Raw genomic sequence first — 72089 nt, 5'->3', positions numbered from 1 at the left:
GGTAAAAATGATTTTTAAAAACCGTATGATTTTATCTCCGAATGCAATGACAAGAAAGGCCAAAAGACTGTTTCTAAATTCTATAAAATCATCAAATAAGATGATTCTAAATTTTAATTTAAGTTCTTCTTTTAAATCTAAATGTACATTCAAATAGTATTAATTTCCTCTATCTTATACGAAAGAAGGGTATTCGGTGTTTTAAAAACATAATTTTTAAAATATGTTTTGTAGTTTAGGACTCAGGAATGTCTGATTCTGCTAAGAACCCTATGAAACAAGGGATAACTTCTTTAAAACTAAACAATTTTAAAAAAGCAGATGTCATCGAAATAATTCCATATGTGAAAATAAAAGAAATTTACAATACTGTCACATTAGGACTACACTCACTGTTAAATTAAGCGTTCTCATCACTTTTTTGAGGTAATATGATGCAAGAAATACTATTCCTATTTTTTACTATAACTGGATGGTGCAAAATCATAGAGATTTCCTGTGATAATAAATTGGCATCCTCCAGTTATAAAAAGCTTGATAATGAACCTTGCATTTTATGGGGAAACGAGTTCTACAATGGCACCAGAACCCGGGTCTGGTGTTGCATAATACCGTCTTCGAATATCCAAATCATATCTTTTAATAAATAACACTATTTACACCGAAATATCAAATTTAAAACGAGGTGATGTTTTATTGCACCAAAGGGGTGATTCCAACTCTACAAGCAGACGATATTTCAACCTCAACAGCAGACGATATGATCATTTCCCAGCATCCTTTGGGACCCCGCCGAACCAAGGAGTTGTTTGTGGTATTTTAACGACTCGTATTTCAATCTTAATTTTCTTTTAATCCGAAATTTATTCTTTGTTGAAATAGCCATTTTGGACAGATAAACTCCCCATGAATTATTTACTCTCTGAAAACAGTGATTCATTAACTGTATAGCGTTTTTTGTATATTCATACAAAACACGACACCCAAATATAATAGAGAATGGTGTCAATCCATATTAATTCCAACGTAATCCACAAATTAACACATATCCCATTGTCAAAATCCTCCGATTTGTTTATAAAGCAATACTTGCGTTTCCAAGGATAATATCCAAAAAGGATTGAAATCAATCATTTTAATGAGTTTCGCCAATTACTATAATCGTTTGGGTTGGTGTGTTTTTTGTGTTGGTGAATAATTGTTTCAGATTATATTTCGCTTGAAAAAAGTTTTTGGTCGCAGTACTGTAAGGTAAGCAGACCTGAAGCTTACAATATAAACGCTACTTGGAAAATTCTTTTAAAGAGGAGAGGGTCACCTCATTTCCGCACTTTTTGATTATCTGCAATATTAGATTTTATTTTTGATAAACCTTCATCCAAAATATTTAACATCATATTATCATAAACTTAACAGAACTTTCCTATTATTTATTCTTTATTTCTTTATTAATTTTTCTTATAATAATTCATTTTTCTCCCTGAAAAATTTGATTTGAAATAAAAATATAAGATTTTTTTATAATTATTATTTTACGCCTTTTCATCTATAAAATAGAAATTTTGTCTTTTCTTATCCTTTCATGCTTATGAAATCCTTTTATGTTAATAGTTCTTAAATCGATAATCATATATAAAACAAATGTTTTAATTAAATATGAAAATGTAATAAAATCCTTGACTATTGAAAATTTGAATGACCTACATGTACCTTGAATACCTAAAAGTATTAATGTTCTGTAGAGGAGACTTGCGTTGCAAGCTAAATCTACATATGACATATCCAATTTCCACATCTAAAACTTCTTTTGGCTTTTTTTTTGTATTTTTTGTCGAATTACAGTAATATTTCTTCGATATTGAAATTACCCCCCCCCCAAAATATAATTGATATATATGTATATTCAAAGCATAATTTATAACTCAACGAGTGGCTGTCGAATTAATTTTGACCTTAAATATCCGTAAATGGCATATTAAATGAAGCTGAAAGTGTGTAGTATATTGAAATTTACAAGTTTTTAAACCAAAACGCGATGCTAATTAAGGTCTTAATTATCAATGCCTGTTTTGAAACCTGGAAAAGAATTGATGACATAACTATATACATGTTCATGCATTTTATATATCCAAGATAAAATATAAGTGTGAAATATTTGGAATGACAGCAACGAGGCTCGTTTTCGGAGAATGAAATATTTACCATTCAAGTTCTTTTATATTCCTGCTGTCTTTTTGGGGCAAAATGATATCATTTAAATTCCAAGTTTTATGACAAACGAGATGACTTTAACTTTTGAATCGCCAACATCCCTTTCATATGCAGCAATAAACCTTCACAACCTGCATAAGGGGTTTATATTTCTCAGTTGATTCGATACGCAAGAGCATGTTCTACGTATGTACAATTTCGAAAACGATGTAAGTTATTCACAAATAAGTCATCATTTCGTTAGTTTTATGGTCGATACAATGGCCTTGTCAGCAAATACAATTTTGATTATCATTAAGTCAAATTATGACCGAGTTTTCAATACTAATTGTTTAGGCCATTATATACATGCTGATCATGAATTGTCGACTTATTTTCCCGTTATTTCCCGATCATGACAAGGAGCACACGGCTGGTACGACCGGTCGGCAAGAGATGCTCACTCCTTCATAGCACCTGATCCCACCTCTAATGTTTTGGGTTGTCCTTGTTTGCTCTGCTCCAATTTCGTATTATTTAATGGACTTTTGAGTTTTAATACCTCTTGTTATCTCCATAAAGTGTATCATTTACATTATATCATGAGAAGACAAAACTTCATTATAGAAAATATTTACAAACAGAAAATATTTATTAGATAACATTTTTCATATACTGCAGTAAAAATAAAAAAAAGACATGTATGATATTTGAAAAGCATTGTTTCTTTTATTTCCTTCTGAAGCAGGTTGAAGGAAATAGGATATAGTAAAAAAAAAAAAAGGCTGAATATTTACTTTTATATATTTATTGCCATGTATGAAAAATTAGGATGAGATGAGTGCTGTTAATTTTTATGGGGTTTAGTTTCTGAGCAGATCTCATTAAATAAAAAAAAATTCTTCATTTGCAGAAGTATCTTTCTTAACTCTTATATCCTAAAAAATATATAATATATCTTCGGTACAATACGAATACAATGAATGCAAATAAGTGAAATGCTTAGTATTTTGTACTTTGAAAAATGTACGATTTTTTCCTCGATACATTTTTAATATTATCTTCATTTGGTATTTTGCGTACATATTCATAAAGGTGGCCGGACCGAGAATAAAACATACTAGTATTGTTCAACAAGTAATTATTGAAAGTGATTAATTAAATCTTAATCTTTACATTTCAGTTAACATTTCATTCATTAATATATATTTATGTAAATTCTTAATAATTTGTTTCACTTTTACTCATATTGAAATTATTAGCCGGGCTTATTGCTTAAAGAGCAATTGCCGGCTTATGTGATCCTGTTCAAGACAGGATGTTAACCCCATAGTCGCCATTTTAAAGTTACGTGTAAAAATATAGTTCTTACTCTCAACCGCTTTTGAGATAATACAAACGCTAAATAAAGCAACAAAAATAAAACGAAGTTTTATCTAAATAAATAAACATATTTAGTACCTTTGAAAACTTCAGTCTTAAGTCAAAGAACATAGTTCATTGGTGTAAGGAGTTTTGATAATCAGTGTTACATGTGTCTTAGTTCTCTACACATACGAAGAAAAGCAGGAGAGGGAACCAGACTGGCCTGTTTGTTTATTTTCAGTTGCGGTACCAGATTAATTCTGATTCTGAAACTCACTGTCAGTGTCTTATCATTTATATTGATAGATTTAAAATGATTTTTTTCATCTGAATTTTAAATCTGATATTCTTTTTTTTTAATCTGTTAATACAATATAAACGTATGATTCATGTAAGAAATTCATAATGATTCTACTCTGTAAATGAGCCCGGCTCTCTGTACTTCTGAGTACTTTGATTTGTGCATGAAATAGCTTTTGCACCACATAAAAGGGCAAAATCGTTTCTTTTAATACTATTACATGAGTGGGATTTCAATTTTTGGCAGAATATTTTCAAAAGTATGGGCAAACATTTCTTCGATAAAAAAAGATTGGAGCAATGACCCGCTATTTCTTTAAATAAATAAATTTGATGATACGACATTTGTTTCCTTCTTATAGAAATATCTGAAGCCTAGTTTTGCAAAGGTCTTATCACAAACAGGCTTTAAATGACATTGCCAGTTATGAGCTGTGTGGTTCTACATATAGTGGTTAACTTTTCAGTCTGATACTCAGACATTTTATTACTTAGCTCCAAAACCAATAAAATTGTATTTTTTATATTGCCGGAAGAATTTTTCACTAAAAAGTTTTGTCATATATTCATGCCTTTCAATAATCAATAAGTATTTCATACTCGAACATCAGAAAGATTTTTTTCTCCATTTTTTTTTTTATTCTTTGACTGGTTCATTAGTATGTTGTAACACAAAACATCGGTTTATTCAAATATAATTATAGTTTCTATAGTTTCTTTCTTACATGGGGTAATTCACTATAGTTTGATTATAACGAATACATTTTTATCTTGATAGAATGAATATGGATTCTCTAAGCAAAAGTGAAAATGTCGACAGATTACATTGGTTAGTGTCCAACGAGAAAATGAAAGTCCTGAACGCAACAGAGACTGCTTATAGGAAAACTTAATATAAATGTTGAAAGACAAAATCAATACATTGCAGACCCAGTATACGTTTTACCAAGCTTTTACGTTTAATCGTCAAAAATATTATCTAGTGGGATAGATAACCTTCAGACTGAATTAGCTAGAGGACATATTAAAGAAGTGCTGAAAATCTAATGTGGATTCTCATAACTCCAAAAAGATTTTAGAAAATCTGAAATCAATAATAATAGAAATAAAATATCAACGGCATCAAAACAGCAATTTTTTTAAACACTTTGTTCAACCATTACTCCTGTTAAATAAAGACAAGGCATTTTTATTATATATACCAGCATCTTCAAAAGGAATACGTAATTTTCACGCCTTGAGATTGGTTATCAACAAATTTCTTTGTTGAAAATTTCTGTTGTTAATGTTAAGTCCATAAAGACCGGTGTAAAGACGAATAATGACCCCCATCGAATAATGACCGGAGGTCATTTTTCAGCGACAAAAAATGACCCCCTACCCATAGAAAAACGTCATTTTTTGTAGAAAAAGTGTTCTAGGGGTCATTATTTTATATGTTAGTCCTATAAAAAATTGACCCCCATTGAAAAATGACCCCCTTTAAAGTGAAAAGAGATTCTTTAATTGTCAAGTAAATAAAATTTCTTTCTAATATTCCTCCTTATAGTGTTTGCTTAAAGAATGATATTCCACTTGTTTTTAGAAATCAAACCATGCAACATTCAGGTTCCAATACTCTTTAATAGAAAAAATTAATTTTCCTTTCATTTCAACATTTAGCTTGTATAAGTTTGTCAAATCCTATTTGACAATGAAAGAGGAGGAAATATTCAAAAAAAAAATACGTTAAATCAAAAAAATAATAATAATAATAATAATAATAAATGAAAAGCAAAAATATAAACAAAACTTCATACCTTTCAATAATACTGAAAGAGGCTCTAGATAAAATATTGAAATGAAGTTAAGCCTTCACACAAGTTCTATCATATCATAATTTACTTCGCCATGATTAAAGCATACTTTAAATGTTGGTGGGGGTATACTTGAAAGTATTGTGGCAAAGTAACAGTTGAAAATTAGTAGAATAGTAGATTATTTTAAGCTTATTTTTAGTCCCTCCTTATAGAAAAATAAAGGTAGGTTAGTTTTTTTGTTGCTTTTGTTGATAATCGACATCCTCCTAAATAAGTTAAGGGGATGGGGTGGGTATAACACCTAAAAGTATGCTCTGTAAAGCTATGGGCTAGTGTAAAATACACATTCTAATGCAAGAACTATACATGTAGACATAATCTTTTGATTAAGCACACAGTATTCATTACATTTCTTAATTCTTGTTTTACTCCACCCTTTTACCCAGTTCTGAGTATATTTTTCAGAGAATTTAATATGAAAATCAGAACAAACATTTTCATTTTTGTAACATCTTTTTTATACTGTATCATAATATGAAAAGTTAATTGAAAACCATTTCTTTTTATGTCCCTATAATCGAAGATATATAGTTTTATATTTCCGTCTGTATGTCTGTTTCTCCGCAAAAACTTTAACCTTTACCATAATTTTTCATTTATTGTAGCTATGCCTTTCATATTCAATATGTGCATATTCCTTGTGACAAGACCTTACTTTGGGTACCACCAAATTTGACCTTTTGACCTTTACGTTGGAGTTTGTCCTATTTTACAAAAAATGCCAAATTTTTAACTTACTTTGGCTATAACTTTTAAACGGTAGATGCTAGACATAAGTACTCTCAAACTTCACAGATGTAATCCTTGTTACATTACACCTCTCTTAAGAAACCAACAACTTTGACCCTTTGACCTTTGAGTTTGTCCCACCAAACACTTATCCTTAGCCATTAATTTTGAACAAGTGGTGCTAGGGCTTTCCTATTTTGAAATTGTTTTTCTTGTGAGAAGACCCTACTTTGGGTACCACTATATTTAAATTGCATTAAGAAAAGTTTAATCTTCGCTATGTTGCCATACAGGGGCATATATAGCTGTTTCACAAACACATATTTTTATATATAAGAGGAGTTGTGGATAACAGATGGATACCCCAAAGCGTAACAGACGGACGGACGGATATCCCGATCACTATATACCCTCCCGCTTTTCAAGCGTAGGATATAATAATATATGATACTGTTGATTTTTTCTGTCAGTACGATGATTTCCACCATCGAAAAACAATGTTTACCTAACCCTTTAGGCTCGATCAATCTTTACTCCTTTAGATTCTGAATCATTGCATTGACCTTAAAATATAGCTATAATCGTATGTTATAAGATCAACATATCATCAATTTATTCCAAATAAGCTCAAGTGAGCATTTTGGCCAATATGATTCTTTATCTAATTTTTTTTTGGCCTCCTAAAAATTTCAGCTTTAATCCACAGGGAGTCATTTTTCTACGGGGGTCATTTTTCTTCACGTGGGTTCTGCAGATTTGTAGGGTGGTGCCACTTTTTCTACGGGCAAAAGGGTCATTTTTCTACGTCGAATAATGACCGGGGGTCATTTTTCGCCGTTGAATTTTGACCGGGGGTCATTATTCGTCTTTACACCAAAAATTGACATTCAAGAACATTTTCTGAGTAACAGCAAATTTTAAACGAAGCAAGAAGTTGATGTTACAAGGATTGCAATGAAAGAGCTTGTCTAAAGTCAGCTTTTGACAAAGTCTTTGGATTACTTGTATACATTCATCTTCTTTGCAGTGTTTTAAGAAACATACTATCCGCACCCATGAAAAAAAGAAAGCCGGGGGAGCTGAAAAAGCTCTCTCTTTATGAAGCTTATTAAAAATTTAAATTGTCGTCATTTTCCACAGACTATTACATGTTATATAAAATTTCATGTTTTAATAGTACAGAAAAAATGTTGTCAAGGTCATTATTATATATTCTTGGTAAATAAAATATAAATTTGCATGAAATATGTGAAGTTAACGATCGGTAGTCAAGCTCAAAAATCCATTAAACAATACAAAAAAAATAGAAGCAGAGCAAACACTGACCTCCAAAAATACACAAATGTGAGATCAGGTGCCTTGGAGGAGTGAACATCCTCTGCTGGCCGATAACACCCGCCCTTTGCGCTTTATCATGATTGGGAAATAACGGGAAAATCCGTCGACGATTCAGTGTGTAAATAATGACCTAACAATTAGTTCGAAAATGTCAGTCAGCATTTAACTCAGTGATAAATTGCATTTCCTGACAAGGTCATTGTGTCGACCGTAGAACTTACGATATGATGACTTTCAACGAGACTACTGCTTTCGTTGTTTTTTCCTCTAATTGTTTGTCAATTATTTACCTCATTTAAGAAATTGTACATACCTAGAACATGCTCTTTCGTATCGAATCAACTGAGAGCTGTAAAACATACATTGGCGTCGGAAGCAATTTGAAAGTGGGGGGGGCTAAGTGTAAAAAAAAAATTTATACCTTCAAAAAAACCTGACCAGCAAAAAAAAAAAGGAAATTTCTTTCCCTAACACGAAAATCCTATTTCGTGGGGGGGGGGGGGGGGGGGGGAGAGAGTTCGAGCACCACCACTTTCCCTATTTTTAAACTATATATACGTGTCTGTGGAAAGTGGGGGGGCTAAGCCTATGAAGCTATGTTCCATGTCTATATTAAGATATATTTGGGAAAAAAGTGGGGGGGGGGGCTAAGCCCCCCCCCCCCCCTAGCCCCCGCCCCCCGGTTCCGACGCCTATGACATATATATAATTTTGAAAAATTGATCCTGTATTTTAGGTCATACAGTTTTGGATGTTTTAATATATCGTACATCTGATAAAGCTAAAATAAGTCATTTCAATTAAGGTGAAATTTCCCAGGACCGTAGATTGTATTCCCTGTACACTAACTTTCAAGAAATTATTTTAATAAACTCCAAACAAAATGGACCACAAAGTTCAATATGGTTAAGAGACTGTGGTTTTCTTTCAATTCAAAAAAGACAAAATTGTATTGACTGCCACGGATAATATAAAACCAATATAACATATTATTGTACGGATCGGAACAGAACGGAAAGAAATTAATTAGAACTTTTTTTCTGAACATCGGGGAAGACGGCGGTATTGCAAATGTTTGGTAATTTTACTGCCTATGTAGGTCTTTCTCTCCACGACAATTAGCTATTTGGAGAGCCTTCGGCATTCCCTTACAAAGGTAAAAACAGCGTAGATCGGGTTCGATTTACTGCAAACACGAGACGAATTTTTCTCAACGGTGTTATTAAGGTAGCATAGGAAGAAAAAACAAATTATACGGAAATAATGTTCGTCCGAGTGTTTATGTGGCTAATTTACCTTAACAATAAAAGATATCAGCGAATATCCTACAGCATCTTCGGCTTATTGTTCAGAGCTCCTATTTCTAATTGCCAACTCGATGCCGCGTGCACAAGCAATTTTTCCTTCTCTCTGTAAAACGATGCTTCCAAGGTATTATTTACGTAATAAGCAAAAGAAAAAAAAACTGAATGGTTTGCAAATGTCTTTTATTTCTTCTGCTGAAGATGCAGGCACTCTTACACTTGGTGCTCGCCGGAGATTAACTCTTTCGTTTCTCGGGGGAAATAATTTTCGGCAATTCAAAGCAAAATCATTTCTTGTTATCTTTGTAAATGTGAATAAACATGTACTTGCATGTAAATAGAAGATCCTTACTCGAATAACCCTCAAATAACCTTGGGATTCTCCATTCTGCAATACCGTTGTATTAATTCCAGAGTAAAAATGTCAAATGTTAAGCAAACAAAACAAATCTAAGATCGAATTACAAGCCTCATACTCTATTAACTCTATTTAAAATAGTAAGGCATTTGAAAGACTTAGCTAGAAAACTTGGAAATAAATACATGTACATTCAGTTCTTGAAAAGCATTCAACAATTCATAAATTATGAAATATTTCATGACTTAGAAAAGAAAAAAGACATAACCAAGTATTTTCTACAATTTTATCATCTACTAGTTAAAACAAATTACATCAGTTTATTTCAGCAGCATTTCATCAATCATACAATTAATTCAATTCGAAGAAATCTTTATTTGTCATAAACTGCTACTTTTCTATATCGTCAACTTCCATTACTTACTTAGTGATTTACCCTTACCACCTATATACTAGTAATTGGGTTCATGTCTCCAAGTACAGTTGATGAATCAAAGAAATCATAAGTCAGAATTCTGCAAGTTCTATGGTCAACACAATGACCTTGCCAATGAATGAAATTTATCTTAAGTCAAATCCTGACTGTTTTTCAAACTCGTTGTTTTGCCATTATTCACACACTGAATTGTGTTCGGATTTTTCACTTGCATGACCATAACAAGACGCACATGGTGGGTTTGACCGCTCGAAAGGAGATGCCTATTCCTTCTTGGCACCCGATCCCACTTCTGATGTGTTCATATTTCACATGTGTATTTCTTGTGAAAAGACCTTCCCAATGGTACCATTAATCTTTACTCTTTCATCTTGAAGTTCGATATACAAATAAACTTGACCATTTCTTTTGAACCGTTGGTGCTAGAGCTGTATTATCCTTATGCCATAACACTACAGATCCCGTAATGCAGATATGGTGCAATTTACGGCGCAAGTTTTTCTCTGCACGGTTGGGGATGCATTTCTCCACTTTCCAGCATTTGACAATCGACTTCCTTTTCAATCCCCAATTCTAGACATACCCTTTAAGGGGGATGTACGGCCACCTTTAGTGCAGTGAGAACAAAATGTAAACATTACTTCAAATGGCTAAAATACATTATATTTTGATCAAATTTTAAGTCTTTATGATAAAGATACAATAAATATGCATAATTGAATGTATGTTGTGCATATATAATCAATACTTTTGCAGAAAAATGCTTTTGATATGCTCCTTAGAACTGCGCAGCTACAGAATTCAGCAAAGCCTTAAAAAATCCAAAAAAATATGCAAACTGTGCATCAATGTTCTCTCTACAACCATTTGTTGAGAAAATGTCTAAATTTTGCACTTTTATATGATAATTTCAAGTTCAAAACAATGTATCGTTGTCTTCAAAAAGAGTGTAAAGAACCATGAAAGTAGTTCATGGATAGCAGCACATGGTCTATTTTTAGCACAGAATTTTGTTTTCCAGACCTCTTCTTAATATGGAGGGACATAACAATCTTTAAATGTAGAAGAGAATTACAGTTGCAAAATATTTCAAATAATATGAACACTTTTAAAAGAGGAAATGTGTTATAGTGTTTCTTGAAGTAATTTATTTAGTATTGTTATCGAACAGTTGTTAAATAGTGTACGTATTGATATAAACAAAAATCTAAATCTCTTTGATTCAAGTAAAGGAAAAATGAGCACCATCAAAATTAAAAATTGAGAGTTTGTAAGTTTGCCACAGATAACATAATATCTATTAACAGTTTAATTATCACTATTGAAACACAAAGAAATTAAACACATAAAATCGATATGAATGACCTTGTTTTAGTACCTACTAGTACGAGGGGTGATCAAAAAGTTCGCGAACTATCTCTATACATGTGTATCTACAAAACCACAATTCAGATTAGAAACAAATTTAGTGCACACATAGCCAGACACAAATTCTATAAATAGCATATGCTGAATAAAATTTTGCTTACAATGTGAAAATTACGTCATTATGCAGGTACTTTTGACGAAAAATGATTGTCTCAGTGGAACTCGTTCAATAAACGACTAAAATATTTATGGTATATAAATATATTAAAAATGCCTTTGAAGTACCGTATAAGAATTTGTTCACAGTTTATTAAGACAAATGACTTCCTATAAATTCAATCAATGATTGGATAGATCGTTTTAGTGAAGTAGAAGGAAGGCAAATGGCTAAATATGATATTTGTTATGTTATCTTGGGATGTGTTTTTAATTAAGCAATATGCTATCAAAGACTTCCAATTTATACTTTGAAAAATACTCGAATATTTCAACAATAAGATAACTATCAAATACCTAAGATACCGTTTACTTTTTGATCATCCCTCGTATACTCTGTCAAATAAACATTTACAATTTTCATTACAGCGGAGCAACATTACATTTGAAAAGGAATGAAATCATTCAGAGTGGGTTAGAAGATTTAATGAATAAGAAACTATTTCCTATTTGCCCATTTTGTCAAAATTATAATTTTGCAGAGTAAAGAAGAAAAATCAACACAATTAAATATTTTATACCATCTTAGAAATGACGTTTGGTGTTCCTCCCAACTCAGGGGAAAATTATTGGGTCGGTATTTATAGGTGAGAAAAAAAATCCTTAAAATTTAAACATATTTGTTAACGGAAGAAAAAAAATATCGTGTAATGGGATGTAAAAAAAATTGAGTCGGGCCATTTCTAGATAGACAGTAGATCGGGAGAGAGGGCAACCAAATATTTTTATAACAAATGGTCTTATAAGGCTAGTACATGTTCTATCACATACTTAAGTAATGCAAACTTTTTGAATCTTTGGCACTATTTAGAAAAACAAACAAACATAGGATTTTCGGGGGGGGGGGGTTAGCCTCTCACTTTTTTTGCGATGATAGACATAGCATATGCAATGGACCTTTCTTTGCAAACATTGTGCTTGTTTCTAAATTTCAAAGAAACAAATCAATATATTTTATCAAGCTTCGTATGTTCAATGAGCGAGAGCTTACAACGTTGTCAACATATATATGATGCGTTTTTATGTCCAAACATTACTCCATACAATGTGTTTGTCATTGCAAAAAATCTAGCTATTTATGTGAGGTGCCTGAAGGAAATGTATAATTGCCTATTGTTTCTTTCTAACTGCTAAACAAAATAGACATATATACCAACTTTTCGAATGTAAGACATGTAATCACAATTTGTTTTTCATGCACCGCATATTGATTTCATATAAAATGCTAAGCATCCTCCTTGCAGTGCCCCATTTGAAAATAACTTCTATCGCCACAGAAAAAAAGACCCGACGTAAACTCATATGTTTAGGACATTTTTTATCTTTTTTCTTGAGTTTTAAAGAAACCAACAAATTATCAAGACTTGTTCCATGAAAAATTAAATATAATCATGGTAATAAACGCATCTATCCACAGCAGATATATGCACATGCCAACCACGTGTTCAGTGCAATGATATTAACAAGGAAATTCGAGCTTTAAACAGAACAGTTTTTCCCGATTTGCTGGAGTGGGGTTAAAATCGCGTTTCTTCATTTATCAGACGATGCGATGCAACAAACAAAAGTAGCAAGTAATATAACCTAATGATAATTACTTAGCAATTTCTTGTCTTGATGTTATTATGGTCGCATTTATTCTAAAATCAATGTTATTCGAACTCTGTGTGACAGAGGAATGGCGCGAAATAAACACATGGCCTCAGGAAGACACCCATATGAAAAATCAAATTTTCAAGAATTATGGATAATGACAAGAAAAAAGCGAAACAAATGGTTGTAGCCATATTATCAATGAATCAAACTAACACCATTTTCAATGCATTTTTCATCTCGTGAATGCTGTAGCTGAAAATTAATTTCCTCCTAATTAAAACAAAATAAACTTAATTATTTATTAATTTTGGTCTCTAACAGTAGGTAATAAGTGCATTAGCACTTTGAGTAACTTTGGGCTAGTTTAGTACAGTATTAAGCGTATTCTTGGTATTTCTTATTTTACACCAGACTAGATCCAATATGGCTTGTACATCCCCCTTAACTAACCTGCTTATGTTAACCACATCTTACCCTTATTGTCTTCTCTGCAGGCCTGTAATCCCGACAAAGACAAATAAAAATAAAAGTTTAATTAAGACAAATATCATAAAGTATGATAAAAGTTTAATAAAAATAAATAAGGTATCATATAAGTAATAAGGTATCATTTTTTTAAAAAATGTTTTATTGTGATTTATTCATACTTTAAACTTTTAACGTGTGAAATGCATTATTTTTCAAACCCAACGGCATGCATGTAATCCATGATCAAATCTTTTATCCATACCATAAAGCACTTCGTGCTTTATAGTGTTATATAAAGGAAAACATTTGCAAATGTAAATATTGGTCTATATTTACATTTGCAAATGTTTTCCGTTATATAACACTACTGAAAGCAAGCGTTTTTATAACTGTATAAATACCAACCCTTTTTTATCTTCATAAAGGGTCGACGCGCGTTCAGTGGATTACATGCATTTCACACGTTAAAAGTCACAATTAGACAAATTTAAAGTATGAATAAGTCACAAATGTATTGATACCTTATTTCTAAAGCACTTCGTGCTTTATGGGATTTGATCACGTGACCAAGTCTTAAGTAAAGACGATCATGAAGACTTAAGAGGCGGATAAAACATACAGGGTGGTAAAAGAATATGTCTAGAAACAGGGAGTTAAAGGTTGTAGATTGTCCAATACTGGAAAGTGGAGAAATTCTCCTTAATCATAAACACATCGTTTTCTTCTGTGATATGCTTTGTGGGTGCTTTAATATATTTTCTTTTAATGTTAATTACACATGTTACACAAATCTTTTTAGTCTTTTCCCAAACAAAAACATTATTTTAGCATTTGTCATAAAGTTTTGATGATAGGCTACCATTAATTAATTTTTGGGGGGGGGTAAAATTTCCAAATCTAAAACCAGTGTAACAGACTTTGTGGTTATCTTTCACTTCAGGTTCACCGGGATATAAAGAGTTGACAAATGAATGGAAGTACCCATCGTCAATTGATAATATGTGGTCGATATAAATTATATAAACCTCGAGTCAAAGGCCACAGCTAGTGTTTTCTTCTTCTCCTCAAATATATGTTTTTGATTTAATTTTGCTTCATATTAATACAAAAATGGTCTATTAATAACAAGACCTAATTAGTATTCATTGGCATTCCGATAGACTGTTGGAAGACTTGATCTCTAAAAACTACATGTACATCGATATTGATAATCAGGAACTCAAGTAATTAAATATCAACTTTGGAGTACTTTTGTGAACAATTAGAATGCTTTTTAACAAAATAAAATTCAAATGACTAATAAAAGGTTTAGTTATATTTCGAGTTCCATTTTTATCTTTAAAAAAGCAGCTGTCTATATAGTCAAATAATTATTTTATTGTGGGGAATGGTTGTATTACGTGTAGCAAACTTGAACCCTTTAATATATTGATTTTGGTAAGATTTAGTTATTGCAAATTTTCTGATAGTTCCTTGGAATTTTTAAGTATCCAAATCTGATTTACACTTCTTCTCAAATATATGCTGATATTACATGTTTTTGATCACATGTTAATTAGCGATTTGATAACCCCAACTGCTGCATCTACGTGTACAATTAATTGTATGTATTATATCAGATATATACATGTGTGTGTGTTTATGTTTGTGTATGTATCTTTCTTTCAGAACTTTCTATCTTAATTGTCATTATAAAAAACCTTTATGCCTACTGGGCCCAAAACTGGAAAATAAAATCATCTCATCTTATCTATTGATTTTTTTCTTCATTGTGTGTAATATTTTTAAGTGAGGAATAAAAAAAATCGAGTATGCGTAACCTGCATAAAAATCCATTTTTAAATAATTCAACTAAATAAATATGTTAAAACTTAATTTAGGCTAAAGTACGTCAAAGTTTGTACATTATGTGTAAAAATTTTGAAGGTCAAATTTCTATATTTAAGTAATTAATAATTAATGTTATATATTTCTAGTATACAGAAATATATATATATATATATACATTGTATATATATATAAACATACACTTTTTAATTTATTTGATTCTTCTGCAGAAGTTAGATTGAGCAAACAAAACACATTTAAGGGTGCATTTTCTCCAAATTTCTTTGTTCCTTTAACAAGTTTCTAAGTTGTATTCAGCAGCTATAATGTTTGTATCTCGTCAGGGAAGTTTGACGTCTTTCAAGATAAATAACAATCAATTGCGATGTTTTAAGTAATTTAATGAAATCCACGCATTCAGGAAGAACCGGTGATAATGAACTAGGCTTTTCTTATGTTAATATGAATGATCCGAATTCGGAACAAAAAAAATGGAAACATCTGTGGCACACTTCATTGATAAAATCTATTTTTATGTGGAAATGACACAAAGCAATTTTTCCCGCTTTGGTCATTCTTTCCCGTAATTAGATGATCCGTGAAATAGATACATCCTTCTTCCTTGGTGTGTATTTCACAATAAAAATACAAAAAAAAAAACATCATACGGAAATTTCGTTTAATTTCGCATTAAATTTTGATGCTTTCTTATATAATTTGTTTTATTGTGTTATCGTTTTAGAATGCGAAACATGTCCTTTTCTGCCTAACGTCTGCTTTCTGTGTTGTACGTCTGTTGTTCGTCCTGTTATTTAAGAAGATAATTATAAGTTATTGTGTTTTCTTCCCGAGTTCATCTTTCACTTTCAAAGACGACTTTTGAAGGTTTTAAAAATGGATACAGTTGTTGCATTTTCCTGTTTGTTTGAGCTACAATGACTTCTGTTCTGACTAACAAAGAATGAACATTTTTATACATCAGATTAGTACTTTTCTTGTACTTTTCTAAATAAAATGAAAAATAAAATCTTTCAAAAATTAAATTCTATCAGATTATATACTAGTATATGGCATTTTATAAAAGATTGTTTTTTTTCTTAAATATTTACTTTTGTTTGTGTTTTTAGATTTACTATTTTGTAGGTGGGTAGGGTGGAGGTCATACAATAACGATTCAACGCGGATACAATCTGATTTTTGTTTGAGAAATTCTACTGAGAGAATGATTATGTAAGTTTAAATAACAATTAAGGAAAGCGTGTTTTGAACGAATAGCAGAGAGAATGTGCCAAGTTTGAAGAAATTTAGTTCATGGTTTCTTCAAACTTGTATATATACTTGTGCTGTTCTCAAATAAAACATACCCATATCTATCTAGAAAGTTGAAAAATCAGTTTAAGTAAAGATTACAGTATTTATTTATCACATACATAAGAAATTAATATATATACATACGTAAATGCAGTATTCAACAAATACAAATTCAACACCACATAGCCAACAAATATTTTATCCCTATGTAGGTTAATTGTTTTTCTTATCGATATTTAAGTGATTTCATCGAGTATAATTCGGATTGAAATTAACACGCAGAATTGTATATTTTTCAAAAGACGCGTATGTTTCTTGATGGCGTGGGTTGTACATAAAGCAGTTGTAATTCACCGCAAAGTAAAATCTATTTTATTGAATCCTTAAGCTGTCGACACATTGGAATTTATGAATGGTTGTTAAAAATTGTTAAAAATGCATGTACTCCAATACATTTTCCTTCATTGAATTTTTATCTGCTGAATCATGATGATAAGTTTTATTTGTTTGTCCTCTTAATTAAAATATTGCAATTTACATTTTTTTTAAAAAAGGTCAATAAAATGCAATTAAAGGTCAAACAATTATCAATCACAATTTTAATTATTTTCTTTTTTATAAAGGACGAGCAACATCTTGTGTCGTCGTGGCTTACTGCGTATTAAAATCTCAATAATTCTGATTTTATGTACTACACGGAACAATTTTATGTGAAAAATAATAATGAGTATAACGAAAGGGTACATGTACTTCTAAAAATTGATTGAAGATGGTAACCTTTTTTCACTGAATTTTCCCAAAGAGACTTTAGGGTAGATGCAAAGTTTCAGGAATACCTACCTGGCCTGGGCGATCTTAAGACAAGGGTAGACCCCAAAACCGACGGCCCATGTCAAGGTAGGCGTTTACACGATAAAGAACCCGCACTGCTCAATGTCCCCAAGTGTAAGGTGAAGTCTCTACTTAGGTGAAAAAATTCTTGAATGGGATGTTAACAACAAACAATAAATCAATGTACATGAGACGAAAACTCTTGTTGTGGCCTTCAAACGATATTTTAATATATCGACGATATTTTATCCATAATTTGAGCTCGTAAGTTCATTTAACGCTATAAAATAGGAGCGGAGCAAACACGGACCTTCAAAACATCAGAGGTGGGATCAGGTGCCATGGAGGAGTGAGAATCCCCTATAGATCAGTCAACCCGCCATGTGCTCCTTGACAAGGAAAATCCGTGGACTTTTCAGTGTGAAAATAATGGCTTAAGTATGTATTGTATGAAAAACGTAAGTCAGCATTTGACTCAATGATAAATTGTATTTGCTGACAAGGTCATTGTATAGACCATAGAACTTACAAAATGATGACGAGACTGCTGATATTCTTGCTTCATCAACTTGTTTGTCAATAATTTACCTCGTTATAGAAATTGTTCACACGCAGGTTCTTCCATATGGAATCAAAGAGATATATACTCCGTATGCAGGTGACAAAGGCACCAGTATATTGCTGCATAAGTAAGGGAAGTTGACGATTGAAAAGTTAAAGTCATCACATTTATCATAAAGCTTTGTTGTTAGATAACCATTCACGTCTTTGTCTAGATAGATGTGTCAGACTCTGTGGTGTCTTTTATTTCAACAGATTCGATACGCAAAAAATACGTTCTGAACATTATTAATTTTTAAACCGAGGTAAGCTGCTAAGAAAAATTCCTGGTATTGATGTTATAAACATTTGCAAATTCTAGGTCGTTATAATGACCATATTTGTAATTACAACTTATTGTTGGGTGATATTTTGTTTGACTGTTTGATACCAATGTATGCCGTTGCTTTTATGCAAGATTTACTACAGAGTATTCCCAATCTGCTTAAAATCGCATCTTTTTTATGCTCCAACATAAAACGCTCATAGTCGCTGTATAGCGAATTTCAGAATTTCGGAGCATAACAATAGATTAGTGTACTCCGTATACTTGATCAAGGCTCAAAGCGGAAATTACACGTCAACATACAGGGGATGCTTACTTCTCATAGTCAACTGATCCCACATCTGGTTTTCACGTGGTTTGTATGTTTACCATGTTAACCTTCATTTTTTGTTAATGAGATTGGTCAGTTTTCGTTATCTTTAATGATTTAACGAAGATATGTATTCGCAGAATTATATTGTCTTAATTACGCACCTTAACATGTAACGAGACGAATCTAAGCGACATTTTTAAAAAGAAAAATGTTTTTGAAATACGATTTAAGCTAAAAATACCTGTCAAATGTGAAAGTTCTTATTAACATGGGAAAGCCTAAACAATGGTTAAAAATGGTAAAAATATTTTTGTCACTTTGTCTTAAATCACATAAATATATTTTTAAAGCAAAGGATATCGATTTACTGTTCCTTTGAAAATCTAAAAATACTTGACAGATAATTAACTACAAATTCTATTGTAATGCTATTTTTAATCTGTATCGGGTGTCCCTCTCTCCAAAATTGATAAATTACATTGCTTTACCTCCGAGAATTTTGCTAACACCTTGCTTTTGTGTTCGGTAAACAGTTTGACACATATTTTATAAGTTGATTCTGTCCTCCCTGATTATTTAGAGATAGGAACGGGTTCTTTAGTAACACGCCTGCTCAGCTGACATTTTAAAAGACAATTGTCGGGATCGGATTTCAGTTATATCTGTTAAACCGGTCTCAAAAATGAAAAATGTATTAAAATTATGGCAATATATCCCGGATTGGAGGATTGATAAATTGAAATTTTTACAGCAAATTTCAATACCCGACCATATCATGTTTCCTTATCACGAAATATCACAGCTTTAGCCACCATTTTGTTTTTATTATGCCGTGAATTATGGTCGATATTCAAGCGACAAATTATTTTTCAAATTTGAAATTGTTTTTCCTCGATGAAAACTCGGAACTTTATGAGAGAATTAATGACACAGGTACACAATATTAGAATGAATTTTGTCGCCTCGGTTGAGATTTATAGTGATAAGCGAGGGTCATCCATCATATATGCTAATAAGTAATGAGGCACTGTAAATTTTGTTCTCCTCAAACATTTTGATCTGATGTAATTTTTATGTAGCAAATTCTATACAACTAAATAAAACCATACGAATTTCCTTTTAAAAAAAAATTTAAAAAAAAGAACAAACCTTGAAAAAATATTTTCAAGATTGTAAATGCATTACTAGCTATAGCTTATAATGTAACACATATTTTGCTTGATATTGCTTGAGAGATGTATAGGGTGAACATTGCTTATGCTACCTTTCTGACAGCCAACAGCAACCATCAACTTTATATACACATATGCACAGTCATGTATTTTAGCGCACAAAAGGTGTGCAATCGACTTCGGGATATTATTTCGCGCATTTGGTGGCGTTTAGTGTTGCTATATATATATGACTACAATGAGTTCTAAAGACTTTTTTTACATAGACTCGTGTCGAGTAGGCAGATGTCGTTTTTGTCGATGAAAATTTTTGTCTTGTGTATTTATATTGCACAAATTAAAATATCCAGTTTCATTACAAGCAGTTATAATTCATAAAGTGATCAATGTTCACTGTTTTCTAAATTCCAAAATATGGATCGTCTACTCCGCAATTAAGTATTTATTATACTTACATGTATTACATATGTACATGAATCTTCAGAACATAGAATATTACATTTTTACACATTAGCCTACGTCTTTTTTCTAATTTCAAATGTTAAAATTTGAAATGATTTCATGACAAATGAATTTCCACGAAATCATTTTTAATTTTAAATTGGAAAGACATAATCTAATGCTAGAAGAATCACAACCAGCACTAAACACAAAAATAACTTTTCTTATCGCCTATCAGTTGTGCTACTTTGATTATGTAATTGTTGGGAATTTCAGAATTGATATTTTGTTTTATTCCAATCAAAATTGTTTGAATTTGCATTCATTAGAAATACTGACAGGGTCGGAGATTTTGTAAAAGCATCGCCCCACTGCAGTTTGTGTAACAGAGACCATGATAAAAATCTTGCGGCGAGTGCAGACGACATTTGGCAAACCGCATCTTCTACGCTGAAGGTCATCTTTCTCAATGCGCAAAGGTCGGCCCATCTGCCTTTAGTCGTCATAATGACGCAATGAATATTTTATCACTTGAGGGCGTGTATGATTACATGATTAGCGATGTCTTACGGCGGGTGCCGAGGCCAAAAAAAAAAAAAAAAAAAAAACGATATCAGTGAGGGTAATTGCGAGGGACGGCTAATCATTAAAAAATCCATATGATAATTTTTTCTTTCTAGAAATTGATAAAAATAAAAGAAATTTCGAGTAGTTTTGCTGTTTTTTTTCTTTTAATGAATCCCCAAATCCCAAATATGAAATGGCTATGTAGTTTTAAAGTAGAGGTTAAATATTGTGCAAAATTTTAAACCAAAACTAGAAAACTCAGTTCAAAGTTTCAAGTTACGAGGTCCTAAAACAATTTTTTTTTGTTTTAACTTTTGATACACGTGTATATGTATATGTATCTCTAAAACAAAGTTTGAGTTATAACTTTCAAGTCTTCGGATACTATAGAAAGTCCTCTTAAGAGTTTCGAGTTTTAAGTTTTGAAAACAAAGTGTTTTTTAGATAAAAGTTTGCGTTATAAATTTAGATGCTAATGTCCCTAGACAAAATTGACCGGTAAACATTTGGATACGAGGGTGTAGCTAGACTAAAAGTGGCGTATAATTTCAACTATGAAGATGTCATGCACAAACAATAACTTTATCAACGAGGGTGTCTACGAATTGGCCAATGGTAATAATTTTGGAGACAAGGATATCGGTATTGGATGAAATATGTCGCTAACGAACAGTATTCTAGCTCAAAAGTCCATTAAAACAATACAAATCGTAGGCAGAGAAAACAAGGACCCAAAAAACGTTAGAATTTGAATTAGGTACCATTTAAATGTAAGCATCCCTTGTCTGCTGGTCACGCCCGTCGTGTACTACTGGTCATGATCAGGCAATGGAAATCCGTACACAATTTAGAATGTGAATAAGCCGACAAGGTCATTCTAATACTAGTATACAACTTTCAAAATGTTAACTCTAAAGGAGAGTATTGAATTTTTCATTTTTTTTTCCGACTATTTGTTCATAGCTTGCTTCGTTTTAAATTGTTCGTACGCAGAACACACTCTTGCACATCGAATCAACTCCATATGCAGGTGATAAGTTATGTTGCTACATATATGGGAAGTTGACGATAAAAAAAATTGAAGTCATCACGTTTTTCAAAATTTTGATTTGAGGTTACCAGGTCTATTGAATAAAATATCCAAGTCTGAAACAGATGTGTCGACTCTGCAGTTATCTCAAGATGATTAAAATCAAACATTAACTAACTTCTTTTATTTTGATTGTCGTTTCATGCGACAATCAAATAAATGGAGCTAGTAAAGGTTTCATTTAACCAGACGGTGGTTATCTTTTACTCTATCTCACTGCTTGGGAAATATAGAGTCAACATGAACGGTAGTAATTATTGTTAATTCATATCAATTATGTTGTGTACTTATCATATGAACTATTCTACTGTGTAATATATGTATGATGTATTTATACCTTTGAGATGTATGTCTCTTGGTTTTAATAAAATCTTAAAAATCTATCGAAATGTTGTGATGAAGACCACAGCAAGGATGTTCTTATTTTCATTTATTTTCTCTGCTTCATATTTATACAAAATATATTCTGCTATTGGTACCCATTGGAATTCACAGATTGTTGGAAGGTTTGAAATCCAAAAACTACATGGATATTGTCAATTAGAAACTCGAGCACCTTTTTAATATCAATTTCGGAGTGATTGTGTGTACAATCAGAATTATTTTAACAAAATAATTTTGCAAATGACAAATGGAAGCGTAAATAAAATTCGAGTTCGTTTTTTGATTGAAAATGCCGTTGTCTATGAAGTCAACGAGCTTGGACTTTAATTTATGGTGAGGAATGGTTGTATTTTAAAGTTACAAAAGTCGTACGTTTTGGTATTATTGATTTTGGTAAATTTTTACAATTTCAATTCTTGGAGTTTTTGCATCTGATTTTCAACACTTCTCGAATATATTGTTGCACAGTTCTCATAAAGTTTCTCCTTCACTGCAGTCAATATTTAAGTGAGAAGTAGAGAAAGAGGTTTGGTAGAAAATCTACTAGAATCCACTATGTACAAGTATTTGAGAGGATTCTAAATAAATGAAAAAGAAGGAGACTCGAATTATATACATTTATATATATTTAAACTTGTGCTATATACCTACTTCGTGTTTAGACTTAAAATAAAATGACACTTCTAGATAATATTTTTACGGATTCTTTTATAGAGATACTGAGTAAGAAAAAATTGATGTCTCTAACAAAAGTTAGTGTTTTAACTTTGGATACCACAGAGTCTCTTTTTATATACTTTTGTAATATAACTTTGGGTACAAGAGGGTTTTTATACAATCTTTTGAAATATAACTTTGGATAAAAGAGGGTTTTAGAAACACTTTTAAAATGCAACTTTGGATACAAGAGGGTTTTTAGATACACATTTGAAATATAATTTTGGATATAAGAGGGTTTTAGAAACACTTTTAAATGTAACTTTGGATACAAATGGGTTTTTAGATACACTTTTATAATACAGTTTTGAATACAAAAGTGTCTCTATTTATACACTTTTGTGATATAACTTTGGATGTAGATAGGGTGTCTGGATAAAAAATTGCGCAAAAAACTTTAGATCAGATAGGTTCTCTTGATCAACTTCGGGGCTTTTTCTCCGTAGGTTTCGATGTGGTGTCTATACAAAGTTTGACTTACAACTTTTGAGACGAGGGGGATTTCTAGATGTAACTTAGGATTTGATGTAGTTTCTAGATATTTTTTTCCATTGCATTTGATGGGATCTCTGAATAAAGAGTTTTTCCAATAATTTTAGATAAGATGGGGTCTTTAGGCGAGTGTTATTACTAATTCGAATACAAAGGCATCCCGAACAAAGCTTCAGACCTTATTTTTTTAGGTTTAACGATTTAATTATATTGCTTTTATTCTTTTTAAAACTATGACAATAGTTTAATTCTCTCTCACTCTCTTCGTCCAAATAATTAAAGTGCTGAAGTGATAAAAATAAAACATATAGGAAACTTGCTCAATTTTGCTTTATTCTGTCATATTGTAAGTTTTGCAGGTACATGTACCGATCGTTATAAAATATTTACATACATCTGTAATTAAATAATCTACAACATGACAATTCTATTATCATAGACATACACATTCGAAATTCATATTTCATATAGCTTAGTGCCGTCCTGTCGCATGGCCTTCCTACTAATATCTTCAAGTCACGTGATGTTTACAAATCTATTCGAACACTACTATATACTGAACGTGATGCTATTAAAACACTAAATAAATAATTTATTTACATGCATTTGATTTATTTTGAAAATACCAAAACACAGCAAACACCATTCCAACTGGTTTGTTAATACTTTCATCCATAACAAAGGTCATGACCTCTGATTTAGGAATTTCAATAACGTCAATCATCTCCCCTTCCTCTTCTACACCACCGCCCTTTCCAGTCCGCATTTCCTCTGTTACTTCAGCATAAAAGAAATACTGCTTAGATCCTGTGGTTCCCACACCACTCCTGAAGAAGGATTTTGAAAGATTTTATTTTGCAATGATTCATCCAATATGAAAATAAGATACTAGCTATTTAAATAAACTATATGCAAGAATTAAATCTTACTGAAATTAAATCAGAAATTCAATTTACTTGTCATTTCAAAATTTTTAACATAATTTTGGGGGGAAATTGTCAATTTTCACATGGGTCAGGGTCTTTACTGGGTCTTCATGCAACAGATTTTAAGCCTAGATCATTATACTAAAAATTAATGCTGTTTAATAAAGTGAAATAATAAATTCATATTTTTAGGTAATTAGTAACATTTTTGTTTAATTCAACTACTTTGTTATGTAGGACAAATTAGACTAAGCTCATAATTAAGAAAGATCTAATGAAGAGTATTTCTGTCAAGATATATTAAACTGTATTTCAGTACGTAAAGGAAACAACAACTACTAGAGGGGAAAAGGTATAAGCACTTCATATTTCCTACATGTTGCAAAATAAATAAAAAGAAATATTTGTTCCTAAATACAAAGTTAAATACATGTACCTGGAAATCTACGCACATGTGTAATATGAAGAAATGTTTGAGGAATGGTGGGAAGCTACATATTTTATTTCTTGAATTATTCATTTGATATCTACAGAAACATGCACTCTAAGACAGTTTTATAGCTTTTAAATACATTCTGTCTTTAGCAGTCTGTTTTTGGATATTTTCTTCTTCTGGAATAATATTGCTGTATAAAGAAGTTTATTTGGACTGAATATGATTAAATGAAATTTTTAAGAATGTGAAATGTCAACTGCATCCGAACTCACTAAATATCAATTTTCACAATGTATTGTAAAATCTTTAAATATAATCCTGAGAATTAAGGAAATGCTTAATTCACATAAAGGAATAAATAAGTGCTAAGAAATGACAGCATTTGTGAAAATGCAAAATACAGCACAGGCAATCACAAACTTCATTTATATTCAACTAAATTATTAATAATAATGCTTCAATTTCAGACAAATGTCTGTATGCGTTCATACCAAACTGTTAGGGTACTTAACCTCTGTATACTTTTAATTATTTACGTAGCATAATTTCATGCTCAACAAAATATTATTGCCTGCATATGAATATGCAGTAAGAAATTATCATTTTATCATCTGAAATCTAGATCCTGCAGATCTATTAAAAACGTCCTAAACCTGACGTTTAATTTATCTATGTCAACCTTTTCCCACCATTCATATACATCCTTAGAACCTAGGATCGCATAGTTTGATCTGTCAAATGATTATCTAATAATAGTTGAGTCTGGACAATATTTTAAAACATATGCGATTCATCATTTTCCTTGCAGATCCTCATAGAATTATTTTTAATGTTAATGCCTGATATTCTATACTTCCGTATTGTTCTTCACAAATAGACATGGATATAAAATCTAGACGTATCATGATAATGCACAGCAATATCAACTTCTTTATTATTGTAATGTACCCTTAGAACATGCATTTTTAATCCCAATTTATGTTAATGAATTGTAGTTCCACATTTTTCTTTGTTACACAGGCATTTTCATTCAGACGCTGACACAAGAAACTGCAAGATCTTAACACAGCATAGCACAGCACATAATTTATGAACTGAATTCACCAGTAGTTAGAAACTGAATACTTGTATTGTTATCTGTCTTGTGATTCTATCTAATTGTATGTAGAGACTTAAGTATGTGGAGCTTCACACAATGCATATTACAAACGTTAACCACTTTAAAAATAATTTCTTTATTGGCAAGGTAATTTATGAAGCAAAGAGAGACAGAAGGGGAGGGGGTTTGAATATAATCATCCATTTTGCATATTTCAGATATTATCTAATTCATTAATGATAAACACAGAATTACTCTTTGCTTTTAAAAATTGCCAATTTTAGTCACATCTATTCAATTATTTAGGTCTCATTTACATCATCAACCAGCATAGCTTTCCATTTATCGAAACATCTATGAAAGTTAATGAACGAAAAACTTCACAACATCATATTAGACAAGATTTTGGAATACACAGCACCCAGATTAGTCAAGTTGTACTGTATATCCTTCAAACAACTCACCTGTAGGAAGTCACATGTTCTATTGAGTCTAAAGGAACATCAAATCCACATTCTTCTAGGATCTCCATTTTGGCTATTTCTGCAGGACTGACATCCTTGTCTATCAAACCTGCACACAGTTCATAGGTAATCCCCAGTGAGCCTGGATATTTATCTGAATCAATTGTTACTTTGTCATTCTTCTGTTCAGTTTCACAGTTATTCAGGTAAATAGCTGAAAAAAAAAATTATAAAGTTTGTAAATAAAAATATTTCATGGTTTTCATCCCTGTTTTAGTGATGCTGAGCTTTGTGGTATGCATATGAAATTAGAATTTATATGAAGAAAATGAAATCCTTCAAGATGTTTTTTTCTTACCTGGTCTAAACTGTTTAACAAAGACAAAGGAATCATTGGACTTGTTGTACAAGAGAATGGCAATGCTGAAAATAAAATATATTAATATATAGCTATAATCACTGCTTGCTCATCAGACTGGACTCTCATACACATGTACAGTTAAAGAGATCTACCATGTGATGTAAAAGGAACAAAAGGAAAGCTACAGTAAATAAACAATTTGAAATACTAGTAGATAGAAGTATGTACTTTATTAATTATATTAGACCATTAAGATAAATAATTGAAATCATCATTTGCATAAACATTTCCATTATGTAAGGAAACAAGTAAAATATCTGACAGTAACCACTCTGCTAACTAAAAAAGAGCACTATTATTAAAAGTCTCATCAACCCTCATTCGTAACTACTCGGCCATTTTCCGAAAGAGAAAATCATTCACGGAAATGGTCGAGTAGTTATTTATCGTTCACGGAAATGGCCTAGTAGTTACGATTGATCAACCTTCTGTATTTCTTGAAAATTGAGTATGCATATTTGAGGTTATCTCCCTTTCATCATGCCAAATTCAGAAAATTTTCTAGCATCTACATCCTTTACTGGATTTAATCAAAACAGAATTGATTATGCCTTCCTCTAGGTATAATACACTGCCACAATATCATAAATTGCTTGCAATATTTTGTGGAATTTGCCATCCTAACCCCCCCCCCCCCCCCCCCATAAAAACTGTAGTTATATAATACAAATGTAACTCTATAATTTGTGAGTTGGGGTCTATATATTTTTTTTTGGTAACAAGATAAATAAAATTAAAATAATCTCCAGTACCTGTGGCTAATCTTCTAGAAAAGTTTAAATAATTCATTTGAAAAGCTTGCTTTCTATTGAATGAAAACAAGCCAAAGAAAGATAATTCAATTGTTAAAAAATTGAAAGATATAAGGAAGTTCATAAATTATAAGATTTATCATTTTGGGTATTATGAGAGAATTAATTAGTGAAACACAAGAAAGTTTACATGTTTGATTATTTGGGGTAAAAAGAAGATCAAAGTTGAAATTTATTTATTATTTAATAATACACATGTATTTGAAAAACTTAATTGAGGATCAGGTTATATAGTTTTGAAATATATATATCTGAGTTGACATACCTATTATGAACTTGCATTGCATCCCAAATTTTGTCTGATCCATTCTGAAGAAAACAATAAAGTACCAGAATCAGTAAGTGTGTTGTGCACGTGGTGTGTTTCATTTTGAAGTAGGAATGATATTATCATTATTGTTTTTTGCATCAAACCTATCAACTGTAACATTTCTGAGACCTACTAGTCTAGATACATGTATAACTGAGGGGTGTGGGGTGTGGGTAAATGTCTTAATTCTTGAGAAGTGTACAAGCTTTCTAACAACTTATCAGAAAATAGTTTTAAATTATTTTGTGTATTTTTTTAAAAATAGAAATAGGTTGTTAATATTGGAACTCTTAATGCTACAAATGTTTATTGTGTTTAAGATAATTTAAAAGTAGTGTAAACAAACCTAATATTAAAGTTTTCTTCATTTAAAAATACACAGTTGATTATCCTATATCCATGAAAAAACACGTACAACAAGATAAAAGTGCCAATTGAGACATGCAGAAAAATAATAAATATACTAATGATCATAGTTCAGGTAACAGTACCAATACAAGCAAAAGAAAATAAATGAAAAACTTAACAAGAGAAATAATTAAAATTTGGGAAATTGGATTATGCATAGCATAATTTCTTTTCCCCACGAAATGGAGAGTTTAATTGGTGGACCCAAAAATGACTAAACCATTTTGAGACTTTACATCCTCTTTATATTATTCTCCAATCTATCAAAGCATTGTCCCCAAAATTACTTTGTACTTCTATATCAAGATTTAAAATTTGGCAGGCATTTAATTAAAAGCATCACTTAAAAAAACAATGTCCCAATACATGCATCTATTCTTAATTTTTCAGGACTTTTCATATTGCCCCTAATGCAGTATTCAGGGAACTTACTCATCATGTTCTTTTATAAGGTCCCAAATTTTATCTTCTCTATTCTAAAGAAAATAAAGAATTATATATAGATAATAATAATGTTTATCACATTTGTAAAGTAAAAAATTAAAAAAAAAACTTTAGATATGTGTATTAATGCATGCCCCATATATGAATCCAGGATGCTTATAGACAATAGAAATTGGGTCACATGTTAGATTGTCCTGATTTTCGTTTTCTACAATTAATCTGAGGATGCTCTTTCTCCTTTCATCTTTGAACTCTCAGGTCCAATTAATAAAGTAATTTTTTATCATAAAAATTCTTCATCTCTTTTGGTATCTTAAATTATGCATTTGTAATGGTTTGGGCTGTGGATATTGGCCTGAATAGCTCAACTGGTAGAGCACCTGAATAGTGATGCAGGGGTCCTGGGTTCAATTCATGGTCCGGACATACATTTTCTCCCCTCCTGTTACAGATTTGGTGCCATTGACCACCCCTGGAATTGCAAGTGAAAGTCCTGCCAGGGGCTAATAAGAACTTAATTGGGTTGTGTCTTCAAGGGCAAAGACCATTTAAGGAGGAAGGAATGTAATGGTTTGGGCTGAGGTATAATTGGCCTGGATATATAGCTCAGTTGGTAGAGCACCTGACTAGTGATGCTGGAGTTGTGGGTTCGATTCCTGGTTCAGACATACATTTTCTTCTTTCCTGTTACACAGATTATCAAATCTGAAACTCTTCAGAACTTGTTGGGCTCAATACCTTGTAAATCTTTTATAAGATGTATGGGATCTGGATCAGACCACATTAAGTTAATTATTATTGCATCATAAATGGTAAACAGGAGCAACCAGGCATTAAAACTTTGGTGAAGCAATGATGATGATGCAATGATGCTATTATAATGCTATGAAAATGATGTGATAGCAAACATCATGACACTTCATCTTTATCATACCACTGCATCATCTTGCCATTGCTCCATCATGTCTGCCGCATCACTATAATCATTGCACCATCAAATCATTGTCATCGCATTACTGACCCAAACTTTGATGGTGCTATAGTAAACTATGACCTTGTCTATTCTGTGTTGCTGTCAGGTGACTGCTTGTGGTCAGATACTATTTGATAGACAACCTCAATAGTGACTGGGTGGGGACATGATGCTGGATTCAAATCCTGTATACTGGTCAGTTTTCTTTTGCATGCGTAATTTACAGTACATGTCCAGATTCCATATAACTCATTCTTCAGTACTGAGTTCAGATGTGTGACCAAAGGGTTATTTTTTTAAAATGATCAATTTCATAATTTATGTATATCAATTAAGTCAGTACCCTTCCTGCTTCTGAAAAAAATTGAAGGGAAGATAATCTGAAGTCTTAAAGAGGAGATAGGTGTCCAAATGTACAAGCATGTCTGAAATTTTATGTACGTAACTTGGTGTCCACAGTGACTGTTTTTAGGACAATAAGCTATTCTTTTCTGGTGAATCCTTTTTGAAGTATATAAACACTAGTTTGCATGTTTTATTGCATGACTTATTTCTGCTTTATTCCATTACAATTAGAAAATATATCCAAGACTACCAATGGACACCGTTACTTACATAAGCACTAAACAAGTAACATGTTACTAGAATTTAACAAGTTGTTAAAATATGAAAATAATGTAATCAATAAGGTATGATGAAATCATGTTTAATGTTATATTAAATGGAATTTATTTTAAAAAGTCACAATTTTTATTTCTAGTTTCAAAAAAGGAGAAATTATGTAAGTAACATGGACACCTAACTCCGAATCAGGCTTTAAAAAGGAACAAAAAAAATAACAAGACAATCGAACACTTGTCTTTAATACTTTTAATATTTCATTTCAAGGCTTAATAATAGACAAGCTTTAAAAGAGATATAATGCAGACAAGTAAATTGTCAGATGAATAACTAAATATCCTAGGTCTTCTATTTTGAGTCTTGGATCTTTGTGTCATTGTTACGAACATAATTCAGTCATTTCTTGTAAATCTGAAAGAAAAAAAAATATATAAAACAAAATACAACATGATGTAATCAACACATATGCTGTTTAATTATATTTATTATATATCCTTGATAAAATCAGAAAGAAGGCAATTAAAGTACAAATTATGTCACTACTTCAAGTTTTCGTGTCTCTGTTACGAACGTAATTACGTAAATGATATGGCAATATTAAAACAAATATTCAATAAGTATTCATCCTTTGATAAGAGCAGGAAAAAACTAACAAATATAGAATAAAATATAGTACAATATAACTTTATCATTAATAGATTATACAAATAATGCAAAAACACTTTTGTTCGTAACAAAAGTCAAATGTTAAACCGAAAGTACTCGACTCGGACATATTTATGCAATTTGTATGGTCATAAGAGACATATTTCAGTTTCTGATTAATAGCTACATGGTATAAAGATACAATGACTGTATTTATGTGTTAAACATTCACTAAAATTGATACAATATGAAAATACTTACCGAATCTATTATGTTCGTAACTTCTTTTTTTCCACATGGACACAATGAGCATCGCCATGTTTTTTAGCAGACAGCTGCACAACCTTTCTACTTTCGTTTTTAATTTATAATTACACCACTGCTATGGACTTTCTGAGCCAAACTTATGATTCATTGGCTGTTATTTTAGCAATCATACTAAAAGCTATTATGTTCGTAACGGTCAAGACACCAAATATTTTACAGAGATCATTTTAAAATTACAAAAAGAAATGAGTTATGTTCACGAATCCGGGATGTTTCGCGCCGATTCTGTTTCGCACTGCGATGTTTCGCGCCGGGATGATTCGCTCCGATTTCGGTGCGAAACATCTCCACTCTTTTTTTTTTATAGTTCATTTATTTTGTAATAATTTAAGACCTTTTATTAAATCTTAGATATAAATAAGTGTTGTATGCTCAGACTCATGACTTTATAATATGCGGTACCACAGGTAACGTATCGTAAATGTTGATATGGCGCTCAGTGTGTGTGTTCAGCTATTTACTTGTAATTAGCTAGAGATCAAAAGGTGAGAATTAATTCATAACAGCAATTATAAGGTCGTACAGCAATTATCTGACTGAACTTGAAAACTTATAATTTGTGTTAATGTGAACATGTTTATAGAATAATCTATCGGGAAGTTTGATTGTCAAACAATTTATATTTTCTTTAATAGTCAATAAAACTTTATAGCTGATTTTACCTGATTCATGAATCTGATTTAACAATTTTACAATCAGAATTAATAATCAATATTATGTTTCAAAAAAGATGACAACCCCCTAACTGTATACATTTAATTTATTTTACCAATAATTTAATGTTCACAGGAGTCAGAAATCAATTTTCATTAAAAAACATAATTGTTTTCATTTGAACAAATCAATAAAATATTTTAACATTGAAATGCTGAAATAAAATTTGAAAGAATTAAAAATTTACAGCATTTATGTGCATGCAAAAGGGATATTTGATTTATACAATTTAGATCACCAACTTTTTTTACGATATGTTATTCATGATATTATGCAGAAAATATTAACTTCAAATCAATGTATATATTGTATCTTTCATATTTTCATAATGCTGACTAGTGTAAGTGCTGATTATGCATAATGCATAAATTATTTTTTACCTTTTCTTTCTTTTTTATTTTGCAAAAGAAAAAAGGACAAAAACAATAGAAATTCGTTTTACTTCATGATTTTATTTTTATTTCTTCAAGACATTTAAACAAGTAGACAAAATAGCATCAACACAAAGCAATAGAATAAATATGTCACAGTATTATATATACTTGTTGCATATAATCACATCACACAGTAATAGCACAAATGTTCTAGAATGTCACAAATGTCTCAAGAGAAATTTCACTGCAATATAATATTATCACATCACATAGTAATAGCACAAATGTTCTAGAATGTCACAAATGTCTGAAAAGAAATGTCACTGCAATATAATATTATCACATCACATAGTAATAGCACAAATGTTCTAGAATGTCACAGTCACTGCACTATAATATTATCACATCACATAGTAATAGCACAAATGTCCTAGAATGTCACAGTCACTGCACTTCACTACACACAATCACTGGAATGGGGCTGCATAAATGGAACCGCAGGTCTTCAGGTAGGCTGCCACTCTGGTCCTCACAACATCGGCTTCTCTGCTGAGTAGGGGCACCAACTGGTAGAAGCTGAGGGATAGGCCGCGTGCCTTGGAGTTCATCCGGTGATGCCATCCTGTAAAAGAACACATACTATTAGTGAGGTTTCACTTCAAATTCTATTGAAAGATATCTATTAAAAAGAATTATTCTCTCCTATTATTCTTTCATTTCTTCTTTCATTTTTCATAGGTGTATTTGCTGCTTTACATAATGAAAAACAATAAAATAAAATAAAAATAATAATTTACCTTCCACATCATTGTTGGTTCGGATGGTGAACTGGTAGACACTCCAGGAGCGAATTGGAAACAGAGGGTTCTGAATCCACTGGGTCCTGATGTAGGTTGTGAGTGGCTGGAGGGCGGCTGGAGCTCTTTCTTCCATGACACGGAAGACATCTGCGATGTGGGTCCATGGAAGGAAAGGCAAGGCCAGCAGTTGCTTTATGAAGTTGTGGGTCCCCTCTCGTTCTCTGAATGTCGTGACAAGGCCAAGCTGCTGTACATGGGTCCAGACTGCCTTCGTCCAGTGGAAAACACAGCCCTTCAAGGTCACGGTTGGGAATACCTCTCGGATGGCCTGCCATGCACCTGAAATTAAATAGACAAAATTAAAATAACAAAAAAACATTGGAAAGCACAGAAAATTTAAAAAGTATATATAATACTGTGACATTGCTATTATTATATATAATTAAATACTTATTATAATTGAATTCTTCTCTAATATATTCATATAGATAGATATGCATTAAATACTTATTATAATTGAATTCTTCTCTAATATATTCATATAGATAGATATGCATTTCAAAAAAAAATCTTTACCTGCTTCGAAGTCAGCTGTCACCATTTCCACCGAAGAATTTCCCAGTCTTTCCTTCACTGCCCTGAAAACCTGAAAACAACAACAAAATATATTATTATCATGTTTATATAAAAAAAAGTTGTTTAATATCTGAAAAATTACATTTTCATTTCAACTAAAAATGTATGAAATTTACCTCAATGTAGTCTTCTTTTCGTCGCCGGGACATCAAAGCGAACAGCAAAGGGAACTGCATGGACTTGCCGTCTTTGTGGACAAAGGCGTGTATGGACATCAGTTGACCGTTTGGCTTGAGGAAGGAAGGAACTATCTGGAAAAAGAACAGACATGTTATTTATTTCTGTATATATGTAGATTTAAATAAATAAATTATCTTTCTTTGCATTTTTCTATAGTAAACAGTTTATGAATTTATTTTTATTTTATTTATAAATTAATAATCATACCTTAAATGTGCCATCTATGAACCATCTCTTGGCTTGGCGCAGGATCTCAAGCTGGTGGTCTGTAGCAAATACCAGATGTCTCTCTTCGCCAACTCGAACATCAGCTATGAGGAACTCCTGGCACTGGAGGAAGTCCATGTTAATCTGAAAAAAAGTCAATGCATTATAACATTCTATTTTTTAAAAGTATAAAATCTAATTATGTTTCAAGTAATACATGTATTTGCAGAATTCTTGAGAAAGAGAAAAAATATCTTACCTCAAAGTCCAAATCTGTGGGGTCTTTAGGTCGGAATGCAGCCCTGTAGTTGTTCACGTATCTCTTGACGTTGGAGATCTTTGGGGCAAGGAACCTGTTGTCAATGGTGTCAGCAATGGTGGCCTCGACGATTTCCCTTGCTGGACGAAAGACCTGGTCCACAGCAACTTCCTTTGCCTAAAATTCAAGAATATTTTGATAACTTGCAACATAATTTCAAATCTTAAACATCAATATTAAACTTATTTTCCAAAACTTTCAAGTATTTGTATTTTCTTACAAATATATTTTTTAATTTTTTTTACCTCAGCTGAGACTTTCTTGAGAAGTGGCAGCTTAAGGTCCCCTGGGTGTTGATGTGCATTGGGTCCTCGCACAAAGGAGTTGCCTCGCTGGAGTACTGTGGCATGGCATCTCATCTTAGCTGACCTCACACTACACGTCCACATGGTCGTCTCCTTGTTCTTCCGCTGTGAAATAAAATAATCAAATTTATAAAATAGTGCTGAAGTACATGGTATAATTTAAGTTCTACAATAAATCTTTTGAAGAATTATAATATATATATATCTTACCTTCACTCCATATGTAAAGCCGTCAGTTGAAACAAGTAAGGCACCACCCCTCTTGCTCCCCTTCTCCAGAACTTCAAAGCGGACTTCTTCTTCATCTATAACGGTGTCATCAAGGTCCTCATGTAAGGTTCTACAATAAAAAAAATATTGTGTATATACCAATTAACACTTAAAATTTGTGACATCAAAAGTAATGTATAAAATATATTTTCTGATACGAATGTAAAAAAATTAAAGATTAAATCTTTTTCATTTTATATTTTGTTTTTTATACCTCTCCTGTGGCTCTTCGTCGCTGTCCTCCACATCCCGCCGATGAGAAATGTCGAAGTCGGAGGACTCCAATGCTTCAAGGGGCCGGAACACTGGCTCGGGATCATCTGACAATGTGGAGACGTCCATGGCTGGTACATGGGGAATCAGCAGCCGAGGGGGGGAAGCAGGCGTGCCAATGGGTGCCACACTGGGACTGGAAGGTGGTGTAGGATGCCCCTCTATGGATGTCGATTGAAGAACCGATGCTGATACTTCCATAGGCTGAAACATAATAAAAACCTGATCATTAAGATTAAGTTAAAATGCAAAATAATTTTTGTGAAGATGTGTAATTAAAAAAAAACTTTTGTGAAAAAGGAAAACTTTCTTTAATTACAATGCATATCAAAATTTACCAAACTATGGTCGCCTCTCTCCTCTTTACACTTCGAGCATGTGAACTCGAAGTCATCCCTGCTCCTAACAAGGTCTCTGTAGTCTTGTCTGGTGACACCTGTAAAACCAGTAGAAATAATGCAAATTTCATGACATTGAAATAATGTTGGTTTATTTTTGGGTATAACTATAAAATATAAACTTTAAAAATGGTTTTTGAACATTTGATTACATGTTTTTAATCCAATAAATTTTTTAAATTTTTTAAATTTTTAAATTTAAAAAAAAATGACTTACCTGAATTGCAAGTCCTATGTTGCCATCTGTTGCACGCATCACATATGAGTGCTTCTTGTCGTGGGCGGACAAGATTGCTGCAAACCACACAAACATCTGAAACAAATAAGGAATGTTAACATACAACAGCATAAATAATAATATTATTTTAAGTTTCTACTACAAGTATTTTATATATTTTTATATATATTTTATATTTTATGGCTATATAAAATTCTAAATTAATAGACTGATATATCTTTTAATTAAAAAAAAAACCAGCTATAAACTTATAAGCATTAGCCCATTTCCAGACATACCTGCCATTGCTGTAGTCTGAAAGACTGATGCTTAATTCAGAAAAGGTTACCAATATTTATACTTATCTTGATCTCCTAATTATCACTTGTCTCATCATTATGTACTCCAGTCTCCAAATTTTAGTTGATAGCTTCTCCAAGCCAGCAAATTTAAGTTGATAGGTTCCCCAAGCCGGCAAATAATTACGGAATTAATTAATTAAATGGCGGTATGCTAAAGTAACTACTATGAACATAATTATCAGTGTAAAAATAATAAACAATTAGACTAAGTACTTCAAATAAACATATACAATCAAAATATTAATTAATATTCTACAAAATTTCGAAATTGATATCAATATGAACAGACATGATAATTTTTTATTTTTTTCCCCAAAACATACGAAATAAAGATAGCATACATTATATGTTCTGGGAGCGAAACATCGCGGGGCGAACCATCTCAGCGCGAAACAGAATAGGCGCGAAACATCGCGGTGCGAACCATGCATCGGGGCGAAACATCCCGTTACCATGTTCACGAAGCATATTGTTAAAAATAATTTATCACACATACTCATTAATTAAACACAGAAACTGAACTTGACAAATTATTTAATGTTTGTAGAGAGGTGTTAAAAAGTTCAATGCATATGGACACCATGCGTTACGAACATAAACCACAATTTTTTAAGTTCAGGAAAAAATAATTAAGATCATTTTAGCATGTTTGACAAAATAAATATATTATTTCATTTATATGCTAAGATAATGTACACAAATATCATGCCAAATGATTTTATTTTTAAATAAAACAACATCTTTATGCCTATTCGAAAATTATGTCACATTTTCTGCATCTGAAATCCCCTAAATGCAATACAACAATGATCAATATTTTTTTTATTCCTCAACTTATATCCATGAAACTATTTATACTATATCCTTACACAAGTATCAAATCATATCAATATCAATCTATCTGCTTACACTTTATTTATTGGAAAATAAAGGAAAAAAGAAATACATTTTAAAAATTCACCAGTATTGAAGAATGAGTTATATAGATGTGATGTTTCTTTTAAAACTTGTTAAGCTTTTGTAAAAAAATTTATCAACTTCATTAAAAAAAAAAATTAAAATAGCCCCAAAGTAAAATTTATGATATATATATAATGATTCTGGACCAAATAAAAGGATTTTTTTTAGTAGCTTTACCTGTTTGTATCTTAAACGCAGTGGTTTTATATATCGAGATTTTGTACATTCTTCAACGTAGACGTCAGTAATTCTTTCCATAGCTTTGTAGTTCCCCACTACCTAAAACATAAACTTTATAAGTGATCAAGTTGTTTCGTTTCCTAGTGTATATTTGTGGTCGGGTTCGATGTTCAATATTCAATCTGGGGGTTTGAAACGCTTGTAAACAAAGAACGTTACGTTGCGGAAAAGAAGGTGATACGCATATTTGGTCAAATAACCAAAATTATGGAAAATGGCTATGAGAAATGTATTTTCGACACCTGAGTATAGACAAGACAGATTGTTGGAGGTATAATTTTAGCTTTATACTTTTGCATTTTTGAAAAGGAGTTTTGACATATTTATTTTCATCGTATTCACCTAGATGTTTGTGTAATAATTCGTCGATCTCAAATTGCGACATAGTAACACAATCAAAGTAAAATATTTTATTGTTATGTAATGAATAAGTATGGTTTACTCCAAATTGAAAATACTTGGTCAAGAAACCATTCAATTTCAATTTAATAAAACCACCCTTGCAACTTGTGTATTACAGCTGTTAGCTTTCAAATGTTAAACATTTGTTGAATAAGCTTAAACTTTAAAGATGCATTTAAAAAGATGAAGTATTTAGTTATTGTAAGTATAACAATATTGCCGTTTTTATCAAGGAAATTCACGATAAAAATAACAATGAAAAAAGGATGACTGTTACAAAAGGGAGGTAATCAGCAACTGTTAAAGAGATACTTTATGATTTTGATTGTCATCAATTTTAATGCCGAACTTGAGAAAAATACTTATTTGTAATTTAAGTTATGTTTTGAAAGAAGTTGACAATATTAAGACAGGTATTAATACTGTAGGTTCAATGAAAAAAAATAAGGATGAGTAGTGGATTATGGAAATGATTTTTATCTGCATGGCATTGATATTCAGATTACACTCTTGATGATGTTTGAATGTCAGATATTCATTTCTATTTCTTCAGTCAAGAAAATCTATTGAATAAAAACAGAATTTTCATTTTATGCATGCATGATGCATTTTTTCTTTGGTTAATTTATTTGGGCGAATGATGTAATTGGTTATATTTGTATAGTGCATGGTTCAACAGTGTTAAGAGGGATTATTGCCAACTCAATAATATATGAAAATTAACATTCAAACATTTCTTTAATATTCAAAATAGGACAAAAAGACTTGGGATTAACAATAAGGGAAAGGGCAGGGTGAAAGATAGCTTCAGAACTGTAGCTCTCTGTGTGAGAAAATTTGGACAGATAAAGCAGAGAGCTACAGATCTATGCATTGTTAAAACCTTCCATTTACGCCAACAAGTTTTTGTTGCTCACTTCAGGTATTATTTGTTGTAGTTTATGTTTTTTTACGCTATTAGAATAGTATCTGATAATTAATCATATATTTTTACCCCAATTATTGATTATTTACCTTTCAACGGTCCAAAACAATCTTCTATGGATTTGGAAAGTTGGTTTAAAAGATCCAGTTTTTACACCAAATTGTTCTTCTTGAACTGTTGAAAGGTAATTTAACATTTAGGAATAGGAGTTAAATGTATGGATAATTATCAGATATCATTTATAAAGCTGGGGAAAACTTAAAATATTAGAAATAATTCCTGAAGTGAGCGACAAAAAATCGGTGGTGTAAATCGAAGGTTTTTACAATGCCTGGATCTGTAGCTACCTACTTTATCTGTCCAAATTTTCTCAAGCAGATCGAGAGCTAAAGTTCTGCAGCTATGTGAAAGATAACTAGGATGAACTGCATCAAAGGATGGACAAAAGTACATTCACAATTCAGTAATACAGATGCTATACAAAAAATTGTTTTACTCTGATGAGATTTTTTTGGAGGGGCAGAGAGGGTAGTTTCTAATAGATTTTGAAAGGATAAACAGAACTTTTCAGAATAAATGACTTATTACTATAGATCACCAAATTATTGTGACACCTTATTTTCACAAGATAGTCATTGACTCTTGACGAGGGAGACAAAATTTGTACGAATGGTGGTAATTGCTCAATTTAATCCTAAGGAATCTATTATTTGCGAGAATTAAATTTTTGTGAGCACATTGTGTTGCATAATTAATTTATGCTAGAATAAAGTTCTCGCGAATAAAAAGTGATTAACAGTATATGGGTTTATGTTTTTTCATACAATTATATCAGATTGATGTTTATTTTTTACAGGAATGGTTGACCAGTTGTAAACAGGGAAACCTTTTATCAGCACTGAAGAAGCATTGGAAAACATTTGTTCTCTGTGTCTATGGCAACAGTCATGATGCAGCTAAAGAAGAACGCCTGGCCAGAAAGTTCTTGTTTCGACCAATGGAATATTTTCTTTGTCAAAAAGATCCAGAGGTCGTATTTGAGGAACTGCAGTCCAAGAACATGCCATCACAGCTCTGTGGAAAGGTCTTCAAAACAGGAGAACCAACTTATTCCTGCAGGTAGACTTTGCTAAGATTTGAAAGAAAAAAGTTTAATTATATGGAAAGAACACATTCTCTCAACTTAATTTTTAGTCTAGAAAAAGATCTGACATTGGTTAAGACAGCCACTAGTAAGCCTCAGTATATTGAAGTATAAACATTTAATCTTTCAAAACTTCATAAATCTTGTTTTTGTTTTAAAAGTCACCACCATAAATATGTGTTTTACCATTGATTTTTCAACATGTATAAATTCGTTTTTTTCAGAGACTGTGCAAATGATCCCACATGTGTTCTTTGTATAGACTGCTTCCAGAATGGAGCACACAAAAACCATAGATACAAGGTAAGCATGGTCTCAATAAATAGATATTAAAAATGACATTTTCTTTCATGATTCCAGATCAGTTAAGCAAAATAGGTTACTGTAGAAGTACTTTTTTCACAAATTTTCTGCGGAAATTTGTCCAAGCGTACTTAATATAAATGTAAGGCATAAAGTAATAGTAATTTTCTACAGAAATTGAGATTCCGCGGAATTATGACCCCGTGGAAAAAAGTATGTCTACAGTAATTTTGAACATTTGATTCTCAGTTATTAGCCTGTAATTTGGATGGGAGTAATAAATAACTTCACCATTACTGATATTATTTACAGATGAACACCTCTGGGGGTGGAGGGTACTGTGACTGTGGGGATCAGGAAGCCTGGACCTCACACCCCTTCTGTGACCTACATTCTCCCAAGGAGGCCAGCCAGGATGAGAGGAATCCCATCGAGACCCTCCCCGTGGACCTGACAGACAGGGCCAGTGCCCTGTTTATGGCCACCCTGCGATACATCGTAGAGTTATTGACGTGGAGCCAGTGTGATAACCTACCATCTGATCTACAGCCCGAGGGGGAACTCAGTGATACCTACATCACCATGTTGTTCAACGACGAGGTTCACACTTACGATCAGGTGGGTACTGTGTATACTGATATCAAAATGGTAATGTATAAACTATATTGCTCAAAGTATTGATAAGTGATTTCTAAACAAATGTACAGTCTGTGTATGATACGAAAGAATTTTAGAATTGAAATAAGAGATAGGTGTAAAAAAAAAAACTAAATTTGATCCTCATGAATTTTCAGATCTGATTCACTCTCCCATATATTTTTAGCATATAATTTTCAGCATTACATGAATTAACTGCAAAGACCTGATACATGTGCCTAAGTCTTAGAGATTAATTCCATGAATATTACATGTATTTTATGTTGTGTTCTATTATGTATGCATGTATATGTACATCGAGATGTTCGTTTTCTTGTGTTCTTTAAAGTTACCAATACTTTTCAATAATATTTTTTCTATTTAGGTAATAAAAACCCTACAGAGAGCTGTCAAACACTGTACAGCACAGCAGGCTCGGGAATTTGCCACCCTTGTTGACAGAGAGGTAATCAGGAGAAATTGCAAATGATACATGTACACATGTACTGACTGTTAGATCTAATGTTTTGAAATTGATTCAGAAATGCACATTCCTGTAATTCCAAATATTGTGCTTGGTTTCTGTGTATTTCATCTTTTATTTTTGTTTTTAGGGTCGAGCCACTGTGTACTCTGGATGTTTTGCTTCCTGTGAACAATGTAGAACTATAATAGATGTAAGTATCATAATAATGTGTTCTGTATTATTATTTGTTTTCCATCCATCAACAAATGGGTCCTCAGTAAGATTTATACAAGTGCATGCAAAAAAAAATATAATCCAAAACAAAGAGTCTACAGATTTTTCAATTTATGCAGATATCCTCACAAAGCATTAAGTTAGTTCCTTTTTCAAAGCTGTTGATTTCTTTATGATCATGCATAATCAAAAATGCTTCCAGTTCTTCTTAAACATGACATACTGAAAAGCTGACTAATTTTATCTCAAAAACAAAATCAGATTAATTATTTAAACACAAAATAAGATTTAATTTCTCTGTTTTGCAGCAAAGCACCTCCAGACATGGAAGTAAGCCCCTGAAGGTTCAAGTGATGCATACAGTTGTGGTGGCTCACCAGACCTTCTGCCTTAAACTGATGGTGTGGCTCCAGAAAATGATAGAAAAGTCAGGTAGGATGTCAAGCTTTGAACAAGGGATTGGTCAGGGTACATAATATTGTATAGCAAATTTTAATTTAATCAATGTAAGCTTCTGCTGAACAGAGTAGTTCTTGTTCTCAGTACTGTATGTGTAAATATTGATAAATTGACATGAATTGTATTTATCTCTGATGTAAAATGGTATTCATTAAAAACATGCATGTCCACATGAAAGCCGCTGAAATGTGAAACCTGCTTATTTAATACACACGTAAGACTATACTTTCCTTAGAAGTTAGATAATTTTAAGACTGCTTTTGTAGATGGACTACGTCGATTGTTTTGTCTCCTGAGTATGAAGCCCCAGGAAGATGGCCAGTCTTTGATGGAGAAACTGCTGCTCCATGACACACAATTGTGGAAAGGTATTTAAGGAGAATACAAAACTGGAAAAGCTATATTTGTAACTTCTCAATTTGAGGAAAAGGTTGAAAGACTAGACAAAGTGTTTTTGTAAAGAGAAGTTCATTTTCCTTTGATTACATTCTTTTTTCCATCTTGATAAAAATTATCTCTCAAATGGCTAGTATTATTCAGCATTGACTTTTCCTTGAGAAAATAAAGGAACTTTAATCATTTTTCAGTGGCCAGAATATTGAGTCACCAGCTTCTGATGGCTGGGTAAGTACACTTGTACTTGTATTAAATATGTTGTGACTGATACAACTCATCTCTCAATAATTAATTTAAGAATATTGCATCTTTTTTAAAGAAATGAAAATTAATCATGAAATGGACAATTATAATTTTACTTGTGACTTTCAGAGTTTTAATGGATCAAGAATGCAAGAAACAGTTTGCTGTTATTTTCACAAAGGTAGGAGTGAATATGAGAATTTCACCTGCTTGATAGATAGCAATTCTACCAATTGAATATAAAAAAATTTTCATTTCTATGATGGAAAAAAATTTGAAAAATTTGCAAATTATTATTTATATAATTTAAACAGGTTGATCACACATGTATAATTAGACCAATGTATATATTCATTTAAAAAAAAATGACATGCAGTATAATTTTTATGGAAATTATTGTAGCTGTGTAAAATTTTAATGTGTTCTTCCACATTGCTTCAAAACTCAAGTTAGAAATAAGATTAAAGGATACCAGCAGTTTAACTCTTAAAAGAGGTTCACCTGAAATGGATATCAAACAACATGGTCAGGAGATGAACTTAGAGGAATGAATATTACACATTATTTGTGATTATCATTAACAGTGGTATCCTAACGTGATGCATGACTTTGCTCGTGATGACCACGATCACGACGTGTGTGTTGCCTCGCTCTCCGTACAAATTTACACGGTTCCTAGTCTGGTACGTTTATATGCTTGGATCTCTCGGCATTTCTACTTTTTGCTGAAAACACATGCTGAGTGTAGAGACAGTTAATCAATCCTGAAAAAAATTCTTAATGATTTGATCTCTCCTGTAGAAAAAAAAACGTTTAGGTGAATGAATCACTATATTGCAAAATTAAGCATGCACATCTGGTGATAGATACAAATTTTGCAATATTTTAGGAACCACAACTGAAACACCTCTACTTTCAGTGTAGTGTTTGGTATGGCTCTCACAATCAGCAGTGTTAAAGTACAAAAGTAGAAGTGCTTGGGGACGGAAGGGGAGGAGTGTGGTGTTGGGGAACTGTAGAACACCCTACAGATCAACACACGCCCCCTCTCCTCAAGTAATATTTCTATGTTTGATGGTATGTTTTGTTCTTGTAGCATTATTCCATGCTAATGTCGGAGTTTTTGCTGGACACCCATTATCGCCCAGTCTCGATTACCTCTCTCTCTGTTCAAATTTTTGCCGTAGGAACAGTGGTAGGTCTCCGAAGTTTGTACCCCCCACAGCTCTGTACGACCTTCATATGTCTTCTCTGGAGAACAATCTCTAAGTCAGAAATTTCTAATTGTTATCTGTTAATGAATCGAGAGAGAAAAGTTCAGATGGTTTAGAGGTTGTGACTCATGCTGTATCTATGTGGAGTTCTCAATTTTTTTCTTTTAAGGATAATTCAAAACTCTGTTGTTAGTTTCCCTGACTCTTGATTTTAATACATGTACACGTAGAACTTAATTTTCCCAAACAATAACTCAATTCTACTTTGTTTAGGAGACACAGTCGATGGAGATATTTGCACTTTAGAAGGTTGCACATACTAAGAAAAGTAGTCATAGTGCTTTTTTCTTGATATGAATATTTATAAACTTTTTAATTTTCATATGAATGATTGAAGCATTTTATTTTCAAATACACACAAAGCATCCTAAACATGATATAAAGCCATACATCTTTTTGAAATGCATATGTGCATGTACATTCAGTCATTAATTAAAAAAAGCTATAGTTTTAAATAATCTCCTTTTATAATTCATAATTTCTTTGAATGAAGTATTGCCAGTTGTATTTTTACATGTACATATATATTGGTTCATTTAGAAACCACATCTGCTTTACTATATAATCACCATGAGAGCTCCACATATTTACATTCATTCAATACATATGCATCAGTCATGCTGCTGCATACATTCATTGCAAATGGGTACAGGGTAGTGCAAAAAAAGCTGCTATACAAATATTCGCAAAATTATTTTAATCAGTGAAGATATAGTACTCTATTTTATATTTTTAGCTAAAAAAGCAGGTTGATTGTATTTGTACATGCATAGCTGCATTTTCAATATGGCCTCCATTTATATTATCCTGCCATGTTTATTATGTTGAACACAAACACAGGATATACAGATACTTTAATATAGACTGGGATATCCAGCAGAAAAATTGTTAGATAATAGATAGATAAATGTACATGTTAACATACATGTATTAGTATTCTGTAAACGATTTCTTAAAGATACCCTGTATGTAAGAATGTTGCTGATGTATAGAGAGGTTTACCCGATGCTGTTCTTGGCCAATTATGCGGACATACATGTATGTCGCTAACTTGAAAGAAAAATCAACCTTCACACATTGCTATTAAACTCACTTTTGTGACAATGACTGAACAATTTTTTTTTTATTATGTACATTTACCAGGTAAACAGAGATATAAATGAAAAAAAAAAACCTGACATTTCTTCAAAGATACATATATGTGTATGTCATATTGCTAGTTACCATGTAAACCGTATGCACAGATTTAGTACTTATTAAACATATTTAACCAGAAGTGCTTTTGTACAAGGTGTGTAACTTGTTAAACATACTGCCTTGTTGCCTGTCTTTAAAAATGAAAACTTAACTAGTTAGTGAGATATACTGTGTTTTCCATTGTCCAGGCCCGGATGCTGGTAACAGATCACGATTTGTTGAACGTTATTCTTGTCCCTTTCCTGGAAGCTTGTCAGGAAAAGATTAATGGTAAGATATGATTTCTTTTTTTCCGAATGGTACATGTATATTTTTGGATGAGGTAATTTTCACTGTTTACTTACCCTTATGGATACAGTCATACTGCGTAATTTTTCAAATTGGTAAAAATGAAAAATTGTTCAAAACTTTTGAAAATGTGTACATGTTTATACAGTTAAAGTATGAAGATTATGCAGTATGTTTATGCATTTTACATGTTTATCTGCAGTAAATGATTTGTATGCTTTAAAAAGTTATAGCAGTGAAGCCAGTAATGATTAATTGTATGTTATATATTTATTTCAGCTCATGGTGTCCTTTCTTTAAATAAAGCAGAGCGGACCCCTTCATTCAAGCGAGCTTGCTTTATGCTGTATGATCTCAAGTAAGTATCAAAAACAATCAATTTATTATGGTCTTAATGTAAATCCTGACAAAATACATTGCAAAATGATTTAGGTGAGTCGCATTAGATGGACCACTTTGAACTGGAAAGGAATTTTTTATAATGCTTAATTTCAAAGTAAGAAAAGTCAAATTTAGGTACATGTACAGCATTTTGACCTAGAAGGCATCTTCAAATTTTGTTGTGCCGAGTACAGTAAATTAAATTTTGTCCAAAAATGAAATATTGGTAAAAAAACTGGGACCAAATGTCTTGTACATGTAGGAGATAAAGGCTAATCAGAATTAAAAACAAAAAAAACAAAAAAACAAAAACTTGGATATGTACATATTTTTGGTATTGATGTTTTATTAAAAGAGTATGTGACAATGTGTGTATATTAATTAAAGTCTTTCTTGTTGAGAGTTACTGATAAATATTTAAACTAACAGTTGTGTGTTTTGTTATGTGATGTAGGTATGCGCTGATCTGTAAACCTGGGCCTGATGAGTGGAATGACAAACTAAGGGACAGCTTTCTCAGGGGACATGAGTCTTTCCTAAGACTTCTGAAAATTATGCAGGTTAGTTATTCTAACACATACAATACACAAAGAACAAGCACCAACAAGATTGCTAGAATTGAGAAATTGGATAAAAAAATAGGTATTAATTTGCACCTTATCAAAGAACATTAATGAAACCCATGTGATTTTTCTGTAGTTACTATAGAATTGTTCTGTCTGTGAACAGGGTATGGATGAAGTGAAGCGACAGACAGGGATGCACCTGGAGTATGAACCTGAGTGGGAGGGAGCGTTTAACCTCCAGATGAGGGTCGATGATGTCATCGCCTCCTTTACAGAATGGTGCAGCACTGATGTAAGAAACATATCTCATTAAAATTATTTTGTTCATTTTACTGTGTCCATATAAACCATCATTTCAAGGTGGTTATGCACACTCAGTTGTTGAAAAAAGAAAATCCATGTGTTTGTCGTAGGTAATGTTTTGCTTTTACTATATTATCAAGGTTAATCACCAAGTAGAGACATTAAAAAGTTTAAAGATTGTAAGAAAACAATTTTTTTATTTTTTCAGAGGACTGTATTTATAGAAGCTTACAAGAAAGCTGCCCAGATGTTATTAGAGTGTAGAGACACAGCTCAGAAATCAGAACAGCAGACAGGTATGTGGAAGAATTTACAGTAAAAGACTGAAGGATGTCCATCCATGATTTAAGGTGAATGATGATAGAAATGGCCAAAAAATTAACATTGTCATCAGAAAGTTTTAACAAAAGGTTATTGTTTAGCTGATTTTGTCCTATAGGCAGTTGTTTTAGAAACACAGGGATAAGACTGTACATGTGTATAAAAATTTTAATTTTTTCATTGCAGTTTGTGGACACACTGTGAAGTGCATTAAGTATGACATTCAAACTCAGCCTGTCTCCATTCATCTCCCTCTCTCAAGATATCTTGCAGGTAAACTTCAATGTTTTAGTAGTCTTCCTCAGTCTTCTTTTTCTCCTATACAATTGTCTGAAATTATGGATTTACTTATGAATTCTGTTCTTCGCTAGTTGTGAAATATTTTTGCATTCATTTGAAGTCAGAGAATAAATTATGAATTTATATATTTACAGGTCTTCTTGTCAATATGGGAAAATTCAACCTGCAGTTTGGATGTCCAGAACTGAGTGTCAAGGTAGGGAGACTTTTAAGTGAAATCTGTAGAGATATTCCTTATTAACAACTCCATGATGCAAGGATTCAGTCATATTAGTGTAGATGACAGAGTAAGTTCAATATAAATAAATGTCTTTATTTCTCAGAATCTGGACCCTGTGAGGATGATTGAGCCACCATTGAGAGTACAAGTCATGATTGCTCAGAGCCAAGCTGGACTTTGGAGAAGAAATGGATATGCACTTCTCAACCAGGTCATATAGACATGTTCCTCTTGCAATTATGACAAGCTATTGCTGTTAAATAGCAAATTTACTTGTTTAGCAATAATTCTCATAGACCTTTTTTTTGCACAGTTTTAATTTGTCAAATCTTGCTTTCAAATTTAATTTGAAAAGTTTTTGGAAAAATGATTTTCTGTTGTGTTTTCAGATTTATTTTTACCATAATGTAAAGTGTAGACAGGAGATGTACGACAAGGACATCATGATGCTTCAGGTTAGTTGTCTCCCTTGCAAAATTTAAGAAAAAAGTTTTGTTTGACCACAGTAAAGACTATAGTTGGAAAAGTTAGTAGGACAGGAATGGGGCTTCTATTGGTACATGAAAAATTAGGATTACATGGTACCTAACCATTATTTTGTAGTCGGAAAAAAAAGCTCAGAGCAAATTTTTGTTGTTGATGTACCCGACTTTAAATAAATATTATCTTATCTTTATTTTTTTTTTTTTAAAAGGGGATCAGTGAGAAAAAAAATGCATATTGCAATTGTTATCTTCATGTACAGTATGTCAGAAGGTTGTAATTTAGTCCAAAATATATTGTTGCATCTTAGCATATGTATTCCATATTCTAGATTGGAGCTTCAGTTCTGGAGAGTAATGAGTTCCTGATTCATTTACTGAACAGATATGGACTACTGGTTTGGATCAAGTAAGCTGTTTTGTCTTTATCTTATATTATCTGAAAATCAGTGCAAGCATATTAATTTAGGATCAGTCCTCTGAAGAAGTATCAGGCCCATCTGGATTTTAAAATTTCTATATTAAAAACTAGAGGTACTGTGAGCAATGAGCTCACTAAATGATACGCCTGCCTCCCATATGAATATAATGGGAGTGTCCATGTTTTGTTGTGGGAAACCCAAAATATGTGTCAGATCAAAAAGTAAAATAGGAGGTGCACAATGGCAATATGTAATAAAGATTCTATGAAAGTTTCATCAAATTTCATTCAGTGGTATGAGAGGAGTTGCGGATAAGAGATGAGTACCCCAAAGCGTAACAGACAGACGGATGGACGTACTGACAGGCGGACGGGCATACATTCCAATTACTATATACCCTTTCGCTTTTCAAGCGGGGGGTATAATAACGTCCTTACAATGACACAGTGCTAAAATATTGTTAGGGTGCATCTGTGACTCCTTTAGACTCTGGGGTGTTTGAGATGCATTTGGGATTTGCCCTGTTAAAGAGCATCAAACCAGTTTTGAAAATTGTTTTTAAAAAATTATTTTACTACTTAAATAAACTTTATAAGAATGTGTTTGATTATAAAATTGCTGTAAAAATTCTGTTTCACATGTTTTACTACCTGAATTATTTACATTGCAGACCGGAATATGATGTGCCCACAGGACAAGATGACAATGTACGCCAGACTATCATGTTAGCTGAGGAATTTCTTAACCTGGTGCTTATTATATTAGGTATGTACTGTTGCCATTTAGATGCCATTATTGTACATGTATTGCATAAAGAACTAAAAACTATAAAGTAACATACTGGCAAAGCTTCGGTCATGTATTTTTGCAATTTTAATTGCAGTGTCAATTAAATGTACATGTTAAATGCATAGTATAAAACTTTCCAATTTGTACTTTTTTGAATTAAGGTGAGAGATATGTTCCTGGACTAGGGCAGGTGACAAGGGAGGATACTCTTAAAAGGGAGATAATCCATCTCTTGTGTATTTCTCCCATGTCCAACAGTGAGCTGTCCAAGCATTTACCAGATAATGTAAGTACATTTACATCTGTAGTTGTATAAAAAATCTTAAAATAGTACATGTAGGTCTGAAACAAGTTGATGTTCTCAATTAAACATTCACTAGTGAAAGTACAAGTACATGTATAGCTAGCAGTATAAATATGGAATCAATACAAAAATAGTGAATGTACAAGAAACATGATGAATTTCTGTTTTTGATAAATGAATTTTTAGCTCACCTGAGCCGAAGGCTCAAGTGAGCTTTTCTGATCACATTTTGTCCGGCGTCCGTCTGTCCGTCTGTCTGTCCGTCTGTCTGTCTGTCTGTCCGTCCGTCTGTCTGTAAACTTTTCACATTTTCGACTTCTTCTCAAGAACCGCTGGGCCAATTTCAATCAAACTTGGCACAAAGTATCCTTGGGTAAAGGGGATTCAAGTTTGTTCAAATGAAGGGCCACACCCTTTTCCAAGGGGAGATAATTATGAATTAGAGAAAAATTAATGGCATTTTTAAAAAATCTTCTTCTCAAGAACCACTGGGCCAGGAAAGCTGAAACTCATGTGGAATCATCTTCAGGTAGTGTAGATTCAAGTTTGTTCAAATCATGACCCCCGGGGCTAGGGTGGGGCCAAAATGGCCGACCCAAGTTTTACATAGGAATATATACGAAAAATCTTTAAAAATCTTCTTCTCCAGAACCACTGGGCCAGGAAAGATGAAACTCATGTGGAATCATCCTCAGGTAGTGTAGATTCAAGTTTGTTCAAATCATGACCCCCGGGGCTAGGGTGGGGCCAAAATGGCCGTAGTTTTACATAGGAATATAGAGGAAAAATCTTTAAAAATCTTCTTCTCAAGAACCACTGGGCCAGGAAAGATGAAACTCATGTGGAATCATCCTCAGGTAGTGTAGATTCAAGTTTGTTCAAATCATGACCCCCGGGGCTAGGGTGGGGCCAAAATGACCGACCCAAGTTTTACATAGGAATATATAGGAAAAATCTTTAAAAATCTTCTTCTCATGAACCACTGTGCCAAGAAAGATGAAACTTATGGGGTGACTTCCTCAGGTAATGTAGATTCAAGTTTGTTAAAATCATGACCCCCGGGGCTAGGGTGGGGCCAAATGGCTGACCCAAATTTTACAAAGGGATATATAGGGAAACCTTTTAAAATCTTCTTTTCAAGTACTTCAAAGCTATGATTAGTGATATTTATACGGAATCATCCTCAGGTAGTGTAGATTCTATTTTGTTCAAATGATGAATGCCTGGGGGGGGGGGGTTAAATTCAAGCCCGATGTGCTCAGGTGAGCGCTGTGGCCCCTGGGCCTCTTGTTGACTTTGTTTTATCTCAGACCAGTATGGAGGCAGGCATTGAGGATTCTATTCATGCAGTTGCAAACTTTAGGTATGTAAAATACTGGTACTTCGGGAATAAATTGGCAAACATTTTACGTTTACTATATACTGTAAACCAACTTTTATTCGCAATGACTTTATTTCGCGATTTACTGGGGGTAAACTAGTTTTCGACGATTAATTTTTCGCGATCAGGCCTTTTTTTTATCTGTTGTTAATAGACACAGAGACTTTAAGGACCAGTTCATGGCGAGAAATATTCGCGATGACGAGGCTCTCGCGAACTTCGCAAAAATTTCTCACACACGAATAAAAATGGGTTTACAGTAATTAAATTGAAAATATTCTCTATTTACATGCATATTTTTGTGTTTTTTTTTTAAAAAGAAAACCAGCCTCCACCATAGGAACAGCGGGATCTGGAAAGTTTGAACTGAAGAAAGAATGTTACAAAGAATTCAATCCCTATTTTTACCATTTTTGTCGAACTGACCAATCACAGGTAAGATTATACAGAGTTTTTACCGATACTCATTTAGCTATGCCGATGCCTATTTAAGTTATTCTTTTCTTTTAAAATGTGGGTAAAAGGAAGTGTATTATTATTTTTTAACAAATGGATCCACTTAAGATTGAGTAAATCTTGGTGTAAATGTAATATAAATTTGGTATTTGTTTTATTAAATATGGTACGTTCTTCATTATTAAAATACATAATAATTTTTTATCACTTTTCTTTCTCGGATTCAGGCAGAAGAGACACAAATTAAAAGAAAGAAAGAAGAAAAGTCTGAAAGTCATGGTAAGGTCTATTGAGCTGAATTTGATTGCAAGCCATTGTAAAAATAAAAAAAAAAAAAAAGAAACTGACTAAGTACATGTATTTGAATACTTAATTTTCTTTCATAATAATGGTACTTGACTGTTGAAATACTGTGATGGATTTCATCTAACAAATATACAGTGTGTCATTAGTAAGCAGATGAAGACGCATTTATTTATCAACTTCTTTTAATTTATACACAGCCCTGCCTCCTCCCGTCCCTCCACGTTTTACCCCCCAATTTGAGAGGATCTCCAACCTGCTCCAGTGTGATATCATGGTGCACATCCTCAGCCTCATCCTACAGAGGAGTGTGGCGAACCGATCACGGTCCTGGTCTGAGACGCAACTCGATAGGGTATGTAGACAAAAGAATAACACTGATTTCAGATTGTATTTAATTAAATGATGATTGAAAACTTAACTAGACATATTTTATATTAATATGAAAAAAATATGACAGCAAATTATTGTAGGAAGAAGAGATTATGAAAAGCTATTTTTATAGAATGTTTACAATTTTTCTAGGTTTTGCATTTGATTGGATTAGCTCTTCATGAACAAAGGCGAAATATTCAAGATGGGCATCATGGCTTTGATTTCATGGACAAGGCTTTAAGAGGTACATATTCTTTTGAGAATATTTGATACACAATATATATTGCATTGACAAAGTTTTGTTATTACAACACATTCAGTATCACTTTACAAATCTTGGGTAAACCTTTAATGTGTTGTAGGTGAACCTAACTTGATGCAGTTACTAGAATCATTAGTGGCTGATCCCAAGAATATCTCCCATGATTCAACCAAGGACTTGTTGTCGTGGATTCTAAAGGTACACTCATACACATTATAATTTACAGTATAAATAAGCCACACTTCCTTTCAAGACATTACTAAGTGCATCTGTTCGTTTAACCATAATCTGTTTAGTCTGATTTAAAGTTTGTCAATAATTGACTTGATCTAATACTTAAGGTCCTTTTACTCCTGTAACCTCATGAAAAGAAGGGCAATGACAGATTTTCATGTCATTTATCAATAAGTAAATGTAGAAAAGTCAACACTATTGAAATGAGAATATGTACATGTATATCTGTTAGTGATATTTCAAACAGAGTTTTGTAAGTGCAGTTTACATTGTGATTGCTTTCTCTCCACAGAAGTTTGTTGAGGTGAGGCAGATGACAAGCTCCTCAGAGGCTCACAGTTCTTTTGAACAAGTCAGCTCCACTAGCAAGGAGGAGAACGAAGCTGCCAAGAAAAGAAAAGCCAGGCTGGCAGCCAAAAGGAAAGAGAAAATTATTGCCAAAATCTCCCAAATGCAACAGAACTTCATCCGAGACAATGCTGATTTGTTTGAGTCGACGGATGCTGATACATCCCTCACTCGTGGTGCTTCAGAAATGGACATCAGGTAACTGTTCAGTTTTTGTTTTCCAATTTGGTTATTGCTAATGATTTTTAAAATCTTTTTTTTCTTATTCCCGAAGTGTTATATACTAGGTTGTGATTTACAAAAATTTGTGATGTGTTAGCTATAAATTGCCAGTAGTGAGGACATTATTTCTTAATTAGATTACCTATCTTAGTATTAAGCAGAATATGAAAAACAATCCATTTTAGATTGTGGATTTGGCAAAATAATTTGAATATATAATAAATTGTGCATGTAAAATATGTGTTGTGTAAGGTTTAAGCCATTTCTTTACTGTGGTTGTCAGAGAAATTATATGTACAGTTTATTAATAGATGCATATACACTGTATGACATGTAATTCACAAATAATGATTCTTTTTTTCCAGTGAGAGTGCACATCATGAATCCCCTGTGGCCCTTGGCAAGTACTTGAGTACTCCATGTAGTATAGGCATCACCAAGGCAACCTGCATTCTGTGTCAGGAAGAACAGGAAATCTCCCACAATTCAAGAGCCATGGTGCTGGCAGGATTTGTGCAAAGGTAAAATTTCTTTGTACATGTAAATGTACATTGAACATATTGATTAATTAATACGAATCTGTGCATAAACATAGATGCTAAAAATATTAAGTACATTATAAAATACACAAATTCATTTGTTTCAGATCAACTGTGATGTCCCAATGTAAAAACAAAGAGTTTCCTGATGGTGAAAACTTTGATCCTCTCTTCACAAGTTCAGATCTCTTTGTGGGAACTTTTACTAACTCCTGTGGTCACACAATGCATGCTGACTGCTGGCAGAGGTAGGATGTGCCGCGCTTTTACTACATTTCAAACAAATTCTAGCATTCAAATTGCAGAGGCCTCTGAAGTTTGATTTTCCTAGTTTTAAGACACTAAAGCTCTCTGAATGCATTTTGTGAGTTCAATTTACATGCACATACTATGCATATGATTTACACAAATTACAGATGGGCATAATTCTTTGATTATTGTCATTGTTATACCGTAAATGTACTATATTTAGCGTGTACGATATTTGGCGGAAATTGATTTTTGAACAAGTTAGCGTAGATTTGATTTAGCGCATTTCTTAATGTTCTTAGTAATGCATATAATGTTGAAGAGATTTAGCGTTGTACTTGAATTAGCGGAAGTTTCTTTCCGCCAAAAACGCTAAAAACAATACACCGCCAAATGTAATACATTTACAGTAGCTCTGTGAATATGACAAAGATTTGCTTAGTTTAAGAATAATTATTATAAATGCTTACTGATTACCTTACTACTTTCCACCTCTTCTGACATGCTGATTTGTTCTCGTTTAGTTTCTTCCAAGCCATTCTAGTCAAGGAGAGGCGTCGCCTGTCGCGGATCCCCCACTCCCTGAGTTATAACATAGTACAGCTAGAGTATCTGTGTCCTCTCTGTGAGAGCCTAAGCAATACTGTGATACCCCTGATACCACCTCTACATACCCTGGTCTCAGACAGGTAAACAGTGTCATATGTTACTGTTGAATTGTTGTTCATAGGGGACCAATGTTAATGGGATTACTGGGTTGCTCTTACCCATGAATATACATCTGCACTAACAATTTTGTCAAAGTATTTGTTCATAGAATCATCTGTATACATACATGCACAAGTTTTTAGGAAATTACATTCCCATGACTCTGTGAAAGATTGCATAGAAACATTACCCCCTCCCCCTAAAATTTAATATATTGTATATTTTTATTTCAGTGATATAAGCAGTGTAGATTTGGGTTTTGGAGACTGGTTGGATGGGTTGCAGAAAACAGTAGAAAAGTCAACTAAACAAGACACAAGTGCCAGTAAAGGTTTGCTTGTAATTTACTACTGAACAGAATAAAAATTAACATGATTCTTTATATGCATTTAACACCACCATTAATCACTGTAATTTCATTACTATAGTGAATGGACATTACCAGACAAGGACTTTCATTCTTTTACTTGTAAATTTATAGATAAAGGCAACTTTACCAGATACATGAAAAGTAATCTACTAGTATTTTTAATCATCATGTTACTTTGTTACTTATTTGATGAGCCTCTTTTTCAGATGACCCCTTTCCTCTTCTGCCCTGTCCACTGAGCAGTATTACCAAACTGATGGCCGACAGCGTGGCCAGCAATTTCCAGTTACTGTGGCATTACGTCAGCAATACATCAGGGTAATTACTATAAAACCGTATAAACAAAAAAAGAAAGTTTGGTTCTCATGTGCATATGTATTCATTCAAGATGACCACATACATGTAGCAGAATTTATTGTATTTTCAATAAAAAAAAGTTATTTGGAGAGTCTTGAGTCCAAGATCATTAAATTTGCTAATACTAGTATACTAGTACAAAATTGTCATTGCAGATACCGGGTGCAAGTACTGTATAAACTAGTATACATGTACATAAATGAACTTTTTTTAAAGTAATGTTAAAGTATTTACTTTCTTTTTTACAGTGGTCGATTCAGTGAAAGTTTGGTGGAAATGATGAAAAAGTTTGCAAAAGATGTTTACTCAGTAAGTAAATTAAACAAACTTTTTTCCTTCACTGTTTGATAAGGTCTTTATAATTAACTGTATAATTTTTATCTTTTTCTAATGCTCACTTCTCTTGTAATTGCAAAGATTCAGCTTTTATTGCATAACTGGAATCTAAACCTCACTAAATTCATTGCTTTTCACCCCCAAATACATTCATATAAACAAAATGAAGTGAATCTGAGGCTTGTCTTTACAGTTTGGTTTGAGTGTAGATCCAGACGACGTCAACTCCAGGATCCCAATCATGGCTTGGAATACGTGTGCATACACAATTATCAACCTGGGTAAGCTCATATAATATGTACACTATAATATGATTATTCATTGAGGAAATCATCCATGATAGTATAAAAGAATCAAAAGAGATATAAAAAATTGTGTGCATTCTAATGGTAGATATTTAATCATTTTTTATACAGTGCAAATCACAAGTACTCTGTATCATCTAAACCAGTGCTGTTCTTGTCATAAAGAGATGTCCATTTTTCTTGATCAACATTTGCCCTGTACATTAAAAAGAAATTGTTGAATAATCCATCTGCCCAAAGTTAATTCTGTATCACTATACTCGTTCATTGTATTCACTATTCTTAAATATTGGACTTTTAAAACTAGAGGTTATCGTAAAGATTGCCTTAACTTCATGTCACTATTCCCTGATTACAGAGCAATACCTGAGAGATGAGATGAAGCCTTTGTTTGGTACCTCCCCCTCCAGAAACATAGACTGTATCAATGCCCTGGTCAAGTTTGCTGCTGTGTGTGGTCAGGTCATGCCCCAGGAAGTCATTAAGAAGCATTGCCTGAGACTACTGTCAGGTAAAGTCTTTTGTCTTCAAAACATTTTACCAAAACACTGCAATACTGTAAACCAACTTTTATTGGCGTGCGAGAAATTTTAGCAAGATTCGCGAGAGCCTCTTCATCGTGAATATTTCTTGCTGCGAACCAGTCCTTAAGTCTATCTATTAGCAACTGATCAAAAAAAGCCTTGATCGCGAAAATAAATCATCGCGAACTACTAAAGCCTCAAGAAAACACGAAATAAAGTCGTCGTGAATAAAAGTTGGTTTACAGTATTTGCAATACACTGTAATAAAATTCTTTTATTCTTAATATTAAGCTTAATATTTGCCTATAAATGTTGGGCCAAAGTTTTTATTTTTTTTGGTTTACAATTTTTTGACACAAAAATATGCGTTGGGCGGTCGAAAAATAAAAATAAAAATAATTTGGAACCTTGACATATTTTTTTCTCCAGTAGCATTGAAATGTATTCAGATGCCTTGATACTGTTGATGGTTTTCATTCTTCTGACTTTCAAGTCTGAGTTTCCATAATAGACACATTGCACGGGTAAAATTAAGTGAATCTGCTATTCTCTGGTCAACCTTTCCACATATGAAAAAGTTTTTGGAAACTCTGAAAGTCATGGACTGCTTTCACAACAAACTTTCACCTTAAGATATGTGTGTCCAGGGACCAATTAACCCAGACCCAAAATTTAAGGAGACATTTCTCCATCAAAGAAATTTAGGGAGAAGTTTTGAAATTTAGGGAGACTTCTTGGAGCGTATGTGGCACACATTAATCGTTATAAAACTATTTCATTGTTTATAAATTACAAACATTTCAATAATTTTTCTGCATAAACATTGTATTTAAAATGATTTAATAAGAGAAAAAGAATCTTAAAAGAAATTTCCCCCAATTACAAGGTATATAAATATCTAGAAAGAATTAATAACACAACATTGACATTAAATAAAATTTACTACTATGTGTACTACAATTAAAATGTAAAAGTTTCTTATCAGATTAATTGTTTATCAAACATTTTTTTTTTCATTTCTTACATAGTAGCACAACCTTAAACTTCTAAAATTTCTCTTCTCATTAGATTTCCAGACTTTTGGCATAGTCATAATTTTGTTAATTTCTCTTCAAACTTTGTTTTAAATATAAAATTCATTTTCTAATAAAAGTTTTGACGCACTTCTGCATACCGATTGAACTACACTTATGTTTATCGGATCCGATGTGTAACTTCTTAAGAAGTTGATAACTTCACAATTTAACAGTAAAAATATGCCTGTATTCACAGCATGAATTAATTATTTGACAATAAAAAGATCTAAAATCTTCTCCAACATCTTTGGCATGACATCGATAGCTGTCCAGCTGTTTTGCGTCTTGTGTATAACTTGTAACGATGGACTTTTTCATACCCGGAAGTGTTAAATTTAGAGGAGTTCCGACGGAGTATTCGATGCATTGGTCATTAATAGTACAGAAACAGTCTGTAAGCGAGTCGCCCCCTAGGTTGGTCCTTGCACTGTCCCGCCATGTGGTTTGACAATCTGTGTTGTAAATTATAAAAACTGTCGTTTGGTCGAGAAAATTTCGGATTAAGAGTTCAGTCTCTAGAGCCAGACACATTATTTTTATTTTTGTAAATAGGGAAAAATAGGGTCGGCAGAATTGTAAACCAAGAGAAAAAAAAACTTTGGCCTTGCTAATAAAATTTCACTTTTCTGTCAATTGTTTACTGAATATGCCCGAAATTCATGGAAGCAGATTATATCAATGTTTCTCCTTTTAATGTTTGCATTACAGGGTTACTAACAAGAGGCTTAGAGAAGGGTAAAGATCCCCAGTGTATACTGGACATTGACCTCTTCCACTACCTCACCGCAGTCACCATGGCACTACCCAGTCTGTACACAGAGGGAGGGGCATCCAGCAGTCTGCCACTGAACAGCCTGAACAACCAGTACATACTACAGCTGGTCCTGACCGCACACGTGGTACAGGCCATGCTGCTGTATGATAAACCAACCGAGGGGGAGGATCAAGGTAAAAAGGGCTTCTGTAGGTGAATTAGGTTAATCTAGCACAAACATGTATTACAGAGATTTTGGATTGCTGTGTGCAATATTTAATGTACATCAGTAGTGATATGATGTGGTGGTACAGATGGACTAGGATTGAAACCTGTTAGTGTTCTTATCCTCTTCATTCAATGGCATGAGATTATTGCACAAGAAAACGTGAGAATTTCTCCTATCATTTGCATAGCTTTATCAGAAACATTAATGCCCTGTTAACATGGTGAGTTTAACTCGCAGTAAATTAATGCAAAAGTAAAATAATATGAATTAAACTAATGCGAATTAAACTGCATTCACATGACAGGTTATGCGAAGTAAACTAATGCAAAATTTATTTGTACAAAAGGCTTTTCAACGATCCTATTAAGGATGTCATTTTCAAAATAGCATCTTCTTATGTAGAGCAGATCCATTTGACTTAATGTTGTAGTGTCTCTACACATTTTAGTGATCAACAAAATAATTCTTTGCTTTTCACTCAAAATTAACACAGGTACTTCGATCTCACCACTGTGATGTGTTCAAGACTTAATTTTGCTATTACCAATTTTGCCAATTTTGAACAGGGCATAAGATGGCTAATTTTGGTATGATATTTTACAGAAAAATTATTTCTAAAAGTTTTCACAAAAACAAAGAATTGTTAAATTTCAGCTGACATGGAAATGGAAAGTGATGTGGAGTCCATTGCCCTCATGTCTATTTATACAGAGATCAGGAGAAAAGCTGGGTATGATTCTCGTCCCATATTAAGTTTGTTTCCAAAATATGTAGCCAAAGAATAATATCCATAACATAAAATCATACAGCTGTACTTTATGAAAAATGTTGAGTTTCATAGAAGGGCTAGTACACTGTACTAGTTTTTTAAACAAGTAGAGCTACACTCTCATCAGAGACTGTTCTTTAATTTTTTAGCTTGGGACATAACATGTACTTTAGTACATGTAACTGCTTTCTTATCTTCATAACATTGCTCTTCAATATAGTGCAGTTACCCACCTTACATGTATAAGTATGTACTTACTAAACTAATATAGAAAAAAATTGTATCTGGTTAAAAATGTTGCCTGTCAGAACTTTGTTTATGTTTTTATCAATGTTTTTTTTTAAACTGAAGATGTCTACCACCCAGTAATTCAGACCCCTTACCATGGCAACTGTCCAAACACATACATGATGCTGTCCTGCCATTTTTGAGATGTTCCACGGTATTGTACCACAATCTGACAGGGGTCCCCATCCCAGCCAGGCTTCAGGGTAAGTCTGTGTCTGTTTTAATTTGCTCTTCAAAGAAATGAGTAGAAAGTCTAAATTCTTGTTAAGAAAGCTTTTTTGCATCATCTTTAGTCTCCCTTTTCTACCCATTTATGTTCACGATATATGGCCATAACATTAATAATTGACTATTCTTGAACTGTTCAGTGAATTCCTGTAAGAGTAAAGGGGAAAAAGAGTGTATTTTGTTTTAAAAAAAGATCAGACAAAGCTTGTGCTGAGGTTGAATATCTATGACTTGTGTTTATTAAATTGGCTTTTAATGACAGACTGGACAGAGGAGATGGAGCCATTCTGTTCCTACCTCTCCCTGCCAGCTAACTTCTCAGAACTATTCCTCAACCAGGGAGATCTACTGGACGGATTACTCAATCAGTAAGTCTTATCTGAAGAGTCAGTCATAATCTGGTGATTGTGACCTGAACATTTTTGGAAATATTTTTACTGCATTTGATTTTAGGTAATTTACATATGTGCAGATACCTGTTTGATATGTGCAGATACCTGTTTGTTGATAAAGCAGTTTTGAGTTATTTTTTTGTTGGAAACATTGAACATGTATCATGTGTCTATTGCAACAAAATAATATGATATTTGACAACTGATGTTGCCCTTTGTTTCTATTCTTGGAATATTTTCTGACTGTTTTTGCTGTTTTATGTTACAGATGGTGCAGTAGTGAGATCCTGAGGTCAAGGTTATCCTCCGCTACATCTCAGTCCCTAGTGTCTTATCCTCTACCTGTCAATCATCTAATTGATCTACCAGATGACTACAGCCAACTGATCAATCAAATCTCCTCATTCACGTAAGTTACTCCGCCCCCTTCCAAAATAAGAATAGACTTTTGCCACATTCTTTAAAGTAATGGTATCTTTTATTTTATGTCAAAACCCCAGAACAAGTTTAACTGGTGGTCAAAAGTTAACCACTGGTAAAGGATTTATTTTTTGTTTAGCTTTAACCAGTGTTTTAATACTATACAGTCCTAGTTAATACTTATCATGTTAAATTTATTAATAAGATATTTTCATTTTAGATGTCCCAGTTCTAATGGCAATGACAGTCAGCTTCCCACCATGTGTTTGGTGTGTGGGGTCGTTGTATGCTCTCAGAGCTACTGTTGTCAGACGGAGGTCAAGGACACCAAAGTAGGCGCGGCCACGGAGCACACACTCAGGTGTGGAGCCGGCGTGGGGATCCTCCTTAGGTAAAATCTACTCTCAGTGACTTAAATTCTTGAAGTTTGTGTAACGGTGAACTTCCTCATTGATTGGTGGTTTTCATTTATCAATTACAAAAAAAAATTAATTTTCTTGGCAAGTACTTTGTTTTAATTAATACTCATACTTTTCTTTGTTTCAGGGTTCGAGAGTGTCAGATCGTTCTCTTAGCTGGAACTAAAGGTTGCTTCATCCCAGCTCCTTATGTTGATAGTTATGGAGAGACAGATCAAGGCTTAAGGTGAGAACAAGACAACAGGTCCACATAATGTTTCTGCATTTAATCACCATTTTGCCTTTTGGATACATGTACTGTACTACATAAATTTTAAAAATTGTGTTTTCTGTCATTTTTGCTCATGTGAAGTTAACCGGGTATCACTTTTTGCAGAAGAGGCAACCCTCTCCATTTGTGTAAAGACAGCTACAAAAATTTACAGAAGATGTGGTTCACACATTGTATCCCAGAGACAGTGGCCCACAACATAGAATCTCATATGAACTTGATGAGCATTCATTGGCAGCATCTTTGATGATAGCTGACTGTATAGGTAGTGGCCAGAAAGTCCATGATGTCGTAGAGAATCTACAGCCAGAGGGCATAGGTAGAAGAAAACCTTTAGCCATATGAGAAAAAGAATTTAAAAAAGGGCGTGCACAGGGACAAGTTAAAAAATCAGTCATTCTATGTTATTTCTACTTTAAAATTGGTGTGATGGCATTATTTTATGTTATTTCTCTTGCTAATTCTGTTAATTTTATGTGAAAAGCAATTTGGTGAAGAGAATGGATGCAGATTTCTGTTTCTTTTTTAATAAGGTAATGTATATGTACATGTATATTGATGTAGAGATTATTGCAAAAATGAAAATGTTCCAATATGATGATTTACATACCAGTAAATTCCTTATGTGAAGGACTAGTAGTAAATTTTGATATGTACATACATATACATGTATACTTCTAAATTAATTACCTAGAGCTGTTCATTCAGAAAAAAATAATGATACTGAAAATATTGAAGCCTACAATCTTTCAATATTTCACGTATATAGAAAGCATCGTGTTCAGTGATACATATCAAATAACCGCCTCAGGAGGTAGGAAAACCAGATTTCCTGGATTGTTGCTTATATAAGTAGTTTTTTTTTTAGTTTTTGTTTGGGCCTTGGCTGCAAGTTTTCTCAACTTTTTACATTCAGATATGCTGTCAATCAAACAGTTCTATGATATTAAAAAAACAAAACACTGAAAAGATATTCCAGTTGTGGTTAAAGTAAATGTTTACTTATAATTCTCTTTTTAAAAAGTGCTGAAAAATAATGTGCAATCTGTTTCTGAAGATTCCTGAACAATTTCTTTGTCAATTTTTCTTTATTTATGTCACTAGTTTTGGTTCAAGAGCATCACTAGTTTATATGATTTACTTTTTGTCATGATTAGCAAGTGTATATTTCTCAATTGTTTAATGGAATGTTAATTTTTTTTCTCATTAGTGCTTTTTTGTTGAAGGTTTTCTTTGTTGATGTATATATATATATATTACTCTTTATTATAAACAAGTCAATGTAAACACGGATATTTATGTGTGTTGTTTTAATTACCATCAACCAGTAGCGTTTACCAAATGCAAAAGGACTGTATTTCCTTGATACCAGTATATTTATTGTTTATGCAGAGTACAGCATGTCTGAAGGAACGGGATTGTGAAAAGATATTAATATGAATGTTATTATTTTTTAATTAGTTACATTTAATCACTCTGATGCACACATTTCTACATTTACTGTATCTGATGCCTCGATTCTCACTCCTTGAGACTGATAATATTCATATTTGTCAAGCCTTTTTATATAATGTTTGTTATTAAAATTAGGAGAGCAAAATATCTCTTTTATTTCAATATAAGTTTTGTCACTATATATGTATATTATATCAAAAAGCTGTTGAGGATTGATTTTATTTAAATACAAGCTTCTTAATGTGCAGATTAATTAGCAATATACTTCTTATATATCTTTATAAAATTGTGTTGTTGATGGTTTATGGGGATGTTGAAATTGAATAATTTACCCTGACAGCACTATTAGCTCTGTGGCAATTGTATTTGCAAAAGGTCAGTCATATATGTGTATGAAGAAATGTGTACAATGTAATATAAACAAAAAAGGCCTAAAACATGAGTGAGTTTTTGGGTATAATCGATTTCAGTAATCACTAATGATGTAAATTCTATAACCATTGATATAATTAGGGAAAAGCTGTCTTCTTGTTTGTTATTTGTCACTATTAATGCCAATTTGTTTGTTGCAAACAGTTTCTATGGGTAAGGAGTCATCAAAATGATTTACAGAACAGTTGCATTAGGATGTTGCATTCCAAAGTTCTATTTTATCCATTAAAGCAATATGAGCTGCATTTTTGAGAAATTTTGCTGGTTAAATGTGTTATTATGATTATTCTGTATGTAATCTAAACTCTTATGATCAATAAGACCAATATGAAGTTTTTAAAATGTTTCAGAAGAATATTTCTGTACAACCGAATATATAGTATTATATAAGAAATCATTATTGTATAGGACGACAATAATTCAATTTTGCTTCAATCAAAGCTTATAAAAAGTTCTTCATAGCAAATATGAACAACAGAAGTTTATAAATCTTCTATTTTTCTGTCATTGAAATAGTTAATCACAAATTTGCGACATTTTTTTCTGATGTCAAACATGCAGCTCATATTGCTTTAATGATATAATTGCATCAACTACCTAATGATACATCTTATAATAACAAAAATAACACTATTCAGGTAAACAATGTTTTTTACTCTAAAAGATGTAATGTTGGTTTTAATTAAATAAATTAATATCCACTCATAATAAAAATGAAAGTAATTTTGATTGGTTATGGTTATGATATACCTGGTACGTATATATATCATTTATGGATTTGCATCATCAGTAGTTACTGAAATAGATGACATGCTGGTAAATTTCTTGAAGAAATTGTCTTGCAATTGTACATTAAGGTAGCTGGGATTTTTATTGTTGCTTCATGCACGATAAAGCTATAACTATGAAATTTATATTTTGCAAAGCAAATTGTTGTATGCATTGTCTACAGTACCTTTCTTAACATTGTCTTTGATTTGTAAATTATAATATTTCAACACAACTGGCTTTGAAAGTGTTAAATTTTAACTGGGCTTTCATGATGATAGATTCATGTGTATATACACATATTAATGTCAAATACTGATGGATACTGATTTACAGATAACCAGCACTGTGCTGATACAAATACAAAAACCGTCTCTCAATAAGTTTAGAACAGAGTACGTACATTTTGCATGTAGTTAAAATGATATACATTAAATGATATGAAAGATCTTGATTTTATGTTGTTTTTGCATATAAACATTACTGGATTTTGTAGACTGCAATAAATGCATTTATAGAAATTCTAGAAAGGATATACCGGTTCATGTACTGTATGTAGGTATATATTCTCAATGTATAACCCCTCTCCCTATATAATGTAAGAAGAGGATTTAATAAGGACATTATTCATTGCTACAGAGTTTGTGTGAATTTCTGTGTCAGTGTGACATAGTTAAAAAATATTTTAGAAGTTGTACTTCAACCAGAACAATGCTCTTGTCGTGATTTTAAATTGGTTAAATAAAAGCTCATGAAAATCAAGAGGAGCATTCACAAAAGTGCCAAGCAAATGAATGGGTGGGCAACACAGAATCAAATTTTGGTCTTAAACTGAATATGAAATATTTTCAAAAAATCTAAGAAAAATGAATTAGCAAATTTACAAATATATTGCCAATATGTGTACATTTATTATTTTTGAAATTTGCAATCTCAATTTTTCAGGGAGTCTCGGAGATTTAAACCATGATACAAAATAAACTAAGGTGGGCATTGTAACCCATGGGCCTCTTGAGTTGTTTTACTAGCCTATTCTAATTTATTTTGAAAACATTTTTTTCTAACTTCTTAAAAATAACTTTTATTAAAGTTAAAAAATGACACATTAAATCTCATTTTTATATACAATACGAATAAGTTTATGTTTTACTTGATCATAAAATTTTTATTAGACAGGTTGTACTAAGATTAGATATATTGAATATTGGTTTTCAAACCGACAAACGTCTGAGGCTGACGGTAAATGGTAAGGGATCAATATGTTATCAACTTCTATTTGCTCACAGGAAAGTAATATGATGTATTTCGATTTTTAAGCCATAGAAAGCTTTTGTTAAACGTCAAATTCAGCTGAAACATATTAAAACTCAAACAAGACATAGAGGAAATTCGCACTTCCCCACATTCATTCGATAAATACCTGCATTAATAGGCTTACACTACAGCTTCGTGGCATATTGCCAACGGCATTAATATTATAATTAACTTTTGTGATTTTATATTAACAGGTACTTGACTGAATATGATGGAAATTTCAAGAGACTGTTCGAAACATGCTAAAAGAATCAACAAACAACAACTTGGACTTGAGACGCTGAGGTGACGTCATTTGGGAATGGGAATAGGATTGTTTGATCTTTCAACATGAGTTTCCAAGCAGAAATAATGAAAGATGACGTATTTAGCAACAGAAAGAACAGAAGTCTGAATCAAATCAATCAATTATAAACAGGGACCTATATGATAATATATACTAGTATATAGGTCCATGTTATAAATCACTGCAAAAATATAAAATCAGGAGAACAATTACTTTCATCATGTCAAGTCATAATTCAGACCCTAATCCTGAGGACTCTGACATAGAAGAGGAATCATCAGGACTTTTTGTCTGTGGCGTGTGCTCAACATCTTTTCCAAACAAAAGAAAACTGACATTCCACATGAAAAAGAAACACAATCAGTCGTGTGAGATTCCTGACTGTGAGTTGACTTGTTATGTATGTTGCAAAAAATTCTCCCAACCATATAACCTGCAGCGGCATATCAGCAGAGTGCACAAGAAAGACAAACCCTTCTCATGTGATCGCTGTGGAAAAACTTTCTCTGACAAACGAACTATGTTACATCATAGGGAGTATCAGCATTCTGAATATCGTTGTGCACTTTGTGGACTATCCTTTGATGAAAACATGAAGCTTGAAACTCATCCATGCTGTGGAATCTTCATCGAAGGTTCGGAAAAGCCATATGGGTGCAAGACATGTAAGAAATGGTTTGGAAATGGAAGTACCCTACACTTGCATGTCAGAACGCATTCCTTTATAGAGGAAGATAGTAAATTAGTTACTCATTATACATGTGGTGTTTGCACAGAGGTATTCAAGACCAGAAAGGAATTTAACGATCACATGAAAACCCACAAAAAAGATCAAGACGAAGAAAGGAAAACAACTCATGACATTGTATATCATGAGCTGGAAAAAATTATCGTAAAAAAGATTGACTCAAAAAATGGCAAGGTTCTAGTGGAATGTGATGTATGTGGGAAAAACTTGAGTATGAACTCAATTCATAAGCATAAAAAAATTCACAATGGTGAGCTCAAAATGTTAAGCTGCTCTGTTTGTGAGAAAGAATTTACATCATCACATAATCTGCAAAGACACATGAATACTGTTCATATGAATAAGAAGTCTTACTGTTGTGAACATTGTGGGAAGTTGTTTGCAGAAAAAGCTACAATGCTTTATCACAAGTACACCCAACATGCCAAAAATGCTTGTAAAACGTGTGGACTTTCTTTTGACAGTAAGTCACAGCTTCATAAACATGAATGCTATGCTGTTCTCTATGATAATGGATCAAAGAAACCTCTATATGGATGCACAAAATGTAAGAAGTACTTTGTTCACAAATGTAAACTCCATCGCCACATGAAAAATCACATTGACTCTGGCCCTAAACTTCTTTCTGCCAGAAGTAAGCGTTTATTGGCAAAGTTTAAAAATCAAGAGACAGATGGAAATAATGAAACAGAGGACAAGACGTATGATGAAGAGGGGAGAAGAGATTTTTCTTCAGACAGTAATGAAGATGACAATAATGCATGCAATTCCAGAGAAGATCGTCAAGATGACATGAAAATCCATCAGAAGAATTTAAATACAGAAAGTGAAATGCATCCTGACTTGCCCCTATTTCAGGAACCCAACAAAATCGCTGTAAAAAAGATTGACCCAGAGAATGGTTTGGTACTTGTGGAATGTGACATTTGTGGAAAGACGCTCAGTATTAATTCTATCCAGAATCACAAGAAACGTCACAGTGTACATATGCAGAATGATTTCAAATGCTCTTTTTGTGAAAAGGTAATGTCAAATCTACATAATCTGAGACGACACATAAGCGCTGTACATATGAATGAGAAGACTTTCTGTTGTGAATATTGCGGAAGGCTTTTTAAGGAAAAGAGTTCTATGACATATCATGTGAATTCTCAGCATTCTGAAGTTTTCTGTAAAAGTTGTGGACTTTCTTTTGAAAATGAGTTCAATCTCCAGGAACATGAGTGTCTTGCTGTGATGAATGAAACTGGTGAAAAGAGGAACCGTTTTGGATGCAAGAAATGTGAAAAGGGCTTCAGCCAAAGATATAAACTTCATCGTCACCTCTGGAAACATGTTGGCCCTAAAAAAATCTCTGCCAAAAGTAAACGTTTAATAGAAAAGTTACAAAATGAAGAAATGGAGTATGAAGATAGCAGTTCAGATGAAAGGGGGATATCCTCAGACATGAATGAAATTAGTGACTCTGAAATGGATAATGAAGAAAGAAAAGAAAGATCATCTGAAGCAAGAGAAACACCTTCTATTGTCAGTAATTGCACAACTCACACTGATAACTCTGAAAAGAGAGCTGCCGGTGTCCTGTTTTGTGAGATATGTAAGGAAATGTTTGTCTGTGAGGATGATTTTGAACATCATCAAATGTGGCATGAAGATGTGAGTGTTAATACAGAGTGATCTTTTAACTCAGGCAGTGATTGGTCCATTGAAACAGAACATATTCGTAACATTCCAATACCAAGTGGTTCCAACAATTCTGTTTATAAAAGGACAGATAAGCATTAAAAACTTCATGATTTACCTAAGATTTTGAAAATGAAGGTTCATTTTTTAAAGTTGATCTCTACATTGTTCAGTTCTCAAATTTTGATCAAACAATTCAAGGGAATTTATTTTTCATGGTTCAGTTATGTTAGCATTTCTTTGAGTTAGTAAATTAATGTTTTTGAATTTAAAGCAGAGTTAGTTTTAAATTGTTTTGTTTTTTTTGTAGCATTTTGTTTAAAATATTTAATGTTCATCAATTCCATTACTGTTTTTATCGTTAGACCATAATATTATTTATACAGATGTTATTTATTTTTGTTGTTGTTGTTTTTTTATATTAGTAAATGTTATCTTAAAACTTTTAATTTTGGTGTTTGCAAGATTAAACTTTAAAATCAATGTCAAATGTGTGCACATTTTATTTATTTATTTATTTTTTTAATTTTTTTTTTATTCACACAACATACAGCATTATATACATATTTCAAAAGAAACAGCATGATGTGTTTTTTTATATTTTAAGAAAGAGAGAGCAATAGAGAGAGAGAGAGAGGAGAGCAACAGAGAGAGAGAGAAAGAGAGAGTGTGTGTGCACATTTTATTGTTTGAATAATCTTGTGGAAAATTTCAGAAGGAAAGTTTTACTGTCGATCCCCTTTTGATAATTACAATATACACAAGGTTCCTTGATACTCTGATATAAAGAAAGATAACTCTTTAACAGTTTAATGACATAAATGTCTAAGCGAAAAGTTGAGGCATCTTTTTGTCAAATTTTGCCCTGCAAGCTATGTTTTAATCTTTTGTATTTTACTTAACAAATACATTTCTTTTGGAAAATCATAAGAGTAACATTCATATGATAGTCAGACGACAGAGCACAATAACTTGTAACACATGTATTTGAGGTATCCACTGAATCAATTCCCTTTTATGTCTCTGTATTATCTAACTATTCATGAAAGCTTTAATTTGATTGGTGCTTTCGTATGTGCATACTAGTACATGTATACATGTACCTATATAAACTTTTATTGCATATTCCCGGAGTCTTAAAGTCTTATTCTGAACAAACTTATGCAATCAAGCTTTCATGTACATTTCCTTTTTTTCTGGTCCAGTGGATTAAGGTTCATAGACCCTCTGCTCACTCTTATAAATTGTTGCTTGAACCTTAATGATTTCCAAAAGAAATATATTTTATAAGCAAAATACAAACTGTTATAGCATAGCTTGCGGGGCAAAATTGGACAATAATGACACTTCAACTTGAAAAATCTATAAAGGAATAATAGACATTTATGTCATGAAGAGTTATCTCTCTTATCAGAGCATCGATGAACCTGAAAAAAAGATAACATTAAAATTTAACTTATAATTTATTATCTCCCATGGAAAGAAGATAATTATGTCCCTTTGGATGAGCAAACTTGAAGCCAGCTCTCCCAAAAGGCACGTAGCGTCAGAAAGTAGGGGGCAAGGGGCCTCCTAACTTTTTACAAGATATAACTTTAACCATAGAAAATTTGTTGATTGAAAGTACGCCCCATCCCCTTTTTATTGTAGCACATGTATAGTCAAATAAGGGTAATGAAGTACGTTTGGGTAAGAAAAAATGGCACTGAAAGAACTTGGAAGATGCAACCCTACAGTCTCCCACCATAAACAAAAAACAGGATTTTCGAGTTTTGACAATCTATTTTGGTCTTTTCTTGATTTTTTTTTTTGGGGGGGGGGGTCGTCATTTTTTTTAGGTAAGAAGATTTTTTTTCTTTGGCTGCCTCCTCACCCTTTCAAAAACGATATTGACAAAGGATACTTTATGGTAAATTAAAATCGATGCATGTAAACATACCTGCTATATTTCAGCAGAACGATTCCACACGATAAATTTAAGTCATGGCTTTTTGATATCATTGACAGCTGCTTTTTCAATAAAGATGGAACTCGTAAATTTAATAACCTAGTCATTGGTATTTGCGAGATTATTTTGTTAAAAAACATTTTAATTATACACACAAGTATTCTTAAGCTGACTTCAAAAAGATGTTCGAGTTTTTGATTGACAATATATATGTGGTTTTGGGAGACCAGGTCTTCCAACTATCTATAATTGGAATTCCCATGGGTACTAATTGCGCCCGGTTACTAGCAGACCTATTTTTGTATTCATACGAAGCAGATTTTGTCAAAATCTTATACGCCAAAAGAAAACACTTGCCTTGGCCTTCAACTCGACATTTAGATATATCGACGACGTATTGTCAATTAACAATGGTAACTTCCATACTTAAATTCTGTCGATGCAATATATCCCGGTGAGCTTGAAATAAAAAAAAAATACCACAGAATTTGACAAATATGTTTCATAATTGGATATTTTACTTGAAAAAGACGTTAATAGTAATCTAACAACCAAACTCTATAATAAACGTGATGACTTTAACTTTACAATCGTCAACTTCCCTTACCTATGCAGCAATATACCTTCGTCACCTGCACACGGAGTTTATATATCTCAGTTGATTCGATACCCAAGAACATGCGCTAAGTATGAATAATTTCTAAAAAGAAGTTACTTTTTGACATACAAGATGATAAACAAGAATATCAGCAGTCTTGTTTCAAGTAATTATTTCGTAAGTTCTAAGGTCGATACAATGACCTTGACAGCAAATACTAGTACAATTTATCATTGAGACAAATGCCGACTGACGCTTTTATACTAATTGTTAGTCCATTATTTATACATTGAATTGACGATAGATTTTTTCCGTTATTTCCCGATCATGACAAGGAGCACACGGCGGGTGTGACCAGTCGGCAAGAGATGCTCACTCCTCCATGGCACCTGATCCCACCTCTGATGTTTTTGGAGGTCCATGTTTGCTCTGCTCCTATATATATATTTTTTTGTTTAATGGACTTTTGCTCTTGAATACTGTTCGTTATCTCCATAGGTTTCATTCAAGATATTCCTTTATCTCTACCAAAGAGTTGTTAAAAAAAAACATACGTCACGCATTTATTTAAAATTACCAATTGTATAAAATATCATAAAACGAATACATTTTTGTAGTTTCTTTCAGCTTGGCAGTATTCTTTAACGAACACTTTATTCACTGATAAAAAATAATCACAATAAAAATGCATAATACTTGATCAATTTTAAAATCAGTCCGCACTTAAAAGTATCTTTTGGAAAATCTACATGAATGCAATCAATCCTGGTATGTCGATAAGATTGAATTACTGGAAGCGAACTTGGGTGAGTCGGACGTCGCCTTTGATCTGTAGAGTGTCGATCCGGTTCAGGGGCTGAAGGCGATGTCTGAACTCCAACAAATGCTGATTATTCACGGCAATCTGCAAAACAGAATTAATTGACAATTTTAAATACAATATTTGGGGCATTATTACTGTATACAGGGTTATTTTCGCCCCGTGTTATTTTCGCCCTTTCACGCTTGCAAACAATTTTACCCCGTTTTAAATTCGCCCATTCATAGTTTTGTTTAAGAAATTATACTGAATTGTTTCAATTCGCCCCGTTTTAAATTCGCCCAAATGAGAGTAGGGCGAAAGGGGCGAAAATAAAACGGGTAGTATTACACAAACTTTTTTATTTTTGCACTAAAATACCTTAAATTTGTCATGTTCCGCCATGATAATCATATCGAAGTTGGCGTTGGGCATGAAGGGGAAGTAGGGACTGTGTCTCTCCTCCGACCCCCAGCCACCACCTTGACA

At 32.6% G+C, this 72089-nt stretch overlaps 5 protein-coding genes across 9 annotated transcripts in view; 2 read left to right on the top strand and 3 right to left on the bottom strand.

The window, feature by feature from the left end:
• Positions 1–23866: 23866 nt before the first annotated feature.
• Positions 23867–37787, bottom strand: LOC134255923 (uridine diphosphate glucose pyrophosphatase NUDT14-like). 3 transcript variants are annotated; one of them, XM_062738525.1, is made up of 6 exons: positions 37637–37732; positions 28867–28910; positions 27982–28025; positions 26842–26906; positions 26484–26697; positions 23867–24385 (listed from the first exon to the last, which is right to left on the bottom strand). In XM_062738525.1, the coding sequence occupies exons 3-6, from the start codon at positions 27996–27998 to the stop codon at positions 24151–24153; spliced, it is 531 nt and encodes a 176-aa protein (XP_062594509.1). In that variant the 5' UTR covers positions 27999–28025; positions 28867–28910; positions 37637–37732; the 3' UTR covers positions 23867–24150. The 3 variants fall into 3 exon arrangements, with proteins under 3 accessions (XP_062594509.1, XP_062594508.1, XP_062594507.1); XM_062738524.1 differs by lacking the exon at positions 27982–28025 and having other exon boundaries at positions 37637–37787; XM_062738523.1 differs by lacking the exon at positions 28867–28910 and having other exon boundaries at positions 37637–37787.
• On the bottom strand, positions 33000–36955 carry LOC134255924 (uncharacterized). Its single transcript, XM_062738526.1, has 11 exons — positions 36138–36955; positions 35866–35958; positions 35464–35726; positions 35190–35319; positions 34920–35084; positions 34615–34791; positions 34356–34499; positions 34085–34219; positions 33909–33978; positions 33330–33671; positions 33000–33154 (listed from the first exon to the last, which is right to left on the bottom strand). Exons 1-11 carry the CDS (start codon positions 36267–36269, stop codon positions 33000–33002), a joined length of 1806 nt encoding a protein of 601 aa, XP_062594510.1. The 5' UTR covers positions 36270–36955.
• A 34-nt stretch (positions 37788–37821) lies between the features above and the next one.
• On the top strand, positions 37822–64673 carry LOC134255922 (E3 ubiquitin-protein ligase UBR2-like). 2 transcript variants are annotated; one of them, XM_062738522.1, is made up of 46 exons: positions 37822–37970; positions 39883–40145; positions 40395–40473; positions 40786–41091; positions 41495–41575; positions 41724–41786; positions 42118–42241; positions 42535–42636; positions 42856–42892; positions 43037–43088; positions 44004–44102; positions 45567–45648; positions 45946–46024; positions 46502–46607; positions 46777–46905; positions 47125–47212; positions 47424–47510; positions 47672–47733; positions 47861–47968; positions 48147–48212; positions 48572–48648; positions 49332–49426; positions 49612–49736; positions 51065–51117; positions 51456–51570; positions 51819–51870; positions 52095–52249; positions 52420–52513; positions 52632–52729; positions 53058–53311; positions 53701–53856; positions 53982–54122; positions 54648–54812; positions 55065–55162; positions 55408–55519; positions 55807–55867; positions 56088–56175; positions 56558–56710; positions 58508–58747; positions 59437–59512; positions 59903–60042; positions 60330–60435; positions 60728–60868; positions 61100–61270; positions 61426–61524; positions 61675–64673. In XM_062738522.1, exons 1-46 carry the CDS (start codon positions 37914–37916, stop codon positions 61814–61816), a joined length of 5277 nt encoding a protein of 1758 aa, XP_062594506.1. In that variant the 5' UTR covers positions 37822–37913; the 3' UTR covers positions 61817–64673. The 2 variants fall into 2 exon arrangements, with proteins under 2 accessions (XP_062594506.1, XP_062594505.1); XM_062738521.1 differs by lacking the exon at positions 44004–44102 and adding an exon at positions 43492–43590.
• A 744-nt stretch (positions 64674–65417) lies between these two features.
• On the top strand, positions 65418–68594 carry LOC134255921 (zinc finger protein 569-like). The gene is made up of 2 exons (XM_062738520.1): positions 65418–65470; positions 65733–68594. The coding sequence occupies exon 2, from the start codon at positions 66045–66047 to the stop codon at positions 68247–68249; it is 2205 nt and encodes a 734-aa protein (XP_062594504.1). The 5' UTR covers positions 65418–65470; positions 65733–66044; the 3' UTR covers positions 68250–68594.
• Positions 68595–71349: 2755 nt separating this feature from the next.
• The window catches only part of LOC134255927 (galectin-4-like), a 7590-nt gene continuing 6850 nt past the window's right edge, over positions 71350–72089 (bottom strand). For both annotated transcript variants that reach the window (XM_062738528.1, XM_062738529.1), the window contains exons 7-8: positions 71982–72089; positions 71350–71705 (exon numbers count right to left, since the gene is read on the bottom strand). The exon at positions 71982–72089 is cut by the window's right edge and continues 109 nt beyond it. In XM_062738528.1, coding sequence (XP_062594512.1) covers positions 71589–71705; positions 71982–72089 — 225 coding nt within the window. In that variant the 3' untranslated portion in view covers positions 71350–71588. The remainder of the gene's footprint in view (positions 71706–71981) is intronic.

Source organism: Saccostrea cucullata, unplaced genomic scaffold (assembly GCF_032062105.1).
Source record: "Saccostrea cucullata isolate Sc308-1 unplaced genomic scaffold, CSIRO_AGI_Scuc_v1 ctg985, whole genome shotgun sequence".
NCBI classification, from domain to species: Eukaryota; Metazoa; Mollusca; class Bivalvia; order Ostreida; family Ostreidae; genus Saccostrea; species Saccostrea cuccullata.
The sequence above is the reverse complement of the archived record's forward strand: the minus strand, read 5'-3'. Positions and strand labels throughout refer to the sequence as shown.

Coding starts and splice junctions, on each gene's coding strand:
- LOC134255924 (XM_062738526.1), bottom strand. CDS start 36,269: ATGCTGTTGTATGTTAACATTCCTTATTTGTTTCAGATGTTTGTGTGG. Junction 35,959..36,137: donor ACATAGGACTTGCAATTCAG/GTAAGTCATTTT, acceptor CTGGTTTTACAG/GTGTCACCAGACAAGACTAC. Junction 33,155..33,329: donor AACCAACAATGATGTGGAAG/GTAAATTATTAT, acceptor GTTCTTTTACAG/GATGGCATCACCGGATGAAC.
- LOC134255923 (XM_062738524.1), bottom strand. CDS start 37,717: ATGGAAAGAATTACTGACGTCTACGTTGAAGAATGTACAAAATCTCGA. Junction 26,698..26,841: donor TGTTAAACAGTTTAGACCAG/GTAAGAAAAAAA, acceptor TTTTTTTTTCAG/CTATTTACCTGAATAACTGT. Junction 24,386..26,483: donor GAACATGTGACTTCCTACAG/GTGAGTTGTTTG, acceptor ATCCTTCTTCAG/GAGTGGTGTGGGAACCACAG.
- LOC134255922 (XM_062738522.1), top strand. CDS start 37,914: ATGGCTATGAGAAATGTATTTTCGACACCTGAGTATAGACAAGACAGA. Junction 47,213..47,423: donor GAAATCAGAACAGCAGACAG/GTATGTGGAAGA, acceptor TTTTCATTGCAG/TTTGTGGACACACTGTGAAG. Junction 47,511..47,671: donor TCTCTCAAGATATCTTGCAG/GTAAACTTCAAT, acceptor ATATATTTACAG/GTCTTCTTGTCAATATGGGA.
- LOC134255921 (XM_062738520.1), top strand. CDS start 66,045: ATGTCAAGTCATAATTCAGACCCTAATCCTGAGGACTCTGACATAGAA.